Source organism: Anolis carolinensis, chromosome 1 (assembly GCF_035594765.1).
Source record: "Anolis carolinensis isolate JA03-04 chromosome 1, rAnoCar3.1.pri, whole genome shotgun sequence".
NCBI classification, from domain to species: Eukaryota; Metazoa; Chordata; class Lepidosauria; order Squamata; family Dactyloidae; genus Anolis; species Anolis carolinensis.
Window position 1 is genome coordinate 206348208 of NC_085841.1, and position 72089 is coordinate 206420296.

The following is a 72089-nucleotide window of genomic DNA, read 5'->3' on the forward strand; positions in this document are numbered from 1 at the left end:
TATTGCAGCAGCTGCTTACCAGCCTGCGCCACAGCCCGGCCCCTGTTCTGCAGTCCTGGGGGCCAATCTCCACAGCCATCTCACACTTTTGGGTTACTGGAGCCCAAATGTGTGAGAAAGTGCCCACCTCCTCCCCAGCCCCCAATTTCACCCCTAAAACTTATCTAAAGGGGCTGGCAGCTACGGAGCCTCTCTGGAGAGTCCTCCTGATGGAGGAAGTGGCACCTTGGGAGATGAGAGGGGTGAGGAGGGAAATCCCTTCTCCCCTCTTATCCCCATCTGTTGCACCATTTCCACAATCATTCAGAGAGGCTCTGTGGCTGCCAGCCCCTTTTAGGTAAGTTTTAGGGGTGAAACTGGGAGCATGAAGCCACCCCCTCCCTCCCCAAGAGAGAACCTGGGGTTTGGGTTGGATATGGAGACTAGAACCCATTTCTGTGCAGGTTTTAGCTCTGTCTGGAAGTACCTTTTGGCCAGGATCCCTCCAGCTATTTCCCAAGGCAGATAATTATCAGAACCTTTGTATGCAAATAGATGAGCCACTTTGTCAACAAAATAAGCTCAGCAAATATATATTCATTAACTCTCTATATAGGCAGTCAAGCCCTTGATTGCCTGGAATTACCACCTTTGTCTTTTGGGTCTTGCACCCTTTGTTTCACATAGAACTGGACAGTTGAGTTAATCAGGGCGTCATCAGTCTCTGGTGGCCTAGGGGATAAAAGCCTTGTGACCTGAAGGTGCCAGGTTCGAATCCCACCCGGGGAGAGCGTGGATGAGCTCTCTCTATCAGCTCCAGCTCCATGCGGGGACACGAGAGAAGCCTCCCACAAAGATGGTAAAACATCAAAACATCCGGGCGTCCCCTGGGCAACGTCCTTGCAGACGGCCAATTCTCTCACTCCAGAAGCAACTCCGGTTGCTCCTGACACAACAAAACAAACATATCCACATCACTATTTCCTCTTGGATTTTGCCCTCCCAAGGGGTGTCCTTGCAATGGATTGGCTCTATAAACTGTCCAACCACCAAATGCCTTTTATTCCTGCCAAAGGAAGCTCCTCCTGCAAGAGGACCACCAGGCAATCCAGGCATGGATCTTAGTAGGCCTCTCTTTTCAGCCAATCATGAGAGGGGGCGGGAAGTCTGAATAGCTGTCCGAACTATATAAGATATATTTTATGTGAATTTATGCTTATATCTTTTGACGTGTATTGCTTGTATTTGCATCATTTTTGGCTGAAATGTAATAAACCTCTTGTAGCTTGCCTTCAACCGAGAGTGCTTGCACTCTGTCCTGGCTCATCAGGTTTAGTGGCTCACCAGCTATGGACCTCTCTAACCACGGTCCTAGAAGAAATCACTACATAGTCACTCAAAGAATGACAGTAAACAGATAGATTTGTGTGTATGTCTAAATATGGCAGAACATGCAACTTCTCTTATCCAATTGGACCTCAGTATTACCTACTCTAATGGCAGCAGAAGTCTTGGGTTTCAGAGATTTTTTCCATTAACTTCCAATTGATTCTTTTTGACTGGGATTCCTAGGAACTGATCTCAGGCATTTGTGTTCTGGCAAGTGCTTTGTGAATAGTTTTTTCTTTTCTTTTTTCTCCCTTCACTCTATAAATCCGACAATACTCCAGCCAATACGTCCATTGGAATCCTGGGAGTGGCTTCCCCCAAAATAATATACCCAAGCTCCAATTTTTCCTTTTTGGCTATATTTCCTTCCCAAAGGCAGATTGAACAAAGATAACAAATAAATAAATGAGGCATAAGAACAGATGTAAGCATCCTCTACTGATATGCCTCAATTCACCATTATGTTTCCATGGGGTGGAGGAGTATCACCGCTTTGTTTTCCCCCCTCAACAGTTACAGGGGCTTCTAAGGCCATTGAGTAAGTGGAAGAATGGGGTGATAACTTTATATCCAAATCCCCATGCATCTGTTTGCATAAATTTGAATCTGGTTCTTCAGAAGTCAACCTACACATTGCAGAAATGTCTCTGCTTTTAGCACGCACACATTTAAAAATATCAGCTTGCCATAAAGTATGTATTTATGTTTGTTATTTAATGGGTTACAAGCAGGACTGTACCCAGAAAAAAATTCTGGGAGGGGTTTTGAAAATTTGGAGGGGGAGGCTGAACCCCTGAACACCCCTCCCCCCCCCCCCCCCCCCCGCCTACAGACCTGTCAATATCTGCTTGAGATAGTGCCTGGAGGAACTCTTAATTTTTTGCATCTCATAGACAGCATGGGGATTTGGGTAACCAGTTGAAATTCATGAGTAAACCAGGTTTTTCTTTTAACCTGAAAAACTTCGAGGGTGGTTTGAACCCCTAAACCCCCCCCCCCCCCCCCCCCGGCTACAGACCTGGTTACAAGCCTTGTATTTGGTTTCTTTGAGCTTCGTTGAGAAATGGAACATATTTTTGCTAGCATGATATATGTTTTTGCCAGCATTTTTATGGCAAAGGAGGGGGAGGAATAAGCAGAAAGCAGTAAATCAGATGAGCAATGCAGTGGATTATGCCATCTTTAAAAATAGCATATTTTAATAAAACACCAAATTATAAAGTTTCAAATGATTTCATCCAATTTGATTCTCAACTCATGCAAAGCAGGGGTTGGAGGTGGGGGCTGGATAATATGGAGAACCCAAAGGAGAATATTCCCTGGTGTGTTGCAAGAAGCAACCTTCTGCATTTATTCATCTAGCAGCGCCTGCAAGAGAAATTATACAGCTGCTCTTTTAAAATTATGCATGTTAAGATGAAAGGAAACATTTTATCTGCCTGCACATAAGCAAACAGCTGAATTTTAATGCAAAGCAATTGTAACCTAATAAAGAATAGCTAGACAAAACAAGGAAATGGCAGTTGCATCCTGTCAAGGACATGCCAGAATGCAGCTTTGGAACAACCGAAGTTGGTAACAGGTTAGAAGCACAAAAACAGGATGCTGGACTGCTCCAACAATTAGGTGAAACTGCCCTCTCGCCCTTTGCCACTCTTGGACATATTGCTTCCATTTGGGGGTCTTTCATTAAAAAACTGCCTCACTGGGATTTCTGTGGCACTGCAAAGAAAGAAAATGACAAATACCACAGCAGGCAGGTGGGGGGAGGGAAACCTTTACAAAATACCATTCGCTAACAATGGTCACAATCCACAGAATTGCTTTTTGAAATGGAAGCTTTGGAGTGTTGATTTCTCAGGCAGCAACTCGCACTTTGTGCCACATAGCAAAACACTTTTGGAATGTGGTGGCAGTGATTTTTTTTTTTCCGGGTCAAGAGCAACTTGAGTTTTTGTTTTTTTTAAATTTTGAGTTTTTTGGAATGTGGCGGCAGTGATAAGGTAAAGGTTATAGCTTCCAATTGTCATTTGGCATCCAGGAGATTTTGTTTTAAAAAAATTAAGTCTCCTATCGTACACTGAATATTAAAAAGTGCTGCAGGGATAGCCCACACCCCCCACATAACTGGTGTACAGTGTTCCCTCACTACTTTACGGTTCACTTTTCACGGATTTGCTGTTTCGCGGTTTTTCAATAAACTCTAAAAGACTATTATAAATCATAAAAAATTACAATTTACAACCTGAGGAAGGGAGGAAGGAGAAGCCAAAGGGAGAGAAAAGGAGCCCAGGCAACGGGAGGAGAAGGAGGCGATTTATCAACACATGACTGGTTGATAAAGATTTAAACTAGTGTATAACTACTGAAATATTTTATAAATACAGTAGATTCTCACTTATCCAACATAAATGGGCTGGCAGAACGTTGGATAAGCGAATATGTTGGATAATAAGGAGGCATTAAGGAAAAGCCTATTAAACATCAAGTTAGGTTATGATTTTACAAATTAAGCACCAAAACATCATGTTATATAACAAATTTGACAGAAAAGGTAGTTCAATACACAATAATGCTATGTAGTAATTAATATATTTACGAATTTAGCACCAAAATATCACAATATATTGAAAACATTGACTACAAAAATGTGTTGGATAATCCAGAACGTTGGATAAGCGAGTGTTGGATTAGTGAGACTCTAAGGTATATCTAAATATAGCATCCCTACTTCGTGGATTTTCACTTATTGCAGGTGGTCCTGGAACCTAACCCCCACAATAAGTGAGGGAACACTGTACTGCTGCTATGTGTGTGGCATGTAAGTTTTTATGTACACAAGGCTTTGGACTTTTTAAATTGCAGCTCCCAGAATCCCGCAATCAGCATGGCTTGGGTTTTCAACCAAAACAGTCACTTTCCTGAGTTCTGTCCACGCCTGTCAATGCATGAGCATTTTTTGTTTCCAACATTTCACAGATAAAAACCGGATCACATGTGGGCAGGAAACATCAGAATATGGTCAAGATGGCTTAAGTTATTCATGATGAAGAACAGACAAATTAGGAGGGATTGCAGCAAGTTGGTTTTGCCTGAGCTTACTGGGAAAAGCAAAATTCTCATCTCCTCCTTATTAATTGAATACAGTTGTTATGGCAATTTGAGCTTTGGTTCAGCACTTGAAGTCAACTGAAAACAAAGGGGGAAGGAGAAACTAGAACATTTGAAAGCCACTCAAAATGTAGGATAACAGAACTAAAGACTACTGTCCCTGTCAAATCTGGACACTTGGAGGATATACACAAGATGTATCCACTTTAGTCTTCCTATAAATCACTGGTGGGAGAGTGAAAGCTAGCCCAGTGGTGAAGGACCAAACAACATAGTGCCAGATTTCATCCATCACAGGGGATTGGATTGAATAGTCCTTGTGGTCTCTTCCAATTTTATGATTCTATTCCAGTTTTTAGGCCTCCTGACATTTTTGTTCCTATGGGAATCAAACTGGAGAACAATCAAAGCCTGCTACCAGAAGAGGAACAGGACATGCCCTCGTCCCAATGAATTCAAAGTACATAGAACCTAGACCAGTGGTTCTCAACCAGATGTTTTGGCCTTCAACTCCCAGAAATCCTAACAGCTGGTAAACTGGCTGGGGTTTCTGGGAGTTGTAGGCCAAAACACCCGGGGACCCACAGGTTGAGAACCACTGACCTAGAGTCAGCCAGGTTAGTTTGACATATGAGAAAAAAAACAAAACAAATGCCACAAAGACCTATCCCTGCCACTACTCCAAGATAAATCTCTCTGTGTATGCACATATGCCTTCAACTATCCTGCCAATTTATGGCAGCTCTATGAATTTCTTAGGCGAAGAATAGAACAATCCTGTCCAGGTCTAGGAGACTCAGAGCCAGGACTGCCTTGATTGAATCTATCTACTTGCAAGCTGTATTGCGCCAAATTGCTATGTGTGTGTGTGTAAAGAAATCCTTGCAAAGTTGCTTGCAAAAGATCTCTGCAAAAGGGGAGCTGAGCTTTTGCAGAGGCAAGCCACGCCTCAAACAATGTATCAATTTGTTGGCAGATGGCTGGGTTTGTCAGTTGGGAATCTGGGCTTGCAGGGAGAGCACAGAAAAGACAGGCTCTCTAGCTACGGTCAAGTAGCAGTTTAAATATGCTATGCTGGGTATACTGAATGCTGATTGATTAGTTATTGATCCTATGCAACTACAAGGACATTGTACGATTGCTGAACTGTTTATTTGACTTCAACTCAACAAGTAAAGTTTTCTTTGTTCTTTTAATTCCTCTGCCTGGTCTGAGTCTTTTGCACATGGTGTTAACTGGACGCTGCTGGATTCCGCTATACACACTCGATAACAAGCTGGTCTTCCTTTTTTCTTACTGCCTTCCACCTCATCAAACATTATTGTCTTTTATATTGAGTTATATTTTCTCATGATATGGTCAAAGTACAATAGCCGTAGTTTAGTCATCTTGGCCTCTAGGGAGAGTTCTGGCTTGGTTATCCAAGGTGCTGAATCTATTCAGTTACAGGTTTTTGCAGTTGGGATATCTCCTTTAAAGTTGATACCTGTGGAAAGGTTACACTGCTGCACTGGCATCTGAGTCACCTAATTCCATAGTGCAGAGTCTATAGTGATGCTTGATGTACAATCACTGCATGGTGGTAAGAAGGCCCTCACTTTCACCTTCTTAATATGCCTACGATTTTCTTCACATCATAGTTGTGTAATTTACAAAGGTAGTGCACAATGCCCCCCAGTTCTCTGTCACACAAGTGGGAATATACAAGTGGACAGCCCACTTAAAAAAACCTACAGGTAATAATTTTGACCTGTAGCGTAACTTTACCTCATAAGCTTATGAGTCCCAAGAGGTCATGTGTATTTGCCTCTAAGTAGGGATCTGCTTGACGTAACAACACCATCGATCATGTCAGCAACCAACACAACTCCAGAGACGCGATTTGTTAGTTAACCTGGCCTTTCATTGCTAATGTTTTGCTGGTGCAAAGCATGACGGGAGCTATGCAAGGAGACAGAAAGCATTTCAGTGCTGGCTGGTGGCGGCAGCATGGCTGGAGGTATTTTTAAAAAACTAGGATCAGTGAACTGGGAATTATGTGCACTAGTTCAGGACCTGGATTTATGCATTTCTGATGCAGGATATTACCCAATCAAAATAAATATCGGATAATTCTGACACATATTTTTATAGCATTTTATAACAAGTGACCATATTATTATTATTATTATTATTATTATTATTATTATTATTATTATTATTATTATTTTGGGTCAGCTGATGACCCAAAATGCAGACTGTGCAAGGAAACTGACGAAACCATTGATCATATCCTCAGCTGCTGTAAGACAATCGCACAGACAGACTACAAACAGAGGCACAACTATGTGGCCCAAATGATTCATTGGAACTTATGCCTCAAGTACCACCTGCCAGCAGTAAAGAAATGGTGGGATCACAAACCTGCAAAAGTATTGGAAAATGAGCACGCAAAGATATTGTGGGACTTCCGAATCCAGACTGACAAAGTTCTGGAACACAACACGCCAGACATCACAGTTGTGGAAAAGAAAAAGGTTTGGATCAATGATGTTGCCATCCCAGGTGACAGTCGCATTGATGAAAAACAACAGGAAAAACTCAGCCGCTATCAGGACCTCAAGATTGAACTTCAAAGACTCTGGCAGAAACCAGTGCAGGTAGTCCCGGTGGTGATGGGCACATTGGGTGCTGTGCCAAAAGATCTCAGCCGGCATTTGGAAACAATAGACATTGACCAAATTACAATCTGCCAACTGCAAAAGGCCACCCTGCTGGGATCTGCGCGCATCATCCGAAAATACATCACACAGTCCTAGACACTTGGGAAGTGTTTGACTTGTGATTTTGTGATATGAAATCCAGCATATCTATCTTGTTTGCTGTATCATAAAATAATAATAATAATAATAATAATAATAATAATAATAATAATAATAATAATTTATTTGTTTGACCAGTCATATGACCATTTCAAAGTGCAACATAAATAAAAACAAGGCAAAAAGGATGGGAGGACAGGCAGCTGACCTTCTGTTTGCCATCAAAATCTTATTTTCCTGATTCTTCATTCAGGAAATGTGCTCTTTTCTTGATAGCTTTCAGAATAAAAAGGCTTACTCTGATTATGGTGGATCTTTCTTGTCCTTGCAAGAGGACTGTCAGAAGATCATTTCTGTTGGGGGACCTAAAATTGGATAGTAATGGATGTAAATAACTGTGTCAAAGTTCAGCATATGCTGGGCAGTCAATAAAAAAATGTTCGTTATCTTCCACTATTTGTTCTCCCCAGACACAAAATCTCTCATTTCTTGGGATGTTACAGTAGCAACCAGTTTGCATCATAATACCGAGTTGTTCAAACCTGGCCCTGGTATATATTCTTCTTAAGGGTAATGGAACTGGAATAGTCAAATAGTGTTCTAAATGAATATTCATTTTGTGGGAGGCTAAAAACTTTGTGGCAGAAGACCTACCTATACTTGCTACCCTGTTTCCCCTAAAATAAGACATCCCCAAAAAATAAGACCTAGTAGAGATTTTGCTGAATTGCTAAATATAAGACCTCCCCCGAAAGTAAGACCTAGCAAAGATTTTGTTTGGAAGCATGCCCGGCACCCACCAAACAAAACACCATAACATGCAGGATTGGTAAATGTACATACCAGTTGTATATGGAAATAATGGTAGTAACAAGAAATTCTTGACAGAAGTCACAGTTTGTCTGGTTTGGTTATGATGGTTTGTGATGACAACTACTGTACAGTATAGAATAAATGTTCATTTTTTTGTTCAACAATAAATGTGAATTCTTCTTCATGGAAAAATAAGACATCCCCTGAAAATAAGACCTAGCACATCTTTGGGAGTAAAAAATAATATAAGACACTGGCTTATTTTCGGGGAAACACGGTAGGTCCAATTGAGCATAGATATCATGAGTGCATTGCATGAGCACTTGTTTTGCCCTAGGTCCTAGATCATTCATAGATAGATAGATAGATAGATAGATAGATAGATAGATAGATAGATAGATAGATAGATAGATAGATAGATATATTATATTCAGTCCAAATGTACTGTTTTTTCCCTTCTTTTCCCCATAACTTACTTACTGGTCAAGATGTTCATTCTTTCAGTGTAATGAATGTTATGTGTATGTGTGTGAGAAAGAAAACACATGCTACAGTACAGAGAGAGTGTGTTACTGGAATTCAGATATTATGTATTTGTATGTGTATGCATACATATACACACAGACACATACATACACATATCTTCCCCTTCTGTGTGTGTGTGTGTGTTTTTTGATGCAGCAACAGAAAATCAGTAGTAGGGAGGGCAGAAGAGAAGAGGATGAGAGGGAATGATTAAAAGAGAGGAGGGGAGGAAGGGAAGGGAAGGAGGAAAGAGGAAGGAGAGACCTTGCATGTTTTTCAGCAGAGCTCTGTGTGTTGGGGCTTTGCCACTTCAGTTTGTCAAGTAGCAACAGCTGGGTGGTTTGAGTAATTTTGCTAAATTTGTCAGGTTGATTTAGTTTCACTGCCATGACTAATTTTATTTTGCCATGGGTTATATATCAGTATATATAATTCCTTCAGCCAGGAAAAGACACTTAATGCGGCTAACATCCTGATCCTAAAGACATTCATTTCAAAGTATGTCCCATTGATTTCTATTGAATGTATTCTACAGAGATGTGTTTTAGGGTGTTTTAGGATCAAGCCAGAAATGCAAGAGCATTTTCTAATTCACAAATGCTGTTCTGGAGCTCTTCTAGAGAACTGTTTTAAAATGAATGTTTTCATGTGTCTCATCAGCTTAACTCTGATTGGAAGATGTGGGCTTTCATGGAAATATTTATCTGAAAATATTTTTACACTCCCTTTGTGGCATTTAGAATGGTATTCATAACCAAGGATATAAACTGTAATGTTTCCAATACAGTATGTGTGTGTGTCTATGTAGTGCTTTTTGGTGAGTGCTAGAGTGACATTGTTGTCACCATATACAGCACAGTCATCTTGCCATATCCCCAGATTCTGCATCCATGGTTTAAACAGTTTAACAGCTTGAAAATACTTTTTAAAATGCCAGAAGCAAATCTTGACATTGCCATTTGATATAAAAGAAAGAGCATGATGTTGTATAATGGGACTTGAGAATCCACATATTTTGGAATTGAGGGGGGTCCTGGAATCAAACTTTCACAGAGACCAAGGGCCTACTGTATGTTTATATCAATCTACCTTTTCTCATAGTGTTGTTCTCCACACCAAATATTTTAATAAAAGTCCTTTGAGGTAGGGCAGGAGACAACAGCTGTCCAAGGACACTCCGTGAACTAAATAGATATGCCAGCCTTTTTTCTTCTCCGTCACAGTCTTAAACTCTTAACTACCATAAACAAATATGTAAATGAGCCAAATAATAACTCCATAGTGCAGACAGGGAAGGGGAATAAGGTAGTAGGACAATACCTTGCCTACATCCAGCAAGTGGGAGAATTGAACTTGAGAATTTAACTTGAAATATTGTTGGGCTATTTATTTTTTTACGACATTTATATCCCACCCTTCTCACCCTGAAGGGAACTTAGAGCAGCTTACAAATTATATGTACATACAATATATTATATTATAAGGATATCACACTCTATCAATGAGGTTCTAGACAGACACTGTAATCCAGTTTGGAAGTGGATTAAAACAAACCAATTTTGCTGTGCTGAGCCAAAACAAACAATTCGGAAAATGGTTCAAGTTGGGCCACAATATCTGCTGATTGCAGATCAGAACTGAATTCAGGAAGTGCGGTATCCATGGCTAAATAGCCTCTGGAAAATGCAGTGGTTTTTTTTTTCTGATGCATTGCATTGTGATGCACTGATGCGCATATCCATCTCTGGCTGCGATCAGTGCTGGACCATGGCAGGACATAGGGAATAAGAACAAAGGGGCAGAAGAGGAGAGTTTCCACAAGAACTATGTGGCTTCTTCTCTCAATGTTTACAGAAGGTACATTTTAGCATGTCAAAAATAGGTCAGCACTAGGGATGTCCTGACCAGTGCTCCACATTTTCTGATCCCAGATTTTGAGCCCTGCATGGGATATACAGTGTTCCTTCACTTATCGCAGGGATTACATTCCAGGACCACTCACAAAAAGTGAAAATCTGTGAACTAGGAATGCTATATTTGTGTTGTTTACAATCTCACTCGGCCAGTAGTGTCTCTGTGCCACTGCCTTGTGAAGTGAAAATGAAGCTGCTTTAGCCTCCTTTTCTCTCCCTTCAGCTTCTCCTTCCTTCCTTCCTTAGGCTTCTCCTTAGGAAGGAAGGAGAAAGAGAGAGGAAGGAAGGAAAAATCATAATTTTTATGGTTTATTATGTTCTTTTAGTGTTTATTAAAAACCTGCAAAACAGCGAATCCACGAAAAGCAAAGCGCAAAGTAGTGAGGGAACACTGTACTTTGATTGGCTTATCCCAGACTTTCTGTTGAATTTTTCAAGGCACTGTTTCTGGCTTCATGTGATCTGCAGTGCACATGAGGAGTGTCCTGTGCTGGAGCCAGCTTTGAATTGCATTATAGGGACTGTGTATATCAATGATGGGCAACCTTTTGCACTTGGTGTGTCAAAATTCACCAAAAAACCTAGCATGACTTGGGTGGTGTGTCACTTCGAGAGAAAAAACCATAATTTCACAATATATATAGTTTAAATAACAAAAATATATAATGGTAATATATAACTATTCAATCAATCAAAAAGTATTTACTACCATTATTTCAATGTACAGCAATCTACCTCTTGCAATTTCCACTCTGATTTCTCTCTATTATAGTTTCAATGTAGTCATGAATAATGAATAATATAATAATAATATAATAGCAATAATATAATAATATACTACAATAATAGAATAATAGAATGATTGTGTGTGTGTGTGTGTGTGTGTGTGTGTGTGTGTGTGTGTGTGTGTAATGTGCATAATTCCCATGGAGTAAACAACAAAACCACTGGACCAAATCACACCAAATTTGGCCACAAAAGACATTAATCATCCAATCAATCTGCATGCGGCAGTGTGTCAGCAAAAATGGCTAGGCATGTCAGTGCTGACACACGTATCATAGTTGGGCCATCATTGGTGTATATATTGAGCCAAGGCTGGTGCAAAGTCCATGGAGATAAAGGGCCAAAACGATACAAAAATATCTTTGTGGATGGAAGTAGCATCTCCAAAAGGCTGAAATTGAGATGAAATTCTGATTTAAGAACAAAATAAATGTATGTATTGTTGATTTTTTAATCTATTCTGTAGCAACAGCCTTTTTTATTATGCAATAAACTGAAATTTCTGCCATCCCTTCTACTGCCTCAACCAAAAATAAGTGAGATGCAGATAAAAGCAAGAACCATAAAGTCTAGTTATGGGCATCTTGCATTGGGTTGTAAATCAGCATAGCTGTTATTTATGTACTCAGGTCATGGGTAGACAGGAGCAAAGCCTCTCACAAGGATGGTAAAACATCAAAACATCTGGGCATCCCCCGGGCAATATCCTTGCAGACGGCCAATTCTCTCACACCAGAAGCGACTTGTAGTTTCTCAGGTTGCTCCTAACATGGAAAAATGTACTCGGATTCCTTGACCCTTTCACCTCCCAAACAGAGTGGAAGATGTCAGAAACTGGGTTACACCATGTCATATAAGTGGGGGCAGGTGCAAACCTGTGCCCTGCTGCATTCATGGGATTTCTGCTTTGTTGAAGAAATTGTTTATGAGGCAGGATTTAAGAAATATGAGAAATGACTCAGTGAACAGAAAAAGTCCGTGCTGAGGCATGTGGAAGAGCCCCACTTCTTGGAACAAAGCCACTCTGGGTTGTGTGCAAGGGAACAGCACCATAGTCACACCAGGAAATGGTCTGGTGGCTTAATTATTTCCCCCCACATTCCTTACATTGTGCTACTTGGAAAGAAGGGCAGAGGTGAGCCATGCATTAACACATTTCATAGTTGTATTTTTTTATTTATAAATATAATACTTTTATTGGGATGCCAAGTTAAATGTCTTCAGAAAAGGACTAATTCAGCCACTACAGACAGACAGATTTTAGAGCAGAAACAAACAACAGTATTTAAATTCTTCTTTGGCAGGATGGTGAGAGACATTGATTCTTAGCCATTCTGTCATTCCTTCCCAACTAGTTCTTTAGACTAAGAACAACCCTAAGTCTAAAGTTTAGGGCAGGAGGCGAATAAATGACATTGGAGGGCTGCATCCAGACCACAGGCCTTAGTGTGGGGACCCCTGAACTATTTATTTATTCATTTAATATACTGCTCTTCTCCCCCTGGGGGCCCCAGAGCGGTCTTACATAATGGCAAGATATTTTTTTTCATGTCAGGAGCAACCGGAGTTGCTTCTGGAGTGAGAGAATTGGCCATCTGCAAGGACGTTGCCCAGGGAACGCCCGGATGTTTTGATGTTTTACCATCCTTGTGGGAGGCTTCTCTCATGTCCCCGCATGGAGCTGGAGCTGATAGAGGGAGCTCATCCGCACTCTCCCCGGGTGGGATTCGAACCTGGCAGCTTTCAGGTCAGCAACCCAACCTTCAAGTCATGAGGCTTTTATCCCCTAAGCCACCAGAAGCTCCTACATGGCAAGATTAATGCCACATATAATACAAAATATAGTAAAAACCAACAATCGTAAAACACACTTAAAATCCAATATCATACCCAGTTAAAACAGTAAAACACTGTGTGACCATTACAACAGGGCCAGTAGCATTGGGCCAAATGTCAGAGCCAGTCTGTATTCAACTTCACATTAATCCAACAAATATATCAGGTTATATCAACTAAACAGAGCATGGAGATGTTACTGCTTGGAGATGACAGATCCAAGAATCTCCAAAGTAACCTGATCAATGCTATCTTGTGGGAGTTTGGACTTAACTGGCATATATAAAATGGTAAATTGCTGAATCATTCAGGTCTAGTCACATGGTTAAATGCTGTGTCGCTCAGGTCTAGGCCTAGAATCCTAGTAAAAATGCTGTGTCACCATGACCATGCAAGTGGCTGATGCAATAGGGGAGGGTATAAAAGCAAGTGACTCCCATGTGCTAGGTGGAGATGATGGTGATGATGGACTGACAGTGAAGAGTACAAAGATGGAGAAAGTATGTATTGCATATAACTGTACATATCTTCTGCAACTACGGCAAAACTACGGTTCGGTAGATCTGTAATTGGCTAAGTGAATGAACCCAGAAGGTGCTCACCAATGCTTCCTCTTCATCCTGGAAAGAAGTGATGAGTGGAGTGCCATAAACAGGGTTCCATCCTGGGCCTGGTTCTGTTCAACATCTTTATTAAGGACTTAGATGAAGGGTTAGAAGGCATGATTATCAAGCTTGCAGATGACACCAAATTGAAAGGGATAGCCAATACTCCAGAAGACAGCAACAGAATTCAAAATGACATTAACAGATTAAAGAGATGGGCTGAAATTAACACTTAGGCAGAAAAAATGAAATGCAAAGATACAGCACGGGGGACGTCTGGCTCAATAGCAGTACATGTGAAAAAGGTCTTGGAGTCCTCGTGGACGACAAGTTAAACATGAGCCTACAATGTGATGTGGCAGCTTAAAAAGCCAATGGGATTTTGGCCTGCAGAAATAGGAGTATAGCGTCTAGATCCAGGGAAGTCATGCTATCACTCTATTCTGCCTCGGTCAGACCATGCCTGGAATTACACTGTGTCCAGTTCTGGGAATTGCAATTGAAGGGAGACATTGACAAGCTGGAGTGTGTCCAGAGGAGGGTGTGTCAGGCTCACTTCAAAGGACCAGTCTGAACGCAGATCAAAGATAGCTGCTCTCAAATCCAATCTTTATTGAAGAATACATGACTTTGGAAAAGTCGAGAATGACCTAATGTTTACATACAATCATTTTTATCACCTCTGATGCAACGTAACACCACACGCAAATATCATCATCAAACCCCACCCCTTGTATCACATTTCTACTATTCCCACACACTATACCAATTATAATTGTTTATACTTTCAACCCCGAGTTCCCAGGCTCATTCTATCTTCTTCTGCCAGGTGCTTCCAGGGTTATTTATGTTATGACTCCAAGTCCAGGGCTTGGAAATTCAGCCCTGGGACTTGGTTCCATGACATGGCGCCCTCTTTTTCTTCGTCCTCCTCTTCGGTTCTTCTTTCATCACAATCCTGAAATAAATCAAACAATAACTCTATGTGTCCATTTTGTCCAAAGTACCCATATACTTTTTCAGTAAGCTGCGATGGAATACTGGGTGTATTTTCCCTAAACTTTTTGGCAATGCCAACTGGAAAGTCACTTCGTTGATAACACCCTGTATTCTGAATGGTCCAATATATTTGGGGCCCAATTTTCTCGAAGGTAGCCCCAATTTGATGTTTTGGGTACTTAACCACACTAAATCTCCTTTCTCCAATTTATCGCCTTCCACCCTTTTTCTGTCTGCGAATGTTTTATACTTTTTGTGTGCTTCCTTTAAGGATGCAGTCACTTGACTCCAGCATTCTAGCATTTGAGTTTTCCATTTCCCTGCCCCTGTTTCTTCATTCTCTGTCCATTTTGGCAACTGGGGCAGAGGCTGTATTTCATACCCGTAAACTACTTCAAAGGGAGTTTTATTTGTTGCTGAATGTATAGTCGAATTAAAAGCTAGTTCTGCGAAAGCCAGCCACTTAGACCAGTCATTTTGTCTCATGTTAGAGTACATTCGAAGGAACTGCCCAAGCGTCTGTTGAGTACGTTCTACTGCCCCGTTTGTCATGGGGTGAAAAGCAGAACTTAGACTCCTTTCTGCTCCTAGCATTTCCAAGAATTTTTCCCAAAATTTTGCTGTGAATTGAACCCCTCTGTCACTGACCACTCTACTGGGACATCCATGAAGTTTGTAAATATGGTTTATGTATAATTCAGCTAGTTTCTCTGCCGATGGTAATTTCGTCAGTGCTATAAAGTGGGCCTGTTTAGAAAACAGGTCTAATACTGTCCAAATATAACGATGTCCTTTGCTAACCGGCAGTTCCCCCACAAAGTCCATAGCTACACATTCCCAAGGCCTGGTAGGTTCCGCTACTGTTTGTAATAATCCCATTGGCTTCCCTCCTCTCGATTTATTTCTGGCACAATCATCACATTGAACAACATGATTCTTTATGTCCTTCCTCATTCCTGGCCACCAACAATGTTTTGCTATTGCCTTTCGTTGGTTTTGTAATTCCTGTATGACCAGCGCTCTGGTTATTGTGAAAACGATGCAAAATCTTAATCCTTAATATTGCTGGGATATACAGTTTCTTGTTCACAAACCAAAATCCCCCCTTCTGCTCCCCCTTTTCTGCGTTGGATGCGATCCACTGATCTCCTTCGTATGACTGTTTCAGTTCTTTTCCCCAACTATTTTCCCCGTCGAATTCAATAATAGCAGTGTCCTCTCTTTGGGTTTGCGCTCTTGTCCTGACAGCTAAGCCCCATTGTTTATCAGAGAATATTGTTCCCTCTTTTGCTGTGGTTATGCCTTCGTGTTGAGGCATGCGTGAAAGAGCATCTGCCAAGACATTCTGTTTCCCTTGGAAAAACTTTAATTGGAAATCGAACCTGCTGAAGTATTGTGCCCATCTAATTTGTTTGGGGGACAATTTTCGAGGAGATTTTAAATACTGGAGGTTCTTATGGTCAGACCAAATTTCAAATGGGATTCCGCTCCCTTCGAGGAAGTGTCGCCAGCATTCTAAGGCTTTTAATATGGCTAATGCCTCTTTTTCCCATATGGGCCAACATTTTTCAGTTTCACTGAACTTCCGGGACAAATATCCACAAGGTTTTAAGTTCCCATTTTGATCCTTTTGCAATAGTACTGCCCCGTATGCACAGTCTGAAGCATCGCAATGGATTATGAAAGGGCTCCGGATATCGGGGTGTTTTAGGACGGGTTCTTCTGTGAAGCATCCTTTTAGGGTTTCAAATGCCTTTTGGCATTCTGGCGTCCAACTCAGTTTGGCGCCAGGAGCTTTCACTTTTGCTGTCTCCCCTTTCCCTTTTGTTTTTAAAAGTTCAGTAAGGGGTGCGGTTATTTGGGCAAAGCCTTTTATGAACGATCTATAAAAATTTGCAAACCCCAGAAATGATTGCAATTGCCTCCTTGTTTGAGGTACTCCCCATTCTTTTACATCTGATACTTTAGACGGGTCCATAGCTAACCCTTCTGGAGATATCCGATACCCCAGAAAGTCAATTTGAGTTTTATTAAATTCACATTTGGACAGTTTTGCATACAGCTTTGCTTCCCTTAGTCTCTGCAAAACTTCCCGGACCAATTCCACGTGCTTTTCTTTATCTTCGCTCACGATCAAGATATCATCAAGGAATATGAATACCCCTCGGTACAACAATGGGTGCAGTATTTCATTTATAAGCTGCATAAAGCAACTGCCGCCATTTTTTAACCCAAATGGCAAAATTTTATATTCAAAATGGCCGAATGCGCAGGAAAATGCAGTTTTCCAAGTATCCTCAGGTTTGATTCTTAATTTATGATATGCTTCAATTAAATCAAGTTTAGTAAATATGCTCCCTTTCTTCAATACGGTAATTAAATCCTTTACTAAGGGCATAGGGTATTTATTGTCCTTAGTAATTGCATTTAAATTTCGATAGTCAATGCACAATCTTAGGGAGTTGTCTTTCTTTCTCCTAAATAACACTGGGGCTCCGAGAGGAGAATTGGATGGCTTAATGAAGCCTCGCGCCAGGTTCTTATCAATATATTTCCTCAATTCCTCCTTCTCCTGAACAGACATGGGATACACTTTTGGTTTTGGTAAGTTTGCTCCTGGGGTTATTTCAATTTCTACTTCTATATTCCTCTTGGGAGGTAATTTACTTGCCTCTTTCTGATTGAAAACATCTACAAAGTCTCTGTATTCAGGTGGCAATAGCTGTGGGTCTATTTCACCTGCTTCATCTCCCTCGTCCTCCTCTCCTGCTATTTTGCTTATCTCCCATTGCGTCTGTTGTTCTTTAAATGCTAGGCTCTTTCCTCTCCAATCTACTTCAGGATTTGCCTGTTCGAGCCATGGGATCCCTAGTATTACGTGGTATGTGGCAATAGGGGCTATCACAAAGGATATTCTTCCTTCCCATTTGCCTATTTTACATGGGACCCCCCGTATTTCCTTTGTAGATACTTCCCCAGCAGCAACTGATCCATCTAGCTGCGAAAATGCAATTGGGGAGTCAAGCAACGTCTGCTGGCATTTCAGCGCTCCTGCTAGTTCCGGAGTTATAATGTTCCTAGAACAACCGCAATCCACGAATGCCCTGCAGGTGGCCCGATTCTCTAGCCCCGATAGGCAGATTGGCACTACTAGCATGCGTTTGTCTCGACTCACCAGCCTTTCCGGAGATTCTGGGGCTCGCACCTCCTCCTCCGCTCGCCTCCCGGTTGCTGGCTTGGGCTTTGAGGGTTTTGGCGGCTCCCCCTTCCGGGCCCAACATTCTGCTGCTCGATGGCCCGTCTTCCCACATACAAAGCATCCCGGCTTGGGTTTGTTGTCATCTCCTTTGAAGGGGATCCCCGGCCTCCCTCCGGGCCTTTCCTGCTTCCTCGTTTCTCCTCGACCTCTCGCCACCGGTCTTTGCTGGCCGCCGCCGCCAGGGTGGATTCGACGCGCCCCGCTAGTTGTATCCAGCCCTGGAGTGTTTCTGGGTCGTCTCTGTGCGCTGCCCAACTAAAAACCTCGGGGCGTAGTCCCTCTTTGAATATCTCCACTTTGGTTACTTCAGACCACTCTGGTACCCTTTCCGCGAGATGGAGGAATTCCTCTGCGTACTCGGGCACCGTTTTGTCCCTCTGCTTTATTCCTTTAAGCTGGTCTCGAGCCCTCAATTGCTCTAGCCGGTCTCTGAACCGGTTTTCCAGTGCGGCGAGGAAGCGGGGCACTGACCTCATGCATGGGTCGCGTCTGGCATGTAGTTGCACATACCAGCTGGCCGCTCCTCTCTTTAGTGTGTTGCCGATGGCCCGAACCATGCTTGCTTCGGAGGGGAATGTGTGTGCATTGTCTTCCATATATCCTCTGATGCTAATGAGGAAAAAGTTCAGTTCAGATGATTCCCCTCCGTATTCCAGTTTGAGATCTTCCCTCCTTTGCATCCATTCTGCGGCCCGTTGATGCTGTCTGAGAGGCATGGGGAAGGGTTGCATCGGGTTTCCTTGGACGGCCCCTTTGAACACGCCGCGCCCCACTCCGGCGGTCGTTCTGCGCGGCTCCCGAAATTCTGCCGCTGCTGTCGGCCCTTCCACCCATCCGAATGCGGGCCTCGCTGTAGCCCCCGCACCTCGCCTTCCCTCGTCGTACGGCACATCCTCCTCCTCTTCCTGGATCTCCGGCTCCTCTCTGCCTTCGTCTGCTAATCCACTGGACCCGATCCCTGGCCCCAGTGGTCTTTCCACCCCGACACCCATTCGGGGGGTTGGAAGTTCTATTGGAGTTGGCGGCCTCAGAGTTCCCAGAGCTTGCTGGCGCTCCACTTCGCGCGCCATTCTGTCTCGGAACTCCAGTTCCTGCCAGTATTCCTCATCCCCCTCGCCCCTCGCCGCCACGGGGCTCTGCGTTGAGGCGCGCTGGCCCCTCTGGCTCCAATCTCCTTCTTTACTTGGCTCTCTCTCAGCGCCATATCGGGTGAGCTCCTTCTGGAGATTCTCTTCCAATAGTGGCACCAACCTCCCCACGGTTTCCGACAGCCTGGATAAATTAGTTTCCAGGATGGATAACCGCAGGGCCACGGTCTCCGGCATGCTTCCTCCAGATCCCCAACTGGTTTCTGCAGCCACAGAGACGCCTCTTCCTCCTCTGGGAATCCTCTGGGTCACGCCGTTCGGCCTGGGGTACCCCGTAGAGGAAGCTATGGCTTGCAGCGTCTCTTCCCCCAACGGCCGGGCCCCTGGCAAAGGCCTCCCTGCTCCATTTGGGCTTTGATCTCCTTCTTCATTCATTATCACTTCACTGCGAATCCGCAGGAGGGTGAGAACGGGATTCTCGACTTAAATGTCAGGCTCACTTCAAAGGACCAGTCTGAACGCAGATCAAAGATAGCTGCTCTCAAATCCAATCTTTATTGAAGAATACATGACTTTGGAAAAGTCGAGAATGACCTAATGTTTACATACAATCATTTTTATCACCTCTGATGCAACGTAACACCACACGCAAATATCATCATCAAACCCCACCCCTTGTATCACATTTCTACTATTCCCACACACTATACCAATTATAATTGTTTATACTTTCAACCCCGAGTTCCCAGGCTCATTCTATCTTCTTCTGCCAGGTGCTTCCAGGGTTATTTATGTTATGACTCCAAGTCCAGGGCTTGGAAATTCAGCCCTGGGACTTGGTTCCATGACAAGGGTGACTAAAATAATCAAAGGTCTGGAGAACAAGCCCTATATGAGAAGCAGCTTAAAGAGCTGCACATGTTTAACTTGCAGAAGAGAAGGTTGAGAGGAGACATGGTAGCCATGTATAAATATGTGAGGGGAAATCATAGAGAGAAGGGACCAAGCTTGATTTCTGCTGCCCTGGAGACTAGAACGCGGAACAATGGCTTCAAACTACAGGAAAGAAAGGAGATTCCACCTGAACATTAGGAAGAACTTCCTCATTGTAAGAGCTGTTCAGCAGTGGAACTCTTTGCCTCAGAATGTGAAGGAAGCTCCTTCTTTGGAGGCTTTTAAACAGAGGCTGGATGGCCATCTGTTGGGAATGCTTTGAATGTGATTTTCCTGCTTCTTGGCTGGACTGGATAGCCCACGAAATCTCTTCCAATTCTGTGGTTCTATGATTTGATTAAGGAGCCCTGGTGGCAAAGTGCGTTAAAGCACTGAGCTGCTGAACTTGCAGACCGAAAGGTCCCAGGTTCAAATTCCGGGAGCGGCTTGAGCGCCCGCTGTTAGCTCCTGCCAACCTAGCAGTTCGAAAACATGCCAATGTGAGTAGATCAATAGGTACTGCTTCGGCGGGAAGGTAACGGCGCTCCATGCAGTCATGCCGGCCACATGACCTTGGAGGTGTCTACGGACAACGCCGGCTTTTCGGCTTAGAAATGGAGATGAGCACCAACCCCCAGAGTCAGACATGACTGGACTTAATGTCAGGGGAAACCTTTACCTTTACCTTTACCTATGATTCGATTAACTATTGAAGATAAAGCCTTCCTGCTTATGGAAAGAACAACTATGTTTGGAGTCTGTGTTATTCTTGCAGTATAATTTCTACACCACACAGAAGAAGCTTGGATCCTAGCTGGATTGAGGCTTGGAGATGCTTCCAGCACTCTGCTAAGGCCTTGGAAATTTACCTGACAATCTGAGGAGAATTTTGGTCCATAAAATGATCACTTTTCCAAGGACTGTAATTAGTCTTGTGGACACAATAGAAGATGCTTTATCTGTGTGACAATGGGATGGCTGTATTTGATTGTGCAAGTGGGCTTGTTACAATAGATGTGCATTGGAGATTGTGTATGACCATTTTCATGTGCATTTGCTTGCACATCTGGATACTTCTTATTTGCATAATCACTGCTCCATGATCATAAAGCCATGTTCCATCTCTTTGATGTGGGGTCTTAGCCCTGCTGTTGGAAGTATGTTCTTCTATTTTCAGCCCCCCAGAAGTGTTTTATTTTATTTATTTTGTTATGGTTATAATCAGGACTCCCAAGATGATGTACAGTAAATAAAAATGCTATTTGAAACCAAAAGTACAGTTCATGGTCTGTCTGGAGTATGAAAAAAATTCTGCCCACAGTAGGCTATTTTAGGTGCAGGATAGGGCTTTTATCCCAACAAGAAGTCACATGGATGTTGCACTTACTGTTTCCAACTTTTAAACTCAACCTTGGAAATGTCAAACTGCAATTCGACAGCTGGTATCTTGTCCATGGGTACAAGCAGAAAAGGGAGGGAGAATGTTTGAAATAAGCATAGCTTACCTTCACTGAAATGAACTATACATGGTTGTTTTGAATTCTGTTTGTAGTGCTAATTTTGTTACCAGCTTGAAACTGTAATTTAAAAATATCACAATAAAACTTTTATAAGATTAAGTCTGGAATACCAGAATAGCCTTTGCTTTTGTATATTCAGCAGTACAGGTGAGGTGCCTCCCCTTATATACCAGGTTCCCCTAATTGTGGTCTAAAGTCATTTCTGAATTAGTTCCAGCTAGTTAGCTTCTCTGCAAGACAATTGAGACTGCCACCATTTGAGAATTCAACACAGTCTGATGATGGATTCATATAAAACACCAAATCCATTATTTAGACACAGTAGGAAAATAAACCATCTGACTGGGCTGGCATATGAAGTATGCAGAGGCATTTCATTTTTGACGGTTGGAAATTTTAAACTCAAGCAGCTTTTAATCAACGTCCCATTGCAAAACAAAGTTTAGCATTTTTATTTCTTATTTGCTGGCAGTGCAATGTAACTAAAGACAGAAGCTGCAAACGCTTTATGGCCTATTACTCAACATGTGCTTATAATAAATTAGGTATAAATGACAGCTACTTTGGACTCACAGCATAACAAAGAGAGATGGAAAACCAAGTTCTGTGCAAGATTTCAAGTGATTATGCGGAGGGGTTGTATATATTCTGCCACAACCTGAAAAAACACCCACATCTTAATCAGCCACTTAACCTTGACAGGAGGGACAGGCATTGATTCTAGAGCACAGAAAACAACCCATTTCATGATAAAAGATTATGTTTCATTTCATATCATAAACCTTTTTTGATAAATCTGTTATACAACCACCGTATCTGGCATGCTGTATTTAACTATGAGGAGCAAAAAGCACACTCCTGTAGAGTAGGGTAAAAGGTTTCTGCCTGATATTAAGTCTAGTCGTGTCCGACTCTGGGGGTTGGTGCTCATCTCTATTTCTAAGTTGAAGAGCCAGCATTGTCCATAGGTCATGTGGCCAGCATTACTGCATGGAGCGCCATAACCTTCCTGCCGGAGCGGTACCTTTTGATCTACTCATATTTGCATGTTTTCGAACTGCTAGGTGGCAGAAGCTGGGGCTAACAGCAGGAACTCATCCCGCTCCCTGGATTCGAACCACTCACCTTTCGGTCAGAAAGTTCAGCAGCTCAGCGGTTTGATCTGCTGCACCACCAGGAGCACCTAAAATCACACAAGTAATTTTGGGATGGTGACATTGACATGTTGAAGTAAGGATACTGTTGGATGACAAGTTATATCAGCATTAGCCAGCTTTGTCTCTGGTGAATCATAATAGGAATGACAGTCTTACATTTAGAGGGTCACATGTTACCCATCCCTGGCATACAGAAATGGACATAGCACTTCACAGTTTCCCCAGATCAGGAAGCCATTGCAGAAGGCAAAATGTGTCTTTCCTCCATTAACAATTCTCTCCAAGAGGCAAGAAAAACATCTTGGCCTGTGCCAAGATGCTGATTCCTATTAATATGGCAAGATCTTGGATCTTGGCTGCCCCTTTCCATTTGGTTTTGTATAGTTTATATGGTGAAGACTACCTTGAATAACGGTGCTCCATGCAGTCATGCTGGCCACATGACCTTGGAGGTGTCTATGGATAACACCGGCTCTTTGGCTTAGAAATGGAGATGAGCACCAACCACCAGATTTGGAGATGACTAGACTTAATGTCAGGGGAAACATTTACCTTTCCCTACCTTGAATAAACTTTTAAGGTACTGTATCTGAAATCTCAATAAAGTCCAATCAGAGAGGAAACATTTTTTTAATTTAGAAATGTAACAACAAGAGTTTGGGATGTGTTACAGTATGAACCTTGTATCAGCAGAGATACATTTCCAGACTTCATGTGGACACATGAAGCCAAGGATAATAATATTGAAATAAAAGAGATCCAACCCCCAGATTTTGTGTGTGCTGAAGATGATGTAATTTTCAGGCGAGGATAAATGAAACTGTGGATACTGATCTGCAAATGGGAGCCTTGTATTGTATCTTTAAATATTTCAAAAGAATGACTACAACAGCTATGTACATGGATTTTTGAACTGTATGAATTTGGAATACTATGGTTTGTGTTATGTTCAAAATTTAACACAGTGGGTCTTCCAACCTGTCGTGTCTGTTATTCGAGATTCATGTCAGATATGCAGAGGATCTTTGCTTACACAAGGCCTATTGTTGTTGGAAGTGGACTCTAACTTAATGTTGCCTTATCATAGGTATAATCAAAGGAGATTTATTATTGCTTTCTTATGAGACTGAGAGAGTGTGATTTCCCAAGGTCACTCACTCAGTGTGTGATCCCATGTTTGAATGGGGAATTGAATCCCTGTCTCCCAGGGTCCTAGTTCAACACTCAAACCACTATATAGATCTGATCTCTACTGGGACTGTTGCTATGTATGTTTTCATATTGGCACAATACTAAGATTTTATGCAGGGGATATAGAGGCTTAGGCGTGCCACATGTCTTAGACTACATCTCCTATAATCTCTTGCCACTGATCATGATGGCAAGGACTTCTGGAAACTGCAGTCCAAAACACTGGAAATTTTTTTGGCAATGTCTTTGCCTCTCACTGTGGCTGAGAGTGTGTGACCTCTAGTCCCTAGAGTTGTATTCCACCACTTAAACCACTACATTCTAGAAAAATTATTATGTATTTTAAAGATTGGCATTACAATATTATACATATCTATGATTGATTCACATTAGTTATAAAAATATTTTAACTTCTGCATGCCCTGTTATTAGAATCTAAGAGCCCTTCCACACAGCCCTATATCCCAGAATATCATGGCAAAAAATCTCACAATATCTGCTTTGAACTGGGTTATATGAGTCCATACTCAGATAACGTGGGATTTTCTGCCTTGATATTCTGGGATATAGGGCTGTGTGGAAGGGCCCTAAGTCCCATGAAGTTTTGTATTTCAGACTTGTCTGACTCAATATGTTGCAGGACTGAGAGTCATTCACTTGTAAAGAAACTGGTTGTGATTTATTTTTTTTAAAAAAAGAGAGATTGTCAAGTAATGATTGTAGTACGAATTCCCATAAACATGGATTTTGAAGTCTGAACATGTGCAATAACAATAGGGAAGAAAAAAATACTGTTGAGTTGGGATTTGAGAGCAAACCCCCCCCCCCCCCCAAAACCTACACATCTTTGTATATTTCTGAGAAGTGGCACATGTACCAAACCATGTGGAAAAAAAATCACAGTCCTATCTGAACAACCAACACTCGGGACTGTGTTTTCCTTTATTGAGACAATTTATCTGTGTTGTGATCTTTCTTTTTTTCTTACTGCCTTTCAGTTTAGCAAGCACTATCCTCCCTTTTCAAAGGGAATTTTAGCAATTGCTGCTTTTTGTTTCCCCACTAGGTGCCACTGTTGCTGGTGCTCTGCTGGTGCATCCCAGGCAGGGAGAGAAGTGGGGAGAGTCTTGCAGAGAAAGGTGAATCATTGAAAAGCTGCCAAGGACTAAAAGCAGGAACAGGAGTGATCTGGTTGAAACCTTACAGAGACTATTTGAAAAGCCAGCAGGATCTGACATGGTTGCATCAACAAAGTGCTCCTTTACCCGTGGAACAAGGCAAGGAAGCCAAAAATGTTTCACTTTTGAGAAGGGAGAAGTCCATGACAATGAACAAATTCCGACAAGCCTTTAGGCAACCACTTAGGAATGCAAGCCAGTGTTCAGAGGGGTTTGGTTTTCTTTAAAGCACTTGATATAATTGGCCAGGGACCTGAATATTTGCAGCAGTAAGAGTGGACAGAAGCAGGCTCGAAATCACTAGATTTTGTGACAAAGAGGTCTGTAACCATCTCTCTCTCTCTCTCTCTCTCTCTCTCTCTCTCTCTCTCTCTCTCTCTCTATATATATATATATATATATATATATATATATATATATGTAAATGATTCCCCTGACGTTAAGTCCAGTCATGTCTGACTCTGGGGGTTGGTGCTCATCTCCATTTCTAAGCTGAAGAGCTTGTTCATAGACACCTCCAAGGTCATTTGGCCAGCATGATTGCATGGAGCGCCGTTACCTTCCCGCCAGAGCGGTACCTATTCATCTACTCACATTGACATGTTTTCGAACTGCTAGGTTGGCAGGAGCTGGAGCTAACAGCGGGCACTCAAGCCGCTCCTGGGATTTGAACCTGGGACCTTTCGGTTTGCAAGTTCAGCAGCTCAGTGCTTTAACGCACTTCACCTCCGGGGCTCCATTTATATATATACTAGCTGTGCCCGGCCACGCATTGCTATGGCGAAGTATGGTGGTATGGGAAATAAAGTATTGAGGAATTGGTGGTAGTTAAGGTAAATGGTAAAGGTTTTCCCCTGACATTAAGTCCATTATAAATGGGTTATATAGCTGTGTGGAAGGGCCTTGAGTCTACACTGCCATATCATCCAGTTAAAATAAGATAATCTGTATTTTATAGGCAGTGTGGAAGAGGCCTAAGTGAGGCCTAAATCTGCCTGTCCCCTGGGCTGAGTGGGTTGCTAGGAGACCAAGTGGGCAGAGCTTAGCCTTCTAACTGGCAGCAATTGGATAAAAACAATTATTCCTCTCCCTCTATTTAGGACTTTATTTTTCTTTTCTTTTTGTTGTATGAACGTAGAGGCATGGATGAGGGGTTGTGCTGCCAAGTTTAGTGTTTCTGGGATTTTGTTGTTTTGTCCTAGGCCGAAATGTCATTAACTATATATATATATATATATATATATATATATATATATATATATATTCTGAGAGTGCCTTGGACCGCGAGAAGATCCAACCAGTCCATATTCCAGGAAATAATGTCAAACTGCTCACTGGAGGGAAGGTTATTAAAAGCAAAGATGAAGTACTTTGGCCACATCATGATAAGACAGGAAAGCTTGGAGAAGAGAATGATCCTGGGGAAAATGGGAGAAAAAAGGAAGAGGGGCCGACAAAGGGCAAGATGGATGGATGTTACCCTTGAAGTGACTGGCTTGACCTTGAAGGAGCTGGGGGGTGATGACCACCGAAAGTGAGCTTGGGCATGGACTGATCCATGAGGTCACGAAGAATCAGAAGCGACTGAAAGAATAAACAACTACATATTAAGAACAAGATATGATAAGTTCAAAGCAATCAAACAAAAAAAAAGTAAATAAATAAACAATCAAGCAAAATCCTTATACAGAGAATTGAATACTTTCTGGGTCCTTTCATGCAGCAGAATTATGGCTGGAGGGTTTCTTTTTAAATGCCTCTTGTGTAATCTTGGGATTCATAGTTTGGTCTAAGGCACCAAAGGAGATCAAAGGACCCTCCCTAAACTGCCAGTTCCAGGATTTCATACGATGGAGACATGGCAGTTGATAATAGCACTTTAATTGTGCAGTGCGAAAGGGGCTTCTATTGTCCAATTAATAAGTATTCCATCTCGGTCAGCACAAAATGGCTAAAGAGGCAAAGTCAGAAAGACTGTCTATTCAAAGAATTATTCTGGAAGTCTTTGTTTTCCCTGAATGACAAATCAACTGATTGCCCTACATAGACACTTAGTGCGGCTTGAAACTGGCATAAAAATGTCACATAGTAGCCAGTCTGGAGGAGGGATATTGGCCCCACAGCCCAGCCATGCTGAAACTGGTTTCTGCACGGTTGGGAATGGGGCAGGATTCCAACCCCCCAGCACCCCAATTTCCCTCCTCAAAAGATAGAAAACCTCCCCTTATTGGAACTTTTCGCTCTTTACTTCCTGTGTCATTGTCATGAAGTGAGGAAAGCAACTTGCAAGTACAGTAGAGTTCCAGTTATCCGACTTAAATGAGCAGGCCCAATCTCGGATACCTGGATTTTTTGGATAACCAGATCTGTGGAAGCGTGGGGCGTGTTGCTTCTTAACAACATGCTCCGCGCTTCTCAAAAGGCCCAGGTCCCTGCCGGAGGGAGGCGCCCTGCCCTAGGGAAGCACAGGGGGTGCCGCTTCTTAGTGACACGCTCCCCACTTGTCAAAAGGCCCAGGCCTCAAAGGTGAGCAAGCGAGGTGCGTGGAGAATATGACGCACCGCCAAGCCCCTGGCAGCGCATTGGATAATATGGAGTGTCGGATAAACAGAGCTCAGATAAGCAGGGTTCTACTGTAGTAAGTGCCCTCCCTTCCTCCCAAGATTCTTTGCTCACTCAGTGATAACAAATCAGAAAGTAAAGAGTACTGAGCTCTGTTCAGTGAAAATGGTCTTTCTTTCAGGTTAGGGACTGAAGTGCTTGCTAGGGGACAGGAACGGACTACCATCCCACCTCCCTAAGCTGTGTGAACCTGGCGAGTGCACAATGACTTTGCGCACATGATCCTGGGTCTCGCATTTGGATCTGGGGTGGCTCTTCCCACTGCCCCAACACATGGAAATATCCGAATCCTGAAGCAGGATTCTAACCTTCCCCTGAGTTTTTTAACCCAGGGTGCAACCACATTAAGTGCCTTACCCCAGGTTTAATTGAATGAGTCTAGGTGCATTGTGTGGACATGTGCAGGCTAATGTGATTGTACACTGCATTATTTCATGGTGTAGATGTAGCTGGAGTCTCCTGAACTGGCAGAGCATGTCCTTTCCTGCAAGCCACACATCACCAGTATGCATCTTAAATCAATGAACATCTATGGACCCTTCTAGACAGGCCCAAAATGTGAGACCTGTCTCGCTTTTTTACCTGAGATGTCCAAACAACACCTCAGGCAAAAGTGAATTAATGCAGAATAAACTGGGTTTTCCCAATTTACTCTGCATTAATTAAACACCTAAAAAATTATGACCTTAAGGTAAGGTACTGATCTATCTAGGCGTGGCCCTGTGGGGATTGACTGCCAGGACTGCTTCCGCAGTCCTGGGGGCCAATCCCCAAAGCCATTCCGATTCTTTGGGCTCCTGAAGCCTGAAGAAGTGTGATGACACCCCCCTCCAACTGCCCCCAAACTCGCTGGAGAAGTCTGCAGACATGAGGCAGGGGGGAATTTTTTATAATCCCACCTCTGCCACCAATATAAAGAAGCGCTGACACCAAATATATCGGACACCTCTCCACTGTAATCACGCTCACACGCACACCTATGTGAGAGGCGAAGGTATACCGTTTGATTTTAGATTTCCTTTTAAAATGGTAGCTGCCACCAACCTAAAATGTCTTTAGGATTTTTGTTATTAAATGTGTCTGAGATAAGTTTCTCCCATTCACTGCCCACACTATTTCCCACCCTTGGCTCCCAAACGGATGTTCACTATGAGGCTTTTCTGTGGTATTTTATTGTTGTATTGCTGGAACTTTTATTAAGGCTTCTTGATGGAAAATATACACTGTGGAGGCTCTTGAAAGTTGAAAATAGAATAAAAATTTATTTTCTTAAAAACTGCCTACTGCCTTTCTTCTACTGCCTTCCTCTGAGGAGGATCTACACAGTCTCATTGTCTGCCTCCTGCTGCTAAGAACAACATTAGATTTGGTCATGGCTCTCCAGGGTTTCAGATGGACAACACTTCTATCCATACTTGAAGATGCTAGGGATTGGAGCTACCGTGTTTCCCCGAAAATAAGACAGTGTCTTATATTAATTTTTGCTGCCAAAGATGTGCTAGGTCAGTGGGTGTCTTATTTTTCCATGAAGAAGAATTCACATTTATTGTTGATAAAAAATGAACATTTATTATATACTGTACAGTAGTAGTTGTTACAACCAGACAAACTGTGAATCCTATAAATAATTTCTTGTTACTACCATTATTTCCATGTACAACAATCTATGATATGTACATTTACCAATCCTGCATTCTCTGGTGTTCTGTTTGGCAGGCATGCTTCCAAACCAACACTTTACTAGGTCTTACTTTCAGGGGAGGCCTTATATTTAGCAATTCATCAGAACCTCTACTAGGTCTTATTTTCAGGGGATGTCTTATTTTTGGGGAAACAGGGTAGGATGTCCTGCTTGGCAAGCATGCGTCCTGCTGCTACATTTTGATCCTTCCCCAAACGGTTCAGGTCCTGTAGGTCTACATAACCCAATTTCATGGCTGATTTTGATAAAACTTGGCTTTAAATTTTCCAATTAAAATGACAACTCGGCATCCTCTAGTACTAATGGCACCGATGCAAGACATTCTGGCATACAATGAGGTGACATATTAATGTAGCAGCAGGAACAGATTGGAAGCCAGTTGTGTTTTTGTTTTATTTGTTATTCCAAGGCTCCAAAGTGCTCAGCTCTAATAGAGTAAAATGAACAACAAGGGTGTGAATGTGCAAATGATTTCTAAACTTATCATTATGGGCTTCAGTCACAATAGGTTGCTTCATCTGTTGATAATGCAGATTAAAATGAGAACCAAGGAAAAGTCTTCATAAATTAGCATTTCCTGCCTAATAATATTTTTTAGGAAACTCTGTTTGGTATAACATGACATGCTGAGAACATCCCTGCATCAACCATGTACTGTAGTTGTCAATGCCTATGACACCACCTGACTCCACTCTGCCTACCAACCCCCAGACATAAGGGTAACATAAGCAGGGCTAGGCGAGCTGGTGCCCTTCAGATATTGGTATTGCAGCTCCCATAATCCTTAACCACCAGTCACACTGGTTTGATCCTATGAGGGTTGTAATCTCAGAGGGGATCATGTTACCAAATGCTCAGAAAATAGGCCAGGCTCCCGCTTAATATTAATGTTGTGGTCAACAATCCCATTCTGTTTTTGTTTTGTTTTTTTAAGTGCTGTATGAAGAATTGAACTCAGCAATGCAGTGTCAGGAAGGGGGTGGGCCAGTAAAATGGCATTCTTGGTGGCCATGACATTTTCTGCTTTGAACTGGAATATATGGCAATGTGGACTCAGATAACCCAGTTCAAAGCAGATATTGTGGGATTTTCTACCTTGATATTCTGGGTTATATGGCTGTGTGGAAGGGCCCTTAGATAGCATGACTCATTTTCTCCATTAGTAATGGGTACTACTCACATTTTAAAAACTTTTCTTTATAGGTTTGAAGGCCATTCTGGAGAACACAAACTTGTTGAAGGCTAGCCACAAAAAGACGCTAACTAACCAAATTTTTGTGTATGTGTTTTTTGTTTTATATTTGGTTGGATGGATGGTTTGATGGCTGGATGGTTTGCATTTAGAAAATAGCCAGTAGTGGTGGGACTTTATTTGCAAACAAATTGTTTTAATAGGAAGTGGTGTATATTTTCCTCTGAAGAGACACACTACATGCTAAATCAGACCTACTACACACAGCTTATGACCTATCGTCAAACATCTGTGGTGACCCACAGGGGCTTGTTAAAACTCCTGACTTTCCTGCCTGCTGTGAACTGAAAAAAATAGGGAAGTTGTTAAGAACTTGAGAGCCCACAATATAAGACTGCTAGGGTACTGCTAGGTGGGTTTGTCTTAAAACAAAAACAACTAGAGCCAAACCAATAAATTGGTGAGGGGATTGTGTTCCCAGTTGCACTGCAGGGGAAGAAGAAGGACATAAGAAGAAAGAGAATTGTGTGATATCTTTGTAAAAAGGGTTGCATATACAGACTGTATTGATAAATTGGTAGATTATTTTCTATTATCACCAAGAGTTTCTGAAGCCCCTTCTACACAGCCATATACAATCCAGATTATCTACTTTGAACTGAATATATGGCCATGTGAGCTCAGGTAACCCAGTTCAAAGTAGATATTGTGGGATTTTCTTCCTTGATATTCTGGAAGCGCTTCCAGACAGCCATTTAATCCGGGAACATTAGTGTTTAAAAACCGTGAATGTTCTCGGGTTCTCATCCACACACACACCAGAAAGTGTATGTGTCTTCTTGCGGTCCAAGGCACTCTCAGAATTTTCCTCCAACATCACTATTCAAAAGTGCCTATCTTCCTTTGCTCAGCCTGCCTGCCTGCCTGCCTACCTTCCTTCCTTCATTCTTTATTTACAGTATTTATATTCCGCCCTTCTCACCTTGAAGGGGACTCAGGGCGGATCACAATGCACATAGGCATGGCAAACATTCAATGCCATTAGACATACGACATATAGACAGACATAGAGGCAATTTAACATTTTCCAGCCTCCAGCTTCATGAGGGTATGCTTAATTCCGGCCACAGGGGGAGCTGCCGCTTTATCATCCACTTGTGGCACCGAGTCCGCACACTCCTAGAACTTTTAATGGTGTCGTAAATTAGTTAAATTAGCCTCCCCGCATAAAGCGGTACCTAAAGTTTCTACTTGACAGATGCAACTGCCTTTCAAGCTGCTTAGGTCAACAGCAAGCTAGGCTATTAATGGTCGGAAGCTCAATCCGACCCAGGCTTTGATCTCACCACCGTAATGATTTATTGCAGCTGGCTACTAACCAGCTGCATCACAGCCTGGCCTGCTTATGGTCCAGCTCTTGCACCCATAGATTACTACTAGGAATACCATCACTTTAACTATGCACATCTTTGTTGCCAGTGTGATGTCTCTACTCTTCACTATTTTATTGAGGTTGGTCATTGCTCTCCCACCAAGAAGTAAACATCTTCTGCTTTCTGGCTGCAGTCTGCTTCTGCAGTAATCTGCACCTAGAAATATAAAGTCTCTAGAGCAGCAGAAAACCAGCTGCTATTCCTTGTGCTACTTCTGCTGCTGATTCAGCAGTCTCATAAATACACCAATGACAAATACCATTTTTAAACTTATATATTGCTTTTCTTTTGACTTATATCCCACTTTCCCCTATTTGGGACTCAAATGTCTACTAATATATTTCAAAGAATGATACAAACAGCAGTGAAAAATAAAGTAAGCACTTGGTGTTGCGGTGGCACAATGTACTGCCATTTAATTATAGTTTAAGATAGAGTTTATTCTTTCAACAGTTTTTGCATTTCACGTAGCATTCAAAAGAATTGCAGAATTATATACACATTTCACAACTGTTTATACTTAAATATGATACAGATGTACAGATGTATATGTTATTCATATCTAATCTGCGATACTAAATTTGCCCAGTAGGTGGTTCTTAAAGACAGATAACATGAATTTGTTTTTGAGAGATTCTACATTTTTAGCATTAGGCAGAGAGAAGAATGTTATGTTTCTCCCTCACAAAGAAAACATTTAGAAATTCCTCCTCACTCTGAATCTGTAAAACCATTAATTTGCAAATTCTCAGCCTAGAACCAGAAAGATTTGTCCAAATTTCCTTCCTCCTTCCTTCCTTCCTTCCTTCCTTCCTTCCTTCCTTCCTTCCTTCCTTCCTTCCTTCCTTCCTTCCTTCTTTTTTATCAAAATCATTTTGACTGTCGCTGTGGAACAAAGTCATCATTATCATGTGTGCTAAAAAAAATAAGAACCATACCATTGTCAACATTCAGATAATTAGTGATTTGGGGAAAGGAATCTGGATCGGTTCATATGCAACATGCTGGTTTATCACTGACTGCAGTATCAGGTCATGACAGGCATGTGTGAATATGACATCAAACCTCCATATGACTTCCAGCTCCTTGCTTTTAAAATATATTTTCCTTTCCTGTTGGAACACAACTTTTGATTTAATGCACAAGCTAGTAGAGGCCAGTGCAGTTTGTTTTTGCCCGAGCCATCCCTTCCTTTCCCTCCTGCTGAGTCAATTGAATGGACTCTACATTTTCACTTTGCACTCAGTTGGCAGCAATGCTAAGGGCAAAAGGAAAACGTGAGAGAAGGAGCGAGAAATTGGAGCCCTATCTACACTGACTATTTAATGTAGCTTCAAGCAGACTTGAAACTGCAGCAGCTACAAAACACATGCTACCAGTGTATGCTGCAGCACACGTTAAGTCCAGTAATCTGCATTAAGCAAAGTTGTGGGAAAGTTTGAGTTAAGCCCCTTACTGCACATCAGCAATCCTCAAATGTAAACCATGTCCCAAGGCAAAATCAGTTCTGCAGAATGCAAAGTGCATTGTAGACACTGCCCCCATTGAAGCGCATTGTAGAATCCAGAATGTGTACTGCCAAATAATGCTCCAAGGGCATGGCTGCCATTACACCAAGAGCATCCAGGTCATTTTCACCAAAGGTCACATCAACCTTATGGTTCCCTTCAAAGGGCCATTTCTAATTGTAAGACTTTAAAAAATGTAACTGCTTATTAACACCACGAGACACCACATCACACACCATTGTCATCCATTGATCATGTTTTGAAAATAACAGCAAAAATTCAAATAAAACGAAAGCACACCTATTCAAATGTATTCAGATTCACGTTTTTAAAAGTGCTTATTGTATACCCGTGGTCAATGTGTAGGAGCCTCGCGAGCCACATAAAATGACATGGTGGGCTGGATTCAGCCTGCAGGCCTTGAGTTTGATGTATATTGTCTACACTGACCATATAATGCAGTACCAGTGTAGATCCAGCCTTTTTTCCGTGTCAGGAGCAGCTTGCAAGTGCTTCTGGTGTGAGAGAATTGGCCATCTGCAAGGATGTCGCCTGTTTGATGTTTTCCCATCCTTGTGGGAGGCTTCTCTCATGCCCTTGCATGGGGAGCTGGAGCTGACAGAGGGAGCTCATCCACACTCTCCCTGGTTTCGAACCAGCAACTTTCATGTCAGCAGCCCAGCTTTCATGTCAGCAGTTCTGCAGGCACAAGGGTTTAACCCACTGCACCACTGGAGGCTCCTAGATCCAACCTGGGACTGTATCTGCCAAATCAAGGCAGCTGTAGGATATTCACTGCTGATAGTGCAAACTAGGCAATCAAATACAGCAAGATCACATACATGTATGTGTATCAGGTGTTTGAAATCCAGTATGTGTTTGAAACCCAATGTAAACTCTATGTTCTGTTTCTCCTCTGAAATGCAGGGTAAGGGATGTTTTGCCTGTGTAGCCATTAATTCCACTTCCTTCAAGCCTTGCTGCTTCAGTGCGATCTTCCTTCGATTTGCCCATAAACCCTCCCTTACCACAATGTCTCCATATTCCTCCTCCAGCATGCACAACACTGGGATCATCATTATAACTTTAGCACAGCAATAAGGAGAAGGTCCTTCTATTTCCACTCCCTTGCCACCCCGACTGCAGTGGTGGCATTGGTATAACTGTAAGAAAGATGGTGAAAATCATGGCCTGAGGTATTATGCCACTGAGGCTTACATGCTACTGAAGCTGTGAAGTTACCACCCTTCTGTAATAAGCTGTTCACAGCAGAAAGACTGAAGCGGATATATTTATTGAAATGAGCTCACCGATAGATCATTAAAAACAGAGGGCAGCCATTCAGAGTTAAACAGAGCTACTGTATTTTGGTTGTGGAGGAAAACATGAACAAAATCTCATTAGATGAAGGCAAACATATCCAGACACATCAAGCAGTTCTTTCAGTTGTGCAGCTCTCCCCCCTCTCTTTGTATGTATGTATTGGGTAAGCCAGATATATTTTGAAAATGTTACTTTACACCTACCAATACAATGAATTTCCGTGTTGACCACAGACCCAGACTCTGCTCCTATTTGACTCTTATTCTGACACCACTAATGCAATTCTATTGGTAGTGATTATGGAGCAACAACATAATGGATAAGGAAGGGCCAATAATAGCTAAAATCAAAGTAAAAGGTTTTGATAGTTCAGTATTGTTTTTTTCTTTATCCTTTATTTATGACAATGGACAATGGCAACAAATCAATACCACCAGGACAGAAGAAAAATAAAACTCCTATATTATTGACCAAACAACACAAGCATTGAAGCTTAGTGCACTGTCCAAAAATAATTACATGATATCCTTTCATTTGCTTAATTGTATTAAGAAGCTGGAATCTCAAATGTTTGTTGATGGAATTGTGGACCACACGATGATTCTTGTTCAGTTACTGATGAAAAAAATCTCAATGTATATGGATGTGTATATGTATACATACACACATACATGATCTTCAGAAATAGCATAGTATATTCAATATATGTACAATGTGTGTACATGAATATGCAGTATGTACACTTGCACAGTTCTCAACATGTGAACAAGAAATTTCCATCCATCTTATTAAAAAAAGTATACATACAACATGAATGGACACTCAGTACGTTGTCTGAACACACAAGCTGTGCTTGAATGGATTTGTTCATACAGAACCATTTTTTTATTTGTCATCTGGATTATGAAACATAAAGAATAGAACACATTAAAAACATAGAAGAGGCCTACGAGCCCATCTCATGGACCTTATCACTGGAATCAACTATGGGAAGCCCATAAACAGGTCATAAGCACAATGCAACCTTGACCTTCACACATGCATCGTCCCCAGTCACTGGTACCAAGAAAGATGCTGTCCTCACATAACAAAGATCATTATATTGCCATCAGGAGTAATTAACAATTGATTGTCTTATTTCTCATTTATTTATCTGATTCATGGTTGGCAGCCAGTCAGGGGCAAAAAATATCAATCCACATGTTTGGGAATACAGTTGGTACCATGTTGGTTATCTGAAGAGTATGGTACATTTATGTGAATGTTGATGCATAGGTTGAATTCGTATTGTTGACTTTATGCAGAAGTTGGAATCATGCAGCCTAATAAATGTTGCTGGACTGTAGCTCCCATTATTTCTCACTGGTTATGCCTTTGGTTACGCTTTTGAGATTTGTAGTCCAACATCTGGATTGCTGCATGATTCTTACCCTTAAATTTTGTGACACTCATGAATTGCCTCTGTAAGATATCATTGTGTTATTAATAAGAGCAGCAATATTTTATCTTATCATTTTCCAAAGACCTTGGGATGATGTCTACAGTTCTCTCTAGAGCATGGAAACATTGTGGTTATAACTCCCTGGATCCCTTTGCTAGTATGGCCCTTGGCCTTGATAACTGGAGGCTTCTTTCTAAGCTCCATTTCCTCCAGTGTATATTTCTTCACTTACATGTGTTCCTTATTTGGCAAGACTAATATGACAAATAAAACTTTTTGCTAACAAGAAGCCTATTAATAGCAATGTACAAAACTTACTGGAATTATACCATTGTTAGTTCTTCCTCTGCTGTGGATATTCATGGGAACTCTCTGGATACATCTAGTCAAATTCCTGAGGAGATGCATTCATTCTTCTCTATTTAAAATTGCTTATTTTAATTTGATTCTATTAATATTTTACTGCATGTGTTTCAGTACTGCACAGAACTTTTAATTTTACCAGTTTTAACCATATACCATCATGTAAAGGTAAGGTAAAGGTTTCCCCTGACATTAAGTCCAGTCATGTCTGACTCTGGGGGTTGGTGCTCATCTCCATTTCTAAGCCAAAGAGCCGGTGTTGTCCGTAGACATCTCCAAGGTCATGTGGCCGGCATGACTGCATGAAGCACCATTACCTTCCCACCAGGCTTCCAATTTGTTCCAGGATTTTCTGCATTTCCCCCCTTACAATACTGGTTTGAAACTGCATAGAAATGTCAGTGTGGATAGATTATTATGCCTTTAATCCTTCTGCATTAAGAGCCCCACTTTCCATCTGAACTTGCTCTAAACAGGGTGTCCCAAAAATATATATACACACAAAAACTGATACCTTAATTGAGGTTTGTCCCCCCCCCCCCCCCATGTTAAACCCATTGGAATTAATAATGGAAATCAGGCCCCTTCTACACTGCCTTATGTCCCAGGATCTGATTCCAGATGATCTGATTTAAACTCGATTATAAGAGTCTCCACTGCCATATAATCTGGGATAAGGTCCTGGGATATAGGAACAATGTGGAAGGGGCCTCAGGCTGGAACTACACTGCCCTACGGATATCCCAGGATCTGATCCCAGATTATTTTATCCTGGATTACCTGGCAGTGTAGACTCATATAATCTAGTTTAAAGCAGATAATCTAGAATCAGATCCTGGGATATAGGGGCAGTATGGAAGGGGACTCATGATGAATCTACACTGCCCTATATCCCAGGATCTGATTCCAGATTATCTGATTTAAACTGGATTATATGAGTCCCCACTGCCATACAATATAGGATAAGAAGAAAATCTGGGATTAGATCCTGGGATCTAGGGCAGTGTAGATCCAGCCTCAGATTTAAGATTTAAACAAAGGAAATTAATTTTACCATGTGACTGGAAGTGTGAAAAGGTATTTAAAGTCCAAAAACAGTTGAGGAAGGAGTTTCAAGGAGACTTGCCATAAGTTGTATTAGTGATCAGTTGGAATCCTTGCTCCAAGGTCTGAGGTGAAAGTGAACTAGCCCCCTGTTGAAAATGTTTGGGGACCCCTGGTGTATACAGATGGGGTTTGGGAGTGATTGCCCTGGGAATCTGGGAGTTGTAGTTCACTCCTATCCAAAGAACATTGAACTCAGATGACAACGTATCTGGACCAAACTTGGCACACAGACCCTGCATGGCCAGCCCTGGGGTAACAGCGGGAGCTCACTCTGCTCCCCGGATTTGAACTGCCAACCTTTTGGTCAGCAAATTCTGTACCTCTCTCATGTGGGTGCTTTGGGGAGGGCGAGCGGGACCCTGTGTCCCTTGGGCGCCTGTGGTGGCTTCGGCATCTGAGGCGCCTCCTCTGCCTTTGCCCCACGCCTGACTTCGCACGCACTCGGAATTGGCCGAGTCGCCAGCAAGAAGCAGCAGCGGCAGCAATAGCAGTGAAGGGAGGGAAAGCGGGAAGGCTGCTCTGCTGCCTCTAAATTGGCAGCATCAGCTGCGGCAGATGTGTGGGGTGTCCCCGGGGCATGGGCTCTCCTTGGGGGCAGAGGAGGAGAAGGCGCTCCTTAGAGCCTGTGCCTTGAGCCCCCTTTCCCAGGCCACCGGCAGGAGAAAGGAGCAAAGAAGGGAAAGAGAGCGAGAGTGAGAGAGAGAGAGAGAGCCCCTCTCCTCCTCCCCCCCCCTCTTCCTCCTGCTTCTTCTCCTCAGGAGCTTGCCACAGCCTCCTGTGCCGGACAAGGAAGAGGCGGAGGAGGAGAGGGGAGGGAGAGACTGAGAGAGAGGGAGGTGGTCACCTCGCCTCTTCCTCCTCCTTGGCTTTCTTCAGGCTTCAGCTGGAACTGCGCACACAAGGAAGAGGAGGCAGCGGCGAGCACAAGCCCCCAACCAGAGGGATGTGGGGCTTTGGGGGAGGCAGGCTCTTCGGCATCTTCTCCACTCCCGTCCTGGTGGCTGTGGTCTGTTGCGTCCAAAGATAGTAGCTGAGGGAAGGGGAGGGGAGGGGAAGGGAGGAAAGAGAGAAGGAGGGTGGCTGGCCTCAACTGCGCCCCTTAGAGGATTGCGCCTTCTGCAAATGTGTAGTTTGCATAGCGCTTGAGCCGCCCCTGATGGGGAGACAGCATGAAGCCTGAGGCTGGTAGCCTGGCAGAGCAAGAAGGTGGATGCAAGGCAGGCAGGGTGAAAGAGGCCCTGAGGTACTGAATAAACACTCTAGGCATGCAGACCCAGTTTCCCCAATGGCTGTGCTTAGTGGCAGACATCTAGACTGCCCATACTGGATCAGTACCTACTTAGGCAGCAGGCTAATAAGGCCCCATCATATTGAGGTCCTGATGATGGGGAACAATGGGGGCATTCATTGGGCTGTGGGGCAATTCTGTAGGGCAGCATGGGAACCCATCGCACCACACCAGGATGCTTTCAACATGGGGCCAGGGTGGAGGCCTACTGGAAGTAGCCCTGCTTCATGTGGTGGCCTCTGTCCAGTTCTGTCCTGGCTCTCTGTTGAAAGCATCCTACTTCAGGGGCCCAGACCTCATGTAGTAAGGTTGATAGTGGGGGAAGTAGCAAGCAGAGAATGGTTGGAAGCAACAAGCAACAACCCCAATGAATGGGCACTGCTTGTGCGGTGTTGATTTTCACAGGACAGGTACCTTATCATATTTATCATTCCTAGGCAAAGAAAACTCTTTAATAAAAATCAGCATGTGTAAAAGTGTGTGAAAGGGCAGCTGGCCTTGAGAAATCAACAGGCCAACGTGCGAGGACAGTGTAGTATGAGAACCAAAATTCCCTCTGACACACTAGCTTCTCATGTGATTGAGCAGGCTGAAATGCCATTCATTACTCTGTTCTGTATGACTTACAATATAAGGCAAAAAAAATCCACAGTCACTATATTCAAGGCTTCCTTCTTCAGATAGTATTTATTGTCTCAAATAAGGAAGTATGTTAGATTAATGTCTAGCAGTCAGAAGGGAAAGATGCTATGTTTGTGTTACATGAAATGGGAAATGATGGGGGACTCATCATGTGTCTTGACAACAGCATCTTTATATTCACAATTATGATGCTGGGTATTTTCTCTCCTTGTTTCACTGCCACCTTTTCTATGGTCCCAGATCCACACATGAACCCACTGAAAATGATGTTGGATTGATGCTACAAGAGGTTAGAGATCGTCAATCATAATATTGTTTTTCATCACAAAATTGTTTGTGGCCAATGTTGCATTTGTTTGCAGTGATTCTTTTTTCTCAAAGTCCCCATAACACTGCTGCAATTTAATATGAAATGTAGAGAGTTCAGATTTTCAAGTGGGATGACTTGTGCAACATGCATTAATTCCTAGTCACTATTATTTAGTTTACACAACTATTTTACATATTGTATTTCACATAAATTTTGTTTTGGAAGCTTAATAAGATATTTTCTAATTGAAAAACATGAACTGGATTCTCCTCCCCCCCCCCCCCCCCGCCCAATTATCATGAAAAATGTTATTTCATAGAAATCTCTTTTATAGTAACTGATCCTCAAAACAATTTTGTCCCTACTTCTACCCCATTTTTTTTATCTCTGTTCTCATTGCATCCCTGCTTCCAAATGATTTGGATGGAAAGTACTGGTGAGATTCATGGCTCATTGTTGAAGCAAAATCCAGCTACTTTTCATAGTTAGAAACACAATGTCTGTCACGTCCATTGGTCCAAAGAGGTCCTAATAATTTCAAATTAACCAATGTACTCAGAATCTAATTTGACCTCATATTAATTGGTCCAATTTGATTTGTAATACTCTAAAGGCACCAGGACCTGTTTGATCTTGAGCTAAGTAGGGTCAACTCTATTTACGGTAGTACTTGGATGGGAGACCACAAACCAATTCCAGGTGCCATAGGCTATATTTCAGAGGAAGCAACAGGCATAACCACCTTTTATTGCCTACATAAGAAACGCTATGGAATTCATGAGGTTGCCACAAGTCAAGAGGCAACTTGGAGGCACAAACTCACCAAAATGGTTGCACATCCCTTGTTTATATTATACAAAGAATAATATAAACAACCACTCTTTTAACTTTAAAAAGCGGTTGATGAAGTCAGGCTCATGGGACACTGGGCTGTTTTTGAGACCCTCAGAGTCCCTTCAAATATATGAAAAGTGTTTCCAAAGAAATCTACCAAAACTCCCTCCAATGCACACCTCATTCTTTTAACATTACAAGCTATACAAAATATACAAATGTCTTTTCATTCTGCATATGAATGTAGTCCGAAATCTGAGAAAAAAATTTCAAAGCACAATTATTCTTTGATATGTAAGTCAATATTTTTCTATAATTTTTTTAAAAAGATTATAAGCTACAAAAAATTAGCATCAGGTGACAGGATATTTTCGCATATTCTCACCAAATACATGCAATAGTGTTGGACATTTAAGTTTACCTGTATTTGATATTGATAACTCAGATCAATTTTTCTTTGAATATTACTAATGCCCACATGATAATTGTTCTATTTTAGTACTTAACTTTATCAAGTGCAAAGTATTTTCATTAACAAAAATTCATCAGGTTCGAGAATAGAATGTTGGAAATGACAACCTTCTTCAAGCCTTCTCAAGTAATGTTTATCTATGATCTTGTTACTTATTGTTTCCTGTATGTATGTGCTGGTATGCAGCTTCCTTTACTCTATGTTTCCTGCAAAGGAGCTGCAGACCACATGATCACTACAGACTACTTCAGACGCTTGCCTGCTGTTGGGCTGTAAGAGATGTCCTGGCTGGATGGCACAGAGAATTATCTCAAACATATCTGAAACCAGACTGATAAGTTTTGTACCTATGTATGCTGAACACATGAAAGTTATGAGTAAACCAAATATGTTATTTTTTTATCAAAGTTTACTTCATTTTTGTCTCTTGAACACTTGATGTAAAAGCAAGCTGTTTTATGTGAGATTATATATATTTTCGGGCACTGAAAAACACTTCTGAAGCACTGCTGTTTTTTATGCACTGGCAAAATTTCTGTTTTCCTAACAGGTCAGAGATAACAGAGTATTCAGTCTAACAACTGAAACCATTATCTAGCATAATTATATCTGGTTGTATGCCGCAAGAGAAGATTCTACTCTAAAGTGTTTTTGGCTCTTCTCTGAAAGGTCATGCTTTTCTAAAAAGTTATGATTTCCAAAAGGTGTTTTCCAAAAGGTTATGAATGCTATTTTCCAAAATAGAAATCTCACATTTTCCATTCCCATGAATTTTGTCCTTATATCTTGCTGGTTACTTAAAATACTTGCATTATTTTTTAGGGGAAAAGAACCTTTTGAATAAATAATGAGCATAGAAAGAACTTGCATTGACACATCATTAACTATCAACAAATGATGTCAACCGTAATGTCAGAAAACCCACAAGCTGAAGTTTTGCATCTAACCTCACTGCCTGTGTCTCTTTACAATAAAATAATACCAAGCGTTCCATTTAATTGCTAACAAAAAAAGACACAAAAAGCCCTAGGAACATAATTTTTATGAAGTTGGAGAACGATAGCATTACCTATCACAGAATTGTGATCAAAACGTATTTAATTTTTTTAACACACCTACCATTTATATTTAGAGCTCTATAGCAGTTTTTATTACCGTATATTTGCCTCACTTATAAAGCATGGAGCCCACAAAAAAAAGTGTCATACATTCCCTGGCTAATGAACTGTGATTTTCCCAAAGTATTGTCATATTATTCATGTTACTATTAGGAATTCCTATGCACAGTGCACAACTGTACATTTTCTCCTGTTAAAAGAGAAGTGGTACAAAACAAGTATAATTTTCAAAAGGAAAGTCCTCCTAGGATAGATATTTACTGACGTCACATGGAACAATGCTCTGTATTTTATTATAAGCTTATTAAACTGAGTCCCCACCTCCACCCCCACCAACACCTTTCTTTAAAAAGCTCAGAGTAAAAATGCACCGGCAGGCTGTCAGTTTTGAGACATCAGGTAAAGGAGGTATGTAGGCGGCTCAGATGCTTCTTCTAAAAATAGTGATATACTCTGGCCCAGCCCTGGAGTTTGCTAATATCACCCTCTTGAGTTCTCCTCTCAAGATTTATGATGTCGCTATTAAAGTCCTCCAGGTCATTACAATCTTGCCTTTCATCTAGTCTGTATATAAATAATTGATCATCATAAGGATTGAAACCTGGGGAGACGAAGACAACTTAACACAGATATTCTTTATGACATCAATTACAGAGGAAATAATTTGGTGAGAGAAGAGAATATTTTAAGTGAGCCAATAATGATAGCTCACTTCTACGAGCCTCTGTGTTGCAAATGAAATGTATCCGACTGTTACTTTATGAAGAAAATAGTTTATTGCAGACGGGAAACATGTCATTTTCGTATATGCATGTCTGCCTGGATAGTGTGGCTTTCAGCATATCAAAATGTTGTTAATGTTTTTGAGTAACTAAGTGGCTTCTAACTGATTGGCCAAAATAGCCAGTCAGGCTGTGATCTTGCAGACTGGAGTAATTTCCATTTAACTCAACAAGTGTTGATTCTGAATAGATTTGTTCTTTTATTGCTACTTCATTATTTGCATTTATACTCTGTGGTTTGCTCTGATATGCTCGGCTTCTCACTTTTGGGGCTTTCCCTTCACCATAACTTTGTGAGATATATCACATTGATCCACAGTCATTCAATGAGTTTATGGCTCAGTGAAGAGTTGGATGAGGAGCAAAACCAATGTGGTGTAGTGGTGTAGTTGATTTGTGACTCAAGAGAGTAGAGTTGGAATCTCCACAAAGGGTGCATCTACACTATACAATTAACACAGTTTGAGACCATTTAACTACTATGGCTCAACACTATGGAACCCTGAGAGTTGTAGGTTGATAAGGCACCAGCACTCTTGGGCAGAGAATAACTTTTAAAACTACAATTCCTATAATTCCACAGCATTGAGCCATTGTCGTTGAAATGGTGTCAATCTACATTCATCTTACAGTGTAGCTGCACCCGTGGCCATGGAACCCCACTAAAGGCCTTGGGCAAGTCACAATCTTAAAAGAAGGTCAAAGCAATGCCTTTCTGAACAAATCTTACCAATAAAACTCTTAGGCAAAAATGGCAGAAATGACTTGAAGGCACATGGCAACAATGAGAAGTCAAACTTAGATTTCTCAAGTCCCAGTCCAATATTCTATTGTTTCTTTACAGTTGTTCTGTCAGGCAAGGCTGCATTCTATCACTTTATCTCTATAACTTGTATGTCAAACATATCATACATAAAGCAGAACTAGACTCAGAGAAAGGAGATGTAAAATTGAAGAAAGTAACATCAACAATATAGGTTGTGCAGATGAGCCCATACTACTAGCAGAAAACAACAAAGATTTGAGATATTACTGAAGAAAATCAGGGGGCAGTTAAAAGGCAGTTTTACAGTCAATAGAAATAATGACCATAGATGATTTACATAACTTTAATTCAGCCAAAGGTGACACTGAAATAGTTTATTTATTTATTTATTTACCACATTTATACCCTGCCCTTCTCACCCGAGGGGACTCAGGGTGGCTCAAGTTCAAATAGTTCAAGACGTTCCACACCTTGCTTCAGTCATTAATTGGAATGGAGAAGGTAGTCATGAAATCAGAAGAAGATTTGAGCTATGGAAGAACTAGACAAAATTCTGAAAGGATAAGAGATATCATTGAATACCAAAATTAGAATTGTCCATGCCATCGTATTTCTCATTTTTATGTTTGGCTGTGAATGCTTTATGAAGAAAACATATAGGAAGAACATCAACTGCTTTAAAATATCGAGAAGAGTTCTGCAGATACCAAGGACTTCTTAAAATGACAAATAAGTGGATTCTAGAGCAAATCATGCCTAAGCAATTCTAGAAGCCAAGATGACTAGCTGGGACTGTTGTACTTTGGATATATCCTGATATTCACTGGAAACCATATTTTTTGGTAAGGTGAAAGGGTGTCGGAAAAGAGAAAGATGGCATTACAGGTGGATGGATTCAATTAAGGTCCTGAGTTTGCTAGACCTGAGCAGGGCTATTGATGACAAATTGATTTGGAAGTCCCTCATTCATATGATCTCCATAAGCTGAAGTCAATTTGAAGGTACAGTAGAGTCTCGCTTATCCAACGTAAACGGGCCGGCAGAATGTTGGATAAACGAATATGTTGGATAATAAGGAGAGATTAAGGAAAAGCCTATTAAACATCAAATTAGATTATGATTTTACAAATTAAGCTCCAAAACATCATGTTATACAACAAATTTGACAGAAAAAGTAGTTCAATACACAGTAATGCTATGTAGTAATTACTGTATTTACGAATTTAGCACCAAAATATCGCAATGTATTGAAAACATTGACTACAAAAATGCGTTGGATAATCCAGAACGTTGGATAAGCGAGTGTTGGATAAGTGAGACTCTACTGTAGTTCACCATGAAACAAATGTTTGCCCTTAATGCTGTATGCAATGCCTGATCAATTATTTTTTAAAACTTGATCCTTATTTTGCATGATGGGCAGATATCCAACAGGCATTAGAAATCAGTAATAGAAGACACAGGTCTACCTTCATTCTCAGAGCTATCAAAAGAGAAACATTTCTCCTTAAAATCATACTGCAGAAGTCGGAAATCCATGATGCCCTTAGGCCACGTAAACAAAATAAGGCAATGTTTTGTGTGTCTTGATTTTTTTTTTTTTGGGTCAGGAGCAACCGGAGTTGCTTCTGGAGTGAGAAAATTGGCTGTCTGCAAGGACGTTGCCCAGGGGATGCCCGGATGTTTTGATGTTTTACCATCCTTTTGGGAGGCTTCTCTCATGTCCCCGCATGGAGCTGGAGCTGATAGAGAGAGCTCATCCGCACTCTCCCTGGGTGGGATTCGAACCTGGCAGCTTTCAGGTCAGCAACCCAACCTTCAAGTCACAAGGCTTTTATCCCCTAGGCCACAAGTCTGCGAAAATCAACAATGGAACCTTGCCATGGCATATGTGACTATGTACCTTCAGGTCATAATGCAGGGAGGGGAAACATGTAGCTCTCCAGATGTAGTTGGACTGCAACTCCTATCATCACAAGGGTGACTGTCTGTTGCAGTACAAGAACATCTGGAAGCTTCTGTGTTTCCTACCCCAAGCCACAGCCTGTATATCAAGACTACTATTATAGGCACAGCTACAGTAACTAGTTGAAACATGACTCCTGCCAGGAAAACTCAGGGATAAGGTGTCACTGTTCTTGTTATTCTTGTTATATCTGACTTACAGTGACCCTATCCCTGGGTTATCTTGTCCAGGAGGAGTTTGCCTTTGCCCTCCTCTAAGGCTGAGACAGTGTGACTTGGCTAGGTTTATCCAGTGGGTTTCCATGGCTGAGTGAGGATTTGAACCCTGATCTTTCAAGTACTAATCCAATGCTCACACCACTTTACCACACTGGGTCTTTTACATCACGTTAATACTCTGCCAATGAACACGGACAGCCCTCCTTTTTCACTTTATACCTGATTTTTAAGAGGTTGGTGGATAGCACATTGTTTCATTTTAAAAGAAAGGCCTTTGATGTTGAATCCTATGAAGTGGACAGAAGATTAATAGCTGGCTATGTTTTAGGACAGTTTTTGTTTTTTAGTTCTTGTCTCTGTGTGTTTTAATGATGCACTACAGTGGACTGTTGGGTTGTGTTGCTTTACGATTTGATTTCTACTTGTTTTTTAATGATGAGTTGTTTTATTGGCTGATTATAGAATGTTTTTATCATGCTAGCTGCTTCAGGAGCTTAGGCTGAGCTCATCAAGCAGGCTGTAAATCCCCTATAAAAACAAACAAATAAATAAAACTCATTTGTATGCAAACAAGGCTTCTAAGATATGAACCTCAAGGCACTTTCACCTGCTGACTTGTGAATATTGAGAACTGGTCTTTGTTGTTTCTCATTTATGTTTTGCATTTCATAACCCACTTGTGCATAAAGAACAGCATTGCAGCTACTGGTATTAACCAATGTTTTCATCACTGAGATGTCCTATCTCTGTCTCTCCTTTAAAAGGATTTTCATATGTAGTTGTCAGCTGTTATTAAGCTCCAAACAAATACTTGTGTAGCATTTGTTAACATCCTCTGAAAACTCAAGGTCTTCAGTCTGAAAAATATGGAGAGGAAGCAGCATTTCAAAGGTTACCATTCCCACAACAGACAAAAGTAATTTTCTTGCTTGTTATTTTGGGAAGTCTGAAGAGTTTGTTGTTTGGTTCCTTCCCTTTTCTTTCACAGCAAAGAAGGGGAAAGCAAACATTCATTATGATTTTGTTTAAATTGTCTTGTTCCTGGCTCTTCTGGGTTTTTCAAGCAAGAAGTCAGAACTGATGTGCAATGTAATCACTCATTAATAATTGTGGGTATCTTGACCATACTCTGATGTTATTTGGGCACATTTATTCTGGTTTTCATGTAAAACATTGGAGGATATAATGATGCAGAAATCCCCAACCTCTTAGAACAATATAAAGTTGAGATGGCATAATTTATTTCGTGTCAAAAGCATTGCATAAATAAATAAGTTTAAAACTGATAAAATAAAAGGATAGCAAGCAGCTAAAAAGTTTCGAACCCAAAATTGGCAACAGCGATTGCATTGTCTGTAGCTTTAAGCAGTTCTTCCTCTGTGCATGAGGCAGGGCATTGTGGGAGTTGTTTGTTCTGCTCCACAGTTGCACAATGTGGAGGGTTCTTCTAGGTTCTCAACCTTCCTAATGCCGCAACCCCTTAATCCATTTCCTCATGTTGTGGTGATCCCAACCATAAAATTATTTCTGTTGTTACTTTATAATTGTAACGGTTATGAATCATAATGTAAATATCTGATATGCGGGATATATTTTCTTTCACCAAACTTGGCACAAATACCTGATACACCCAAATTTGAACACTGGCGGAGTTTGGGGAAAATAGATCTTGAAATTTGCTGGGATGGCTGGATGGCCATCTGTCGGGGGTGCTTTGAATGAGATTTCCTGCTACTTGGCAGGGGATTGGACTGGATGGGCCATGAGGTCTCTTCCAACTCTACTATTCTATGATTCTATGATTCTATAGTTCACCTGCCATCAAAGAGCATTCTGAACTCCACCAGCAATGGAATTGTATCAAACTTGGCACTCAGAACTCCCATGACCAACAGAAAATACTGTTGGAAGGATTTGGTGGGCGTTGACCGTGAGTTTTGAAGTTGTAGTTCACCTACAATCAAAGAAAACTGTGTACTCCAAACAATGATGGATCTGGACCAAACTTGGCACAAATACTCAATATGCTCAAATTTAAACACTGGTGGAGTTTAAGGAAAATAGACCTTGGCATTCAGGCATTGTAGTTGCTGGAATTCATGGTTGATCAACAATCAAAGAGCCCCTTGAATCCCACCAACTATGAAATTTGGCCAAACTTCCCATACATAGCCCCCATGACCAACAGAAAATACTGGAGGGATATGGGTTCCTAAGACCATCAGAAATGTGTGTTTTCTGATGGTCTTTGGCGACCCCTCTGAAACCCCCCTCGTGACCCCAGGGGTCTCAAACCCGAGGTTGAGAAATGCTGTTCTAGATAGTGCCCTTTTGCCAGGTTGTCTTTTGATCTGCCAACCCCACTTCTGAGTCTGTTCAGGGACTTCCAAGTTGCCAATTTTTGGTTTAGCCCTGGAGGAAGGCCCTTGTGAAGGGCAATCCAGTTGGAATTGCCTGATTTTGCTGCCCACGTCTACTGGGAGGAGGCTGATAGCCATACAGTCGGTGGCTTTCACAGTGTTCAACTTTATTTCCCTTGCATTTGGCAGCAACTTCCATATTGGCAGCAACTTCCATAGATGCCATAGTTCTATACTTACTATGCCTACCTTTCACCTAGTAATGCAGTAGGAGTTTATTAATGCTTAGACCATAGGCCCTAATGCCTTAACCATAGACCGTTAAACATAATTTATTAATACTCCAACTATACAATATAAAGTGCAACAATATAGAAGTACTACATGAAATAACCAGCATATAGATCTTGCCTAATTTTTTCAGTTATTGCCAGGATGAAACCTTGTGAGTGATCATAGAATTGGTATTACACAGGTGATAGAAAAACTTTTCTGAGACATTGTTGGAATTTGGTTCTGGAGCCCCACTAAGACTGAAATGTAGGGCCGGAGGGGTATGAGAATATCTGCCATCGATCATAGCTGTAGCCATGGCTTGAACAGGAAGGAATGTAAAAGCTTGCCCAATTTTTGGAAATGCAAGCCTTGCCAAGTAAACACCCCTTTGATGGTCAAATTTATATAGTCTTATACCATTTTGAAAAATTAGAGTTGTTAATAGCCTGCATTGTATAAAACACCATTGGGGAGGGTAAGGTGGCTACTCCAAGCAGTTGGGTTGGGCTGCCATGAAAGGTTAGACAATTGTTTCTTATTAAATTTTCAGTATTGCGTTTTATTCACAGAGGTGGAGGAGAGTGTTTTGAGAATTTTAATGTGACAAAATGACCACCTTTCCTCTTCAAGCACAAGGAATGGGGATGTGGGACAGGGAATTCACTTTTCCACCTTAGGCAGCAAAATACTTCAAGCAAATATATAGTGCATAAATATTTCTTAATCTTGCAAAAAAAAAATTCCCTTGAATCAACCATAATCATATTGAAACTGCTGATATAGTGCAAAGATACACAAGATTCACCAGAAGGTTTGTGGCATCCCTTTCCCCACGACTACAAATGCTTGTTAAATCCTCCAGCATGCGAAGTAGGAAACTTCAGTCTCGCAGGCCTTGTCGGTCAGTCCAATAAAACTTTTCACAGGCCATAAATTATAAAGCCATAAACACAACGCTGCACAGGAGCTGAGAGGCCTTGTCTCTCTGAGCGGGCCAACTAATCTACGATCGGAGGATGGTTGTAATATTTTCATCAAGGTATTTGGAGCAGGGGAAGGGGGTACGAATTTCCACTGAGCCAGTACATTAGCCATGGTGATGATGTGTAACGTTTATTTTAATCTATTATCACTTGCAGAGAAGAGAGAAAATATGGGACGGTCCAGATGGTAATCTGGTATGTACACACACAGAAGGGGAATCTTTGTATTTCCTGTGATTGTTAACAAAGGACAGAGGCTGTGCTACTGAGCGTGGGTGCATTATTATGCATGCTAATGGCCATATCCAAGTGTTTGCTGTTTAGGCAACTGTAGTTTACAACGGCGTTCAGGTGGCTGCACATTAATCTCATGAGTTATTCTAGCAGAAAACTCATGCTGTTCGTAAATGTTTTGCAATAATGATTGCTAGATGCAATGTAATTTGCCTCTGATTAGATTTGACTTGTGATTCTGTAACCTTTTGTAAAATCCCATCTATTTTTTTTTACAAAAAAATCTAGATAATTAAACAACAACACTTGTTACTATGTTCTCCTGTGGTCTATAACAGTTTTTTAAAAAATCAGGAGCTACATGAGCTCCTAGAAGCAGTTTTCCACAAATAGGAAAGGAAGAGTCCAACAGCCTAGTGAGACATAATATTTAAAAATAATGTAATGTCATCTGAATAATGAATCTTATTTTAGAAAAGACCACATTTATAAAACACCGCCCATGACATATTATGAAATAAGTCACCATTTCTAAGCTGCCTTTTGTTTTGTTCAAGGGGAAAATAGGATATATATACACACACACACACACACACACACACACACACACATACACACACACACACACTAGATTTGAAGGGAGGAATATTGTTTTTATTATTGTCATTATTATTAGGTAAAGGTGAAGGTTTCCCCTGATGTTATGTCTAGTTGTGTCCAACTCTGGGGGTTGGTGCTCATCTCCATTTCTAAGCTGAAGAGCCGGCGTTGTCCAAAGACACCTCCATGGTCATGTGGCCAGCATGATTGCATGGAGTGCTGTTACCTTCCCGCCGGAGCGGTACCTATTGATCTACTCACATTTACATGTTTTGGAATTGCTAGGTTGGCAGGATCTGGGCCTAACAACAGGAGCTCACCCCACTCCCCAGATTCAAAGTGCCAACCTTTTGGTCAGCAAGTTCAGCAGCTCAGCAGCTAATCTGCTGCACCACCATTATCATCATTATTATTATATTAATTTATACTCTGCTTTATCTCTTCTGCAGGAGACTCAAATTGGATTAATATACAAGCATAATAATAATAATAATAATAATAATAATAATAATAATAATAATAATAATAATAAAACTTTATTTATACCCCGCCACCATCTCCCCAACCGGGACTCGGGGCGGCTTACATGGGGCCATGCCCAAAACAATACAATGTAAACAGCATATAAAAGAACAGCACATCACAATACAATAAGCAATACAATAAATAATAATATCCATTACAAAATAAAACAAGGAGACAATGAAAACAAGAGCAGACCACATGAACATTAAGTTAAAACTCGGGGTGAGAAAGAAATAAAAATAAAAACCACAGCGAACAGGGTCATAAGGGAGTGGGGTATCAGCATGCAATTTAAAATATACAAATATGCAAACATTAAAACAGGATTAAATATAAACAGTATTTTAAAATTCCCAGTTAAGTATCATTAAAACATATTCAAAGTTAAAAACCACAGCACCCCTGACATTCCAGGTCTTTTTGAGCAACCCACACCAAAGGTAATGGTGTCAAAGCCTAATATGAGTTGTACTCCATCAGCTTCCAGATAACCATACATTCACCATCCCTGATAAAATGAGCACTCTGGACAAAATGTCGAAATATGGCGGACTATCTATTTTAATGATAGCATGTTCTACCTCCAATCTAGATTCTGGGAGGTGAAATCAGCTCTCTGATGCTAATGAAAACCTTTTCTTTTTAATGTTAAGATGGAACACAGAATTTTAAAAGAATGTTTGAACAGCTGCCAGGGGGATAGTCCTTCTTAGGATGTCATCACATGTGTCTCCTAGATGGTTATGCTTTAGTACCAGCTCCAAAAAATATATTGTTGCATATATCATTTCTCCTGTATATGTGGGAATTCAGAGAGAAAGATGTGGAAGTTTTTGATGACATCTTTATTAGCGCAATCAAAAAGGAAACAACAATGGCTTTAGTTGTAAACTTCTTTGGACTGTCAGAGGCTGTCAACTCATCATGCCATAATTAACTATCCTGATATGTGTATGTATGTATATGTATATATCATGGGGTGATTGTGCAGTCCTTATGCAATTCCTAAGTAAACCTTTGGCAAGTTTGAGGACTTGCAGTATAGCGTGTGAGGTGTTTTGTTCTTCAGTCTTGTTAACTAACCATCAATTACCCTAGTAAATGCCTGTCATATTAGGAGTGGAGCCTTGGGCCATTCAGTTGAAAGACTTCTCTATATCATACCATACAACAGGGGTCCTCAAACTTTTAAAGCAGAGGGCCAGTCCACAATCCTTCAGACTGTTGAGGGGCCGAATTATTATTTGAAAAAAAAACCCGAACAAATTCCTATGCACACTGCACATGTCTTATTTGTAGTGCAAAACAACAACAACAATGAAAGAACAATACAATATTTAAAATGAAAACAATTTTAACCAACATAAACCTATCAGGATTTCAATGGGAAGTGTGGGCCTCCTTCTGGCCAATGAGATAGTCAAGTTAATTAGGATTGTTGTTGTGTGCCTTCAAGTCATTTCAGACTTTGGGCGAGCCTAAGTCTAAAATTATTTATTTATTTATTGCATTTATTTACTACATTTATATCCCGCCCTTCTCACTCCGAAGGGGACTCAGAGCAGCTGTATGTACATACAATCTATATATATAAAAGGGTAATGAAATTTCGGCCTAGGACAAAACAACAAAACTACACATCCCAGAAACACTAAACTTGGCAGCACAACCCCTCATCCATGCCTCTACATTCATACAACAAAAAGCTCCAGCTACTCCAGAAAACGGCCAGGCTTTGAGACTGCAAGGCTATTCACTGCTATTCCACCTGGCCAACAAAGGATTCCCATAAGCCACAGCAACGCGTGGCCGGGCAAAGCTAGTATTTTATATTATTAGCATTGCACAATATTAGCATTATATATTACTATATTGAACTATACCACTATACTGTAATATTATATGTAACATATAACATATAATTAATATTATTATATGGTATTATTAGTATTATATTGTATAACATTATAATATTATTATCAATATTATATGTAAATACAATATATTATTAAAATGATATAAAAATATCATATTATAAAACTGAGGGCGGGGGCCAGGTAAATGACCTTGGAGGGCCCCCGGGCCTTAATTTGGGGACCCCTGCCATACAAGGTTCTTTTTTATAAAAAAAAATCTCACTATTTGCCATAGTCTTCAAATGAGAAAGCAACTGCTACATTCTGTGAAGCTCTGTAGAAACCAAAGCCTTTTACCAATGTGTCTGCCTAAACAAGAACACCCTTTCTCACCTGAGGCCATTCTCTTGGTCTTTCTCATGACCTCTCTGACCAGGGGAGATGATGTGTTCATGGGCCATCACGCTGAAGTGACTGTTTCTATCACTGCCTGCTTTCATGTCTGTCTTTCATTTGCTGCTGCTCCTCCTGGCCCTTCTTTCAAGGGTCTTTACAAATAAATTTCATCAGAGTGGTTGGCTCCTCTACCCTTGAGCAAGTCCCAAGGCTAGCTTATGGGAAGATGTTGCTGGAGAGAGAGAGAGATTCTTATTAACATCCCATAGTCCATGGACCAGACATCTGAGTTACAATTATCATCGATCCCAGCTAGCATGCCTCATTGGCGGGGATTGTGAGTGTTGTTGTCGCAAACATCCCACATAAGTATGAAGAAAAGCTGAAGGAGCTGGGCATGTTCAGCTTGGTGGAGAGAAGATTTAGGATGACATGCTTGCACTCTTTAAAAACCTTCAAAGACTGTGAGATTGAGGAGGGGGTGTTCTTTGCTACCCCAAAGGGTATGGCTAGATCTAAATTATCTCTCTTGTTATCGATCACTTGTTACTGAGTATGATTGTCTTCTAAGGGTATAACCTTGGTGGTGGGTCCATAGGTGACTGTAGAGACCCATTATTGATCTGCATGGTCTTTTGCAGTGAGAACATCAATTTCCAGATGGAAGGCAGTCCCAACAAGGTTTTGCTTGACATGCCTTCCTTTCGGCATGTTTCTCCCTTTTGTTGTCTATTTGTGCCTCGTCAAAATCCACAGCACTGTTGGTCTAAGCTGACCTCCAGTTAGAGCGCTCGAGGGCCAGGGCTTCCCAGTTCTCAGTGTTTATTCCACATTTTAAAGGTTAGCTTTAAGCCCATTTTCAAATTTATTTTCCTGTCTAACATTCCATTTCCTTTTTTGAGCTGAGAGTAAAATAATTGCTTTAGACAATGATTGGACATCCAGACATATGGCGGTCCAGTAAAATTGATGGTGTAGAATAATCGCTTCAGTGCTGATAGTTGTTACTTCTTCCAGAACACTGATGTTTGTCCGCTTGTCTTCACAAAGAGATTTGCAGAATTTTTTGGAGACAAAGCTGGTGGAATAGTTCCAGAAGTTGAGAGTGACATTTGCAGGTGGTCCATGTTTTGCAGGCATACAACAGAATTGGAAGGACAGTAACTTTATAAACAAGCATGTTGGTATCCCTATGAACATCTTCAAACTCTCTGCTTCATTCAAAATACTGCTGCACTTGTTTATGTTGACATTTGCAAAGGTGTTTAAAGTGGTTTGTAGGTTTTTCTCTGAATGAGCACAGACTATATTATCATTAGCATGTTGAGGTTATAGATATTGGGGTATAGAAGGAACGTCTTGATACTGTGGCCCCCTCCATACTGCCCTTATATCCCAGGATCTGATCCCAGATTATCTGCTTATCCCAGGTTTTTTGGTAGTGGGAATTCATATAATCCAGTTTAAAGCAGATAATCTGGGATCAGATCCTGGAATATAGGGGCAGTGTGGAAGTGTTTTGATAATAGAAGCAATTACCTAGATGGGGGTGGGGTGTCTGTCTCTGGACATCTTCAAACAGAGCCTGGTTGGCTATTTGCTGGGGATGCTTTAGCTGGAGATCCTGCACTGAACACAAGGTTAGACTAGATCAAAGCTTCTTAAACTGTGTGTCATAACCCCTTTAAATAGAGCTGATGTTTTTATTTGTTTGCTGTTGTGTGCATTCCAACTTTTGGCAACCTTATCATAAGATTTTCTGAGTCTGAGAATGTGTGATTTACCTAGGTAAGTTTCCATGGCCAAGAGGAGAATCAAACCATGGTCTTCAGAGCTGTAGTCTAGCACTCAAACCACTATGGCATAATGATTGACATTGTAATTTGTACCCCTTTTAAAATTTTGAGTTGTGGGACAAATATGGAATATAAATTAAACAAATAAAACGTAATGCTTCCAAACATTTCCAGACTGCTTTCACTTACCGTTTAATAATGAATCCACATACCAGGGCAAGATTTCTCCAGGGCTGACATTTTATTTTATTGTGATTGCCCTTTTTCTCCTGCTGAAGAAGAGAGTTATAGATTGGCTGCCTTATTATGCATCGTGCCCATATCAGACATGCTAACTTGGTGTTTCACTATTCAGAACACGACAGACTCACCGTAGTCCACTGAACATGACGGATTCACCTTTTCCCCCAATTCATGAAGCTTCCCTAATGTGCTCCTCACTGCTGAAACAATTGCTCAGAAATGGCTTTGCCAGACAGGGGGACTTTTCTACATCATTAACATATAATGATGAATCCATATTTTATTATGTTTTGTAGTTGGCAATCACAATCATTCACAGATTATAATAAAACACAATCATCAAGTTGATAGGTATTCTTGGATAACTGACTGTCTTAAACTCATGATCTAAAAATCACATGTGGGAAGCCGTAAAATGAAACTGCTGAACCCAGGGAAAGGTTTATACTAGAGGTGTAGGAAAGGAATCAATAGCTTTAGCAAGGACACTTGCCAAAACACTTTCTTAAAGACAGATAAAGGGAAGAGCTAACTTAACATTACAATGTTAATGGGTTGTGTATTTGCAATATTTGCAAAAGCTGAACTTCTTAAATGTGTCAGCACTTTAAGTATGCAGTGGCCCCTTGGTATTGACTTTGATCCCAGGTCCACCCCACTCTGCCCCCACAATGTGGGTACCAAAATTCATGGATGCTCAAGTTCTATTATATACAGTGCATACACATTGGGTGTATCTACACTATAGAATTAATACAGGGTGCCACCAGAAATTCTTCCAATGCTGAATCGAAGGTATGAAAGTGGCAAAAAGAAACTCGCACAGCCCAGCAGTCTATCTATAGTCTTGCTTTTTTTGTTCTGGAGTTCTGCCCTGTATCACAAAGTGATATCCTGTGTTTTTTTGGCTTAGTGTGTGCATGCCATGTTTTCTAGATATTTAATCTTGTATATACCAAATAATAGTTCCACAGCTAACTCAGATAATTCTGTACTATACTCAATGGGGGGGGGGGATGTATAAATGTCTCCCTGCTGCTGTTGATGAATGTGGAAAATGTACTCTGGGTGTCATTGAACTCACCTTGAGCATAGGAGTTAAGTTTTCTATGAGTATGTGTATATGTAACACATAGATTATATTCTTTTGGATTCTGCTTTAGGAGTTCTTGCCTTTCCTATATAAGGATGATTTTGGTTTAGAGATGTGTATTTTGAATCATTTAGTATATTTTGAACCTTTACAATCCTTGTCAGCACATTGAATGTTCTATGAATCTTTTCTATATATATAAAAGAGTGATGGCATCACGGCAATTCACAAAACAACAAAAGTACAGGCCCCCCAACCTCAAAATTTGACAACACAACCCATCATCCACACCTCAAGGTTGATACAACAAAAAGAAAAGAAAAATAAAGTCCTAATTAGAGGGAGAGCAATATTTTTTTTATCCAATTGCTGCCAGTTTAGAGGGCTAATCTCTGCCCACTTGGTTGCCTAGCAACCAAGGGACAGCCAGGTTTCTGTTAGGGGACAGGCAGATTTAGGCCTCACTTAGACTTCTTCCACAGATTATCTAATTTGCACTGGATTATAAGGCAGTGTAGACTCAAGGCCCTTCTACCCAGCTATATAACCCATTTATAATCTTAGATTATCTGCTTTGCACTGGATTATCTTGACTCCACACTACCATATAATCCACTTCAGTGTGTATTTTATACAGCTGTGAAGAAGGGGCCTCAGATAATCCAGTTCTGAGCAGATAATATAAGATTAGAAATATACAGTAGAGTCTCATTTATCCAACGTAAACAGGCCGGCAGGATAAGTGAATATGTTGGATAATAAGAAGGGATTCAGGAAAAGCCAATTAAACATCAAATTAGGTAATCGTTATACAAATTAAGCACCAAAACATCATATTATACAACAAATTTGACAGAAAAAGTAGTTCCATGCGCAGTAATGCTATGTAGTATTTACAGTAGAGTCTCACTTATCCAACACTCGCTTATCCAACGTTCTGGATTATCCAACGCATTTTTGTAGTCAATGCTTTCAATATATCGTGATATTTTGGTGCTAAATTCATAAATACAGTAATTACTATATAGCATTACTGTGTACTGAACTACTTTTTCTGACAAATTTGTTGTCTAACATGATGTTTTGGTGCTTCATTTGTAAAATCATAACTTAATTTGATGTTTAATAGAGTTATCCTTAATTCCTCATTATCCAACATATTCGCTTATCCAACGTTCTGCCGGCCCGTTTATGTTGGATAAGTGAGACTCTACTGTACTGTATTTACAAATTTACCACTAAAATATCACAATGAATTTAAAACACTGACTACAAAAACATTGATTATGAAAAGGCAGACTGCGTTGGATAATCCAGAACATTGTATAAGCGCATGTTGGATAATATGAAATAATTACTGGGATAGAATAATGCAGAACAATATAATCTCTAAAACCAGGACAGTAAATAAACAGGGGAATTCCACACAGGAAACAATCAGGGCCAGCTAACACCTCCCAACAAAGTATTCCCATCATCAAAGTCTGGCAAATCCTGTTTTCTCAGGGCCACAGACAGTAGAAGCACACAAAATATCGCAAACAACATCACTCTGAAAACAAGGGTATTCCAGACAGGAAACAATCAGGGCCAGCTAACACCTCCCAACAAAGTATTCCCATCATCAAAGTCTGGAAAATCCTCTGTTTTCTCAGGGCCACAGACAGTAGAAGCACATAAAATAACGCAAACAACACCACCCTGAAAACAAGGGAATTCCAGACAGGAAACAATCAGGGCCAGCTAACACCTCCCAACAAAAAATTCACTCAGGGAGGAAACAGCCAGGCTTTAAAGCTGCAAGGCCATTACATCCTAATCATTTTTCCTAACTGCAGCATTCATACTTGCCTCCAACAAACAAAAAAAACCAATCAGAAATATTGTATATTCACAACCTTTAGGAAATAATATCCCCTGATGGCACAGCATGTTAAAGCACTGAGCTGCTGAACTTCTGGACTGAAAGGCCACAGATTTGAATTGGGGGAGCGGAGAGAGCCCCCACTGTTAGCTCCAGCTTCTGCCAACCCAGAAGTTCGAAAACATGCAAATGTGAGTGCATCAATAGGTACTGCTCCGGCGGGAAGGTAACGCCGCTCCATGTAGTCATCCCACATGACCTTGGAGGAGTCTACTGACAACGCCGGCTCTTCGGCTTAGAAATGGAGATGAGCACCAACCTCCAGAGTAAGACACGACTGGACTTAATGTCTGGGGAAAACCTTTACCCTTGACCTTAACTACCACCAATTCCTCAATACTTTATTTCCCATACCACCATACTTCGCCACAGCAACGCGTGGCCGGGCACAGCTAGTATATATATAAAAGAGTGATGGCATCACGGCAATTCACAAAACAACAAAAGTACAGGCCCCCCAACCTCAAAATTTGACAACACAACCCATCATCCACGCCTCAAGGTTGATACAACAAAAAGAAAAGAAAAATAAAGTCCTAATTAGAGGGAGAGCAATAATTTTTTTTATCCAATTGCTGCCGGTTTAGAGGGCTAATCTCTGCCCACTTGGTTGCCTAGCAACCAGCCAAGGGACAGCCAGGTTTCAGTTAGGGGACAGGCAGATTTAGGCCTCACTGAGTCTTCTTCCACAGATTATCTAATTTGCACTGGATTATATGGCAGTGTAGACTCAAGGCCCTTCCACACACCTATATAACCCATTTATAATCTTATATTATCTGCTTTGCACTGGATTATCTTGACTCTGCACTACCATATAATCCACTTCAGTGTGCATTTTATACAGCTGTGAAGAAGGGGCCTCATATAATCCAGTTCTTAGCAGATAATATAAGATTAGAAATATACAGTAGAGTCTCACTTATCCAACATAAACAGGCCAGCAGGATAAGTGAATATGTTGGATAATAAGAAGGGATTCAGGAAAAGCCAATTAAACATCAAATTAGGTAATCGTTATACAAATTAAGCACCAAAACATCATATTATACAACAAATTTGACAGAAAAAGTAGTTCCATGCGCAGTAATGCTATGTAGTATTTACAGTAGAGTCTCACTTATCCAACACTCGCTTATCCAACGTTCTGGATTATCCAACGCATTTTTGTAGTCAATGCTTTCAATATATCGTGATATTTTGGTGCTAAATTTGTAAATACAGTAGTTACAACATAACATTACTGTGTATTGAACTACTTTTTCGTCCAAATTTGTTGTCTAACATGATGTTTTGGTCCTTAATTTGTGAAATCATAACTTAATTTGATGTTTAATAGGCTTATCCTTAATCCCTCCTTATTATCCAACATATTCGCTTATCCAACATTCTGCCGGCCCGTTTATGTTGGATAAGTGAGACTCTACTGTACTGTATTTACAAATTTACCACTAAAATATCACAATGAATTTAAAACACTGACTACAAAAACATTGATTATGAAAAGGCAGACTGCGTTGGATAATCCAGAACATTGTATAAGCGAATGTTGGATAAGTGAGATTCTTCTTTAATATGAAATAATTACTGGGATAGAATAATGCAGAACAATATAATCTCTAAAACCAGGACAGTAAATAAACAGGGGAATTCCACACAGGAAACAATCAGGGCCAGCTAACACCTCCCAACAAAGTATTCCCATCATCAAAGTCTGGCAAATCCTCTGTTTTCTCAGGGCCACAGACAGTAGAAGCACATAAAATATCGCAAACAACACCACTCTGAAAACAAGGGAATTCCAGACAGGAAACAATCAGGGCCAGCTAACACCTCTCAACAAAGTATTCCCATCATCAAAGTCTGGAAAATCCTCTGTTTTCTCAGGGCCACAGACAGTAGAAGCACATAAAATATCGCAAACAACACCACTCTGAAAACAAGGGAATTCCAGACAGGAAACAATCAGGGCCAGCTAACACCTCCCAACAAAAAATTCACTCAGGGAGGAAACAGCCAGGCTTTAAAGCTGCAAGGCCATTACATCCTAATCATTTTTCCTAATTGCAGCATTCATACTTGCCTCCAACAAACAAAAAAAACCATTCAGAAATACTGTATATTCACAACCTTTAGGAAATAATATCCCCTGATGGCGCAGTGTGTTAAAGCGCTGAGCTGCTGAACTTCTGGACTGAAAGGCCGCAGGTTTGAATTGGGGGAGCGGAGAGAGCCCCCACTGTTAGCTCCAGCTTCTGCCAACCCAGAAGTTCAAAAACATGCAAATGTGAGTGCATCAATAGGTACTGCTCCGGCGGGAAGGTAACGCCGCTCCATGTAGTCATCCCACATGACCTTGGAGGAGTCTACGGACAACGCCGGCTCTTCGGCTTAGAAATGGAGATGAGCACCAACCCCCAGAGTCAGACACGACTGGACTTAATGTCAGGGGAAAACCTTTACCCTTTACCTTAACTACCACCAATTCCTCAATACTTTATTTCCCATACCACCAGACTTCGCCACAGCAACGCGTGGCCGGGCACAGCTAGTATCTATATATATAAAAGAGTGATGGCATCAGGGCAGCGGACAAAACAACAAAACTACAGGCCCCCCAACCTCAACATTTGACAACACAACCCATCATTCACGGCTCTAGGTTGATACAACAAAAAGGAAAAGAAAAATAAAGTCCTAATTACAGGGAGAGGAATAATAGTTTTTATCCAATTGCTGCCAGTTTGAAGGCTAAGCTCCACCTACTTGGTCTCCTAGCAACCTACTCAGCCCAGGGGACAGACACAGTTAGGCCTCATTTAGGCCTCTTCCACAGATTATCAGATTTTAACTGGATTATATGGCAATGTAGACTCAAGGCCCTTCCACACAGCTATATAACCGATTTAGAATCTTATATTATCTGCTTTGAACTGGATTATCTTGACTCCACACTGCCATATAATCCACTTCAGTGTGCATACTAAACATAAAGACATTCAATACCACCACTACCTCAACAATTTCTCACCAACACCACCAGACAACGCCACAGCAATGCGTGGCCGGGCACAGCTAGTAGCATATATATGAACAACTGTCTTATAGTTTATATTATTGGATTATATTTCTGTTTTTAGTGGCCTCTTGCCTTTGTACTTCGGAGAATCCCTTTTCTGTATTGAAGTTCATAGTTCGACACTACTTTAACTGTCGTGGCTCAATGCTATTGAATGATGGAAGTTGTTTAGCAAGGCTGCACCACTTTTTGACAGAGAAGGCTAAAGGCCTTGAAAACTGCATCTCCCATGATTTTGTTAGATGAAACATACTATATCTGTCTCCTCACAACACTTTAAATATTTTTAATCCAGCTTTCTAAGGGCATCCTTGATTTTATAAGCTTAAACACCATTTCCCAAGTAATGGATCAAGCTAGATTTGGTTCCCATCATTAATTGCTCCTGATTTAAGCTGAGGAGTCATGTTGTTTCCAGATGTGGACTACTGTGATTTCTATTTTTTTAAAAATATGAGAAAGATTAAGGGCTGCCACCAAATTGGAGAGATTCTTACAAGATCTTTAACATTATTGTTAGAGAAAAGATAAAGCCTTGAGGTTAAATTCTGTCTACTCCAGATTCAACACAGCGATATGCAACTTTAGAGCTGGGTTTTATTAATTTGTTTTCAACACCCCGTATCCTGCAGATGCAACTTCCTGAATTAAATGAGGTGATTTTCCTGTTTGTGGTAGTGGGCAAGCTTGCCTTGGGTGCTGGAGGAACCAGGACTTCATTTACAAGTGGATCATTAAATGCATAAATTGGGGCCTGTTAAGATCAGGTCTGAATAAGTTCAGTCTTACCTTCTGTTCTGGTCATCATGATGTTATTAGGAATCTGAAAAGATCTGGAGGCCTCCTTACTTGACTGTTGGGGATTACAGCTTCAAGAATCCCACACTAAACAAGGTCAGTTATGGAAACTACAACTTTTCCAATATCTGTCCATTTTCCCAAAACATAGCAGGCAGCATCAACAGTAAAAAAGGACTGCTGAAGTGAAAGCTCTGATTTGTCTGTAGAACTTTGAAATACGATCCTTTCCATTTCCAGAAGAGCTGTAAAATAGGTTGTGCACCTATCCAAATGCTGCTGTACTGCACCTTCCATGATGATCCACTACTGGCTATATTGGCTGGAGCATCTTGGCACTGCAATGGAACCATATATGGAAGCAGTCAACAGTAGTGTCAGTTTCCAAAGAAGACTAGGGCCAAATAAGAATTCAAATGGACCAGAGGCCTCAGAAACCATAAAGCTGCCATAGGTGTCCAATGAGGGTCAGAGCAGCCATTTTCTGTCATTGCCATTGCTTCATCTAGAAAAGATTAATGAAGAAAGGCAAAATGACAATTTAGGGTGCATTTATACTTTATAATTAATGCAGTTCGACATCACTTTAACTGCCATGGCTCTATGCATGAGCTCACCTGAACTTTGATGTGAACAGTCGAGAACACTACAACCAGTTCTGCAATGGAAGCACTGCTTCCTGTTGTCAACCCAATACAGAAGAACTGCAAGTTCCTCTGGAGCTTTTGGGAAACTCTGGAGTAATCCTGGTGTTTTTTGACATGTGGACACCCTAGCAGAACATTGTTAGCCAGCTACTTCTTCTTCACTTCACTTCACTTTATTTCTTAATTAGTCGCTCTCCGCCAGAGTGCTCTGAGCGACTTACAATTTAAAATATCATTCCACAATATAAAAACAGTCATCATAAAAACATTCAACATAAAAACATTCAACCTAAAAACATTCAACAGTGACTATTTGGCAAATTAGATCTGATTTACTTAAATGCACAACCAAACAGCCAAGTCTTGAGCGCTTTTCCAAAAGATTGCAACTCCGACATTGCTCTAAGATATGGAGGCAATGAGTTCCACAGAATTGGAGCATAGATCGAAAAGGCTCTACGCCTTGTAGCTTCCAGGCGTACCTCCTTAGAGCCCGGTACATATAGGAGATTTTTCTGGGAGGATCGAGGTGACCACTGATGGAAAAAAGGAATGAGGCGGTCCCTAAGATATAATGGTCCTTGGCCATTTCGAGCTTTAAATGTCAGGATCAGTATCTTGTAAGAGATCTGATGTTCTATTGGTAGCCAATGCAGTTGTTTCAGAATCGGTGTAATATGGGATCTTATAGATGATCCCGCTAGCAGCCTGGCCGCCGCATTTTGGACCATTCGGATCTTCTGGGTTTTTGTCTTCGGAAGGCCGGCATATAAGGCGTTACAATAATCCAACCTAGTGGTGACTGTTGCATGGATTACCATTGCCAATGCTTCTGTCGAGAGGTAAGATGCCAATTTCCTTGCCTGGCGAAGATGAAAAAAGGCCTGCTTACTTATGGCAGTGATCTGGGCCTCCATCGTCAGCGATGAGTCCAACACAACCCCAAGGCTTTTAACAGTAGTAGACGGAACCAGAACTTCCCCTTGACTGGGTTAACTCTGGTGGCTGGCCAGGTCAGAGTATCTCAGTTTTCGCGGGATTCACTTTTAGTCTACTCGCTCGCAGCCAACTCATCACTGCTTCCAAACACAGCTTAAAGTTCTCAGGAATCGTGGTTGTCCCAGGTTCGAGACGCAAGAGTAGCTGGGTATCATCTGCATACTAGTAGCACTCTATGCCAAAGCTCCGCACTAGTCCAGCAAGTGGTCGGACGTAGATGTTAAATAACAGGGGCGAAAGGATAGCGCCCTGGGGGACTCCACAGCAAAGGCAGGAGCTCTCAGAGCTTTGGCCTGACCACTCCACCCTCTGTCTCCGGTCCCGGAGAAACTTCTGATGATCTATTAGCTGGGTACCCCGTTGTGACATTTTCAGCAAGGATCTGGGAGGGAGCTCCTTTTAAAGTGCTTTAAGTACTTTTAGCTGCATGCTTTTAAAATGAAATTATCTCCTTATTTGTTTTTAATGTCTGTAAAGTAAGATTCTTGCTTAAGTTGGTTTGAAATTTTGCGAACTGCTTTGATCCTCATGTCAGAAAAGAGTCAGGATATAAATAAAGCAGAGGCAAACCCATCTTGAATTCTGCTAATACTACACTATTATACTGTGCAAGTTATGAGCCAGTCACTCTAGAAATATCTTCCCTGAACATAGGCTGGCCCCACTCCTTTGAGGCTTTACGTCAGAGGGGGTTGTGTGTCTGCCTGTGTGCAGCAGTGGAGGCTTCATTCCAAAGGCAATACTAAGAAGGCGTCTGGAATGGCTCCACTTTTTATCTGATGTTCAGCAGAACAAACTGCTGCTCTAAGCAACAGTAGTTCTGAGTAGTCAGGTAAAACAAAATGTAATTAACGACAAGGAAGGGAATGCTTTATTGCCAGCAGGCCATGCTTCAGTAGATCAGCCCCAAGTTCCACAATCTGCTAGGCCACACAAAACTTGGAAGGCTTGCTTTCCTTTTGTAGGCCTGCTGTATGACCAATGAAGACATTTTCTTAAGGTAGTAAACAAACAGCACAGGAAAAGGTTGGGGAAAACAGTTGTGTGCCGTTGTGCCTGGGGCTATAACTCTTAGTGAAAGAGGCATGGACGTGACATCTTTCCTCAGGGGATTGCTTCTTGCCCTCCTTTAGGGAAACTGGAACTCCCAAGGACCAAAACACTGTAGACAACTCAAAACTGGTTTTATTGTTCACAAAAGGTTATCTCAATAAGCTGGAAGTTTCAAAGGGGTAAAGGAAAATATACATTACAGTCTTTGGTTGTTTTAAGTCCAAGGAGCTCTGTAGCTGAGAAGCTTTTCCAGGTCCCTCTTTCTCAATGGCTGTGAATGCCAGAGCAAACTCAGCCTCAGTCCAAATGGCCTATGTTTGAAGACACAGTCTTCCTCTGTTGCCAAAGGACTGATTTGAAGGCGCTTGAGACTCCTCAGCGTCGTTCAGGTTGGCCCTGAACATGAAGCGTAAGTCTCAAAGGTAAGAACCTCAGAATTGGTGCTGAGAGGTAACTTAATCAAGGGCTTTTACAGCCAAGTCTCTCTCTCACGTCCATCTGGTAGAGAGCTTGCTGGTGGAATGAAAGGAGGAAACACTGTCCTACTCCAGGAAGAGGTGGAGCCAAACAATTGAGCTGAGTGAGCAATATAACAGGTGCAAACAACATTGATTGACAGATATAAATAACTAATCCAACTACTTTTACAGGGTAAGGGCAAAATCAGGCATGATACAATTCAAATCTTGCAACTTACAGTTTGACATATAGATGGCGCCACTCGCACCGTCACAAGTTGCCTTCTCCCTTCCCTGTTTTTCTCTTTCTCCAAGCTAATCATACTGAAAAGGAAACATTTAAAAATGATTTCCACTAGAGGGTTATTATAGAACCTAAGGAGCATGTGGTAAACAAGCAGGGTGTGGATGGTTTTGGCTGCCATTCACACTCTACAGCAGGCATGGGAAAACTTTTTTGCCTTGGGGCCACATTATCAGGAGGGTCAGGCCAGGAAAGAAGGTAGCCATGCTAGGTAGGATGGACCTGGGAGGGAGAGGCCTGGGAGAGGGTCAAGCCAGGAGGAGCAGGTCATTCTCAGGTTGTCCTGCTAGCTTAAGGATGGGGCTGCTCAGGAGGAAAATGAGACATGTGGCAACTGCCCTGATCCTCCTCCCCAATACTCTTCCCTCGATCTTTGGGCTGTCCTCTCGGCATGATGCCGGGAGGAGGGCAAGACAGGCAATGTCCGAGAGTGGTCCAGAGGGCTCTCAGCTGTTGCGTGCCTTCCTCCCCCATCCTTTCTGCATAAGGATGTGGTGGGCTGCTGCAGCTTTATGCCAATAGAACAGGGAAAATGAGGAGGGCCTGAGGTAAGCACCTAGGGGGCAACATCCAGCCCCAGGCCTTAGTTTTCCCATGCCTGCTCTACAGAAAAGGAGTTTCTTGTTTTTGTTTGACAGATTGGGAGCCCCTGCCCCTTAGGCTACAGTCCTAGGCTCACTTAAGTCAGATTCATTTCAGTCAATGGGACTCACTTCTGAGCACAGTCTAGAAGGAATGGCATGTAGGTATTTGGTAACAAAGGGGAACAAAGTTGCATTTCCAAAGTGACACGAGTGACAGCCGTTCTAATAATGTAACAGCTGATATTTGCTAGTTATTTCCCCAAGTTTTGAAGCACATTTGAAAGTAAACACTGTCTCTAAAAATTCTTTCAAATGCTCTTCAAAACTTGGAATTGTTATTTACAAGTAACTTTCCAGGCTCTGTTCTTGAACAGACATTGACAGGATTGTGTTGTGAGGGTGTTTCAAGATGGAGGGTTCCTCATGCTAGACCAGTGGTGACGCGTGTCACCACTGTCACGCCTAGCCATTTTTGCTGACACACTGCTGCATGCAGATTGATTGGATGACTAATGTCTTTTGTGGCCAAATTTAGTGTGATTTGGTCCAGTGGTTTTGTTGTTTACTCCATGGGAAGTATGCACATTACATTTACCCTAGCACTTAAGACCTGGCTCTTTACTAGAGCTTTTAATCTATGTTAATTTTATCAATATTTGTATGTATGTTTTTATCCTTATAATTTTATCTTGTAAATCGCCTAGAGCATCGTGGATGGAGGGCGATTAATAAATAATTAAATTATATATATATATATATATATATATATATATATATATATATGTGTGTGTGTGTGTGTGTGTGTGTGTGTGTGTGTGTGTGTGTGTGTGTGTGTATATATATATATATATAATTCTATTATTATTATAGTATATTATTATATTATTACTATTATATTATTACAGTAGAGTCTCACTTATCCAAGCCCCGCTTATCCAAGCTTCTGGATAATCCAAGCCATTTTTGTAGTCAATGTTTGCAATATATCGTGATATTTTGGTGCTAAATTCGTAAATACAATAATTACAACATAACATTACTGCATATTGAACTACTTTTTCTGTCAAATTTGTTGTATAACATGATGTTTTGATGCTTAATTTGTAAAATCATAACCTAATTTGATGTTTGATAGGCTTTTCCTTAATCCCTCCTTATTATCCAAGATATTCGCTTATCCAAGCTTCTGCCGGCCCGTTTAGCTTGGATAAGTGAGACTCTACTGTATATTATTCATTATTCATGACTACATTGAAACTACAATAGAAGAGAAATCAGCATGGAAACTGCAAGAGGTACCATAGATTGTTGTACATGGAAATAATTGTAGTAAATAGTTTTTGATTTATTAAATACAGTTATATATTACAATTATATATTTTTGTTATTTAAACTATATATATTGCGAAATTATGGGGTTTTTCTCGAAGTGACACACCACCCAAGTCATGCTAGGTTTTTTTTTGGTGAATTTTGACACACCAAGTGCAAAAGGTTGCCCATCATTGTGCTAGACAGTCAGAAGACATTGTGCAGCTAATCTCTATACTTCTCCTTCCAGGCTTTCCTGCAGCAATACTTGGGAGCAGAAGTGTTTTTTTCTACTTACTTTTGTGTGTGTGTGTATTTACATATGCATACATAATGATATATCTTGCAGAAGAAACCCAAGTTTAGACACAAAATTCATTTACGTTTCATATATACCTTATACATGTAACCCTGGAGGTAATTTTATGCACAAAATTTTAATAAGTTTGCGCATGGAACAAAGTTTGTGTACATTGAGCAAGAATTACAGAAAACAAAGCCGTCACTATATCAGTCACCTATGTGGACAATTTCAAATTTTGGAGCATTATGGAATTCTAGGGAAGGGATGGTCAACCTAGGTGACATTCTGTAAACATTTTACTGTTGCCAATTTTTTCAGAAGTCCAACTTTGAGCTAAGGGGACCCCATGTGGGTCGGTACTCACAATTTAAGAAATAGTGCACTAGACTAGGGGTCCTCAAACTTTTAAAGCAGAGGGCCGGTCCACTATCCTTCAGACTGTTGAGGGGCCAAATTATCATTTGAAAAAAAAATCCTATGCACACTGCACATATCTTATTTGTAGTGCAAAACAACAGCAATAACAATGAAAAACCAATACAATATTTAAAAATGAAAATAATTTTAACCAACATAAACCTATCAGGATTTCAATAGGAAGTGTGGGTCTGCTTCTGGCCAATGAGATAGTCAGGTTAATTAGGATTGTTGTTGTTGTTGTGTGTCTTCAAGTCATTTCAGACTTTGGGCAAGCCTAAGTCCAAAATTATTTATTTATTCATTTACTACATTTATTTACTACATTTATATCCCACCGTTCTCACTCTGAAGTGAACTCAGAGCAGCTGTATGTACATACAATATATTATATTATTAGCATAGCACAATATTAGCATTATATATTACTATATTGAATTATACCACTATACTGTAATATTATATAATATATAACATATAATTAATATTATTATATGGTATTATTATTAATATTATATTGTATAAAATGATAATATTATTATCAATATCATATGTATATACAATATATTATATAATTAAAACTGATATAAAATATTATATTATAAATGAGGGCGGGGGCCAGGTAAATGACCTTGGAGGGCCGCATCCGGCCCCCGGGCCTTAGTTTGGGGACCCCTGCACTAGACAATGGCCAGGTGCTTGTAGCAAGTTCTGTGACCAGGATGTCATGATGGTGGCAACCTGGCCTGACTAAATCATCTGGGTAGCAACACATTACCACTGAGGGCTTGACTGGGTGCATCTGGTTACCATCATGGACCCCTTCCACACAGCTGTATAAAATCCATATTGAACTAGATTATATGGAAGTGTGGACTCAGATAATCCAGTTCAAAGCAGATATTGTGGATTATCTACCTAGATCTTCTGGGTTATATGACTGTGTGGAAGTCTCTCTGGAGTTAGTCTGGAGTATATACTCTGAACTGGCCCTGTGTTAAGTGGCCAATGTATATGCAGCTCAAGAGAGATGCAAGCCAGAAAGTAAAAACATTTACATTCAGAGTGCAACAAACCACAAAGGTCCCATGGGCTTTAAGCCAAATGGGAGCATTGGGCAGGATGTACAATTATGATGCTGATAAGACAGAATCTAAAGTTCAGTTCTCTGGCTCTTCGTGTCACACCACCATTGCATCTTCATATCACCTCCTTTTTATACATAGCAAACCCAGTTTATTGAACTGTTTCTGAATCCAGTGTGCATGAGAGAGGTAGAAAACCCTGTTCCCTAAAGGACAGTATTCTTTGTCAAGCAGAATTTTAATAAATACTTACAATTTATAATTGATGCTTTTGTGGAGGTCTTAAGGAATTTAAAGCAGCCTAGAATATAATAGCAACCCACAGAATTGAGATAGAGTGAAACTATTACAGCTGAGTACAGTGAAAAGGAGGTTTTAAATTGATGCTGTATATTATTCATTTTGACAACTGCAAACTCGCACAAAAGATAGTAGAGAGTCGGAAAGCATCAGCTACAGTGGGTAATACTAATTTATTACTAATACAAAAACCGATCTGAAGTTAAACCCATACTGCTTAGGCAAAGCAAGAAACCAGTAGCGCATTCGCCGCCTAGCTATAGCACAGAGGTGCCTCAGAGACATAGCTTGGGTCAATGTATTCCAGATGATCAACCAATGCCTTGGGATAAGTACCTTTTTGGTAGGCAGTTTTCACTGGATAGTAACGGCAAAAAGTAGTTGTTCCTACCTTTGAGAAGAAGATAAGTGAATAATTAACCGCTAGTCCAAATGATATCTGACTGTAGCTTTGGTCCTGTCTATTTTTAGCTTTGCTTGTACCCACTGCAGTGGGGTTTCCAACACAGAAACAGTCCAAGCCCTGTGTTTTTTGGTCCAAAACCTGAAACCCAAGGATTTTTTTTTCTAGGGATGTCTAGTAAGGCATTATTCATTAAGTAAAAACCATAGTCATTCACAGCTTGTCATTCAGACAGAGGGAAAAAAGAAGAACACATTTTCCTGTTTGAAAACTATGACACATCTACACTATAGAATTAATGTTATTTGACACCACTTTGCTGTGGCTCAATGCTATGGAATTATATGAGACAATTTTACAAGGTCTTTAGCCTTCTCTGCCATCGAGTGCTGGTGCTTCACCAAACTACAACGCCCATTATTCCATAGCATTGAACTTTGATGGTTGAAATAGGGTCAAACTGCATTGACTTTATAGTGTAGATGCATCCGAAGACAGAAATTGTAGCCAAAGAGGTTGTTCTACCAGCTAGAGATCTGGACTAGGGAATAGTACATAGTCCTTTCTTCTTGCCCAGAACTGATTCTGCAGTGATAACGACCTATAAAAATGGGCTTTAGGGTTGGCTTTTGTTATTTTATTTTAGAGGCTTAAATAGGCTAAAAAATAAATTTTGATACTGATGGAAACTCATAGGCAAAATCTGATGGGGAAAAAATTAGTCCAGCAACAACAAAATTATTGGTGTCTTGGTGTTTAGGACTGTTCCTGGGGTTATTTGTGGCACTGATTCAGAAAATTGTATTGAATAAACACATCATCTCTAGTTTTAAAGAAATAATTATAATGATTCTTTATGGGTGAGCAGATGAAGACTAGTATATGGCTGTAAAGGACTCTTCACACCCAAGAGGCACAAAATTTTTTCGACAGGGAGGGAATTTCAATATCCTTCCTCTGCCATCATTTTATTTGTAATATACTAGGCACCTGTGAACTTCTCAATAAGGCAGGGGGCAATCCTTATTTCAGGATCCCATCCACTGCCAACAATAAACACATGAGCGTGTGCATGTGCACATGTGAGGCGATGTGGTACTGAGGGGAGAGTGAGGGATGAATCCTTGCAGACTCTGTGTAGTGCAGTTCGCAACTCATAGACACTATCTTTATTGAAAACAAAGAAATGTTTATTTATGAATTCTTTGGCACATAAAGCGTATCTTGTTACAAAGGTTCTTTTCTTCAGTTCCACTTGGTTGTTATTGTTGGGAATCACCCTGGACTACTCAAGTCTAAATGTAGTCAGATAGATGATAGAGTTAGATTGAGGGAATCCTTTCCCTGTTTCCAAAGCATGCCTAGATAGGCTTTACTGTGTTTCACTCTATCCTGTGTACATCACATCCCTTACTTTGAAGTTAGTAGAAATGTGAATCTCCAGGGACACTAACTTCTCATTGGTCAGAATGTCTTTTATGGCCCCAATAAACTGGACCCTGAGGTTGGAACCATTTTGGTTCTCTCTTCTTCCTTTGTTCTTCTAGCTAACAAGAAGCATCTTGCTGTCTCTCCTGGCAAGATGTAACTATTTAGATGTTTGTTATTTTTCCTTTCTTATTTTTCCTTAGAAACCAGTCTAGAGTACACTAGACAGCTACTAAGCCTTTCTGTCTACAATGTTCTTTTTACCTGAATAAATATTTTTTGAACTTTTACTGAGACTCTGCAGTCCATTGCAATCCTAAATGGTCAAAGGCTTCTCTTGCTCACCCCGTGTAAGTAACTGCTGCATTTGAAAGCTTTGCTTTTGCTACTCTGCTGATTTTTGGTGGAATCTTCCCCCAGAGAGGGTTAAATTGAGTCTAACCGCTCAGAGATTACCACAACA